The sequence below is a fragment of the Capsicum annuum genome, chromosome 7, assembly GCF_002878395.1.
Source record: "Capsicum annuum cultivar UCD-10X-F1 chromosome 7, UCD10Xv1.1, whole genome shotgun sequence".
NCBI classification, from domain to species: domain Eukaryota; kingdom Viridiplantae; phylum Streptophyta; class Magnoliopsida; order Solanales; family Solanaceae; genus Capsicum; species Capsicum annuum.
This window is the reverse complement of record NC_061117.1, coordinates 184,621,172-184,693,260: the sequence shown is the minus strand read 5'-3', so window position 1 is coordinate 184,693,260 and position 72,089 is coordinate 184,621,172. Positions and strand designations below refer to the sequence as shown.

At 34.6% G+C, this 72,089-nt stretch overlaps 1 protein-coding gene across 1 annotated transcript; it reads left to right on the top strand.

The window, feature by feature from the left end:
- The first annotated feature begins 13,399 nt into the window (after positions 1-13,399).
- LOC107876708 (myb-related protein 1-like) lies at positions 13,400-64,645 on the top strand. The gene is made up of 6 exons (XM_047394082.1): positions 13,400-13,519; positions 13,717-13,872; positions 14,233-14,309; positions 34,457-34,508; positions 64,114-64,259; positions 64,580-64,645. The coding sequence occupies exons 2-6, from the start codon at positions 13,725-13,727 to the stop codon at positions 64,643-64,645; spliced, it is 489 nt and encodes a 162-aa protein (XP_047250038.1). The 5' UTR covers positions 13,400-13,519; positions 13,717-13,724.
- Positions 64,646-72,089: the final 7,444 nt, after the last annotated feature.

Genomic DNA, 72,089 nt, shown 5'->3' with positions numbered 1-72,089 from the left:
ACCAAGAATAGAGAAAAGAGAGAGTGCTTATTATTTCTCTTGAGAGGTTCTTGAGGACTGAATAATAATAAAGGAAAATTCATTTATTTATAGAAAAAACTAACCTTCGAATTTCTAACTTTTTAATAAATAGACATTCACTATATATAGTAAAGTAGACATTCACTATACATGGTAATACATTTATAACATTTTTCCTTGAATGTCTAACTGATAGATAATATGTCTCGTTAAAGCCTTACTAGAAAAAATTAAGTGGAAAAAAATCTAGTGAAGAAAAAAGAATACACATCTCTAACAATGCACATATAGGCTACCTCATTAAAAAACTTACAAGGAAAATCTAGTGGGACAAAACCTCATAAGGAAAAAAGAGTATAGCGTGTATTAACTCCTCCTAATGAGAACATCCTTAAATCTTTGCATCCCAATTTTGTACACCATCTTCTTGAAGGTTGTAGTTGGAAGGGACATGGTGAATAAGTCAGCCACATTGTCACTTGAATGAATCGGTTGCATGTTAATATCACCATTCTTTTGGAACTCATGTATATAGAAAAGTTTTGATGAAGTGTGCTTCGTTCTATCTTCTTTTATGAATCCTCTCTTAAGTTATGCTATGCATTATCTTCGTATAAAATTATGGGTCCATTGTCACATTTCAAATCATATTTTTCTTGAATGAAATGTATCATAGACCCCAACCATACACATTCTCGACTTGCTTTATGAATAGTTATATTTCAGCATGGTTCGAAGAAGTGGCTAGATAGATTGTTTTGTATATCTTCAAGAAATGACAATATCCCCACATGTGAACACATTGCATGTTTAAAATCGAGAATTATGTGGGTTAAATAAATACCCAACATCAGCATAATCAATAAGATCTGAACTGCAATCTTTAGAATTAAACAAGATCGTGTATTTGATCTCATTTCAATATATCCTGGTAGGAGTAGAACTATAACTTGCTAATAATTGAGTGAAAAGGCTATATCAAGCCTTGTAGTATTTACAAAATATGTTAGTACACCAATTGCACTAAGATATATAACCAATCTAATCGGTATATTTCTCATTTCAACAAATAATCTATTGCTTTTGAAAGCTCTTCAAGAGTTCCAATAATTTCAAATTATAAATTTATGCAATATAAGGATTATAAATAAGTTTTTCAGAAACTTTTATATGCTTCAAACATTTTGAGTCCTTAAAAGAAATTTTCATATAAATTTTGTCAAGTGACAATATTCAACATGTGTGACATCTTAAAGTATCTGGAATGTAAATTAAATAAATTTTATGCTTACCAAGATACATCCTTTCATGTCACTTGATAAAATATTTCTACGTCAGCATGCTTAAATAAATGTAGAATTCAGATCCTCATAATTTTTTACTATATTGCGTTAATATTATATCAAAGACATCGTTAACGATATATCATCCTGTATCGACTCACAATGTGACATAACGTTTTGAGATCTCATTACTTCATTATTTTCAGGTACCTGAACCTCTCATAAGTTTTCATAAAGTGTTATGTCATAGGCTCTTCAAGAACACATTGTCTTCTCATTATGATCATTTGTTTCTTTTTCCCTTTTTGAGAATTATTACATTTAGAATCGATTGATCTACCATGCTTCATGCATGTAGTAGCATTTGTCCTTTGGAGACATTGAATTTGAAGCATTTACAACTAAATATGATATTGAAATTATATCAGCAAATGCTCCGAGCATTTGAATTTGTATTATCTTTTGAATGATGATTTGATGATAATTCAAAACATATTACTTAGTTGTTTATTATCTATCCCTCAAGTTAGGAAAACTAACACACATCTCAATTTACTTTAGAGAATCCATCTTTGTGCATCATGGTATATCCATTTGTCAAATACTACACATCAAAACTACTAGATGAAATAATTAATCCTGACCTTGAACCAATTGAGATGGAGGAATTAGTCATAATTTTTTTCTAATGCAAACAAGTGTAATTGTATGCAATATGTCATACTTCAGACCAACACATGAGACTCTGTTCTCATAAGCAATGGTTCAACTATTTATAGAAGGTATTTAACACCAACTTAGCCAGCATTATCAAGATGAATTGCCATGATTCAACAATCTGAAAATTATGCTCTTAACTCAGTTTATATTGAGCAAGCAACTTTATGAATTTCAAACTGCATGTTGATAATAAACTCACATGCGATCATTTTATATCGATCCATTTTTATAGATCACATGAGAGTTGAACATGTCCATATTCACCTTTTATACTTTTCATATTTAACGGATTCAGTCCGAACATTAGTTGATTCAACCAACTTATCATGAAAACAAATAACAAGAATAATTTTTGAAGAATCTTCTAATTCTATAATACATGTCCAATACTTAATATACACATCTTCAGAATGTCAAAATCGTTCATGTCAACATATGAATTTTTATAATAGTAAACTCCAAGTTTACCATGACATATTCTTTTTGCTTTAATAAATTTTGGATTTACTTTACAAGAATAAACATCATATTTACTACTTATGAGCAAATTGCATAATATTTCTTCTCAATTATTCTACCTCTTTCGAAGGTGAATTATGGTACCATCACAATTAAGTGCACGTTTGTATTAATAAGCTTTACTAAATATTATTAAATTAACCCGATGAAATGGGTCTGTGCTTATAACAATTAAAATTTTCATTCCCATAAATGAAATATAATAGTGTCTTAATCCTATCAAATTATGATAACTTATAACCTATTTCAAAATATTGCCAATTCAAGAGTAAATCGAGGTATGCATATAATGTAGAGAATTTTTCTCTAACATATCTTATAATCATAATAAGTGTGCGAAAATATTTCCACTTTTGATGATTATTATCATATTGTCCCTCCACGTGTATATCTGTGCATTCAATCACTTGTCTTCTTTCAGACATATTATACACCGCTACCATATTTCTTTACAAAATAGAGCAAGTTGTCAACTTTCAGATTCATCATATATTGCTACCATATTCACTTCATGGAATAGACCATACCAATGAGATACGCTTTATGACTTTTCACTAAATACCCATTATTTTGCCTTAGCCATCATAATATCATCAATATGGTGTATTGAGATTCAAACTCAATATCTTATCAATATAAAGACGTCTTAGGCTATAACTCGTTAGGACTCGAACCCAATATCTTATCATCATGGTGCGCTGAAACTTTTAACTCAATATCTTACCCTCTTACTGAAATGAAACTTAAATTCATCATCATATCTTTTAACAACGTTGTTCTTCATGAACAAATTTAAAGCATAAGTGGTTTCAAATCAATTATTTTTTCTCAAATCCAACAATAATTACATCATTATTAGCAAAAGACAAATAACATAAGGAAAACTAACCTTGAAATTATCTTTAGATTTATAATCTCACCTTGTTTGGCAGAGTCTTGTGCTGATAATGTATTATGAAATATAAAGTAAGAACAACAAAAATAGAGAGAGAAAAGATAGTCATTATTATTTCTTTTGAGAAGTTTTTGAGGAGTGAATAACAATGAAGGAAAACCTCTTTATTTATAGAGAAAACTAACCTTGAAATTTCTAAATTTTTCATAAATAGACATTCACTATATATGGTAAAGTAGACATTCACTATATATGGTAATACATTTGTAACATTAATTTATTTATTTTCTATTATTTTTGGGACTCCTTTTTTTCCTCTCTAAATTTTTTATTTTATTTGTTTGTCCTTTTTTTCTTTCATTATCTATTTTATTAGTTTTGAATTTCCAATATAAATTATAATTTAGAAAATGCATTGTTTTCTCACAAATCTCATTCTTTTATTTCTTCTTCTTCCTCCTCTTATTTCTTTTCTGCAATAATTACAATAAATTACTCACCTTTCAAAAAATTTATAACCATGGATCGAGTGTACAGTAAGATATGAGTTTTATTTAAAAGAAATTATTATTTATCAAGTGTGTCGAAAGTTGTATTTTCTGAAAAGGCACTCATTATGATTTAGATAACACTCGTGATACACAAGAATGGAGATTTAAACATGCAAATAAAGTAACTTTTAGCAAATAAAGGCAAAGATAAAGAATGTCACATTCGAAAAAAAAATGTTATTTGATATACTGAGATCAGAGACGTCTTCATAAAATTAGTGATGTAAAATCAATTTTTAATAAGATGTCTTAAATATGTATACATACATACAAAAATAATAATGTAACAATTTAAAAATATTTTTTATTCTTTTATATTGGTTGTTTTTTTACTGTAATATTTTTAAAAGACACATAATTTTTAACATCACATATTAATATGATTATTAATAAAAGTAAGGATTAATTTTAGGGTATAAGATGTTAGACATTTATTTGCAATACATGAACTTAGATGTTATTGTTAAAGCTTATTTATTAATATGAAATTTGAGTTGTTTAATTCAAAGTTATAAAATGGTTTAGATAAAAATTAGACGATTTTTTCTTTCTTTGTTCTTTTTTTAAGATAATATCTTTGTTCTAAAGCAAACGTTTTACTAGTCTTACCCTTGAGCCACCCTGACTGAGATTGAAAAATATAATATTTTATATCACACTTGAAATCATGGGCTAAGTTAAATAAAAACAGATTTAGAAACGTAATTCATATCTACATGACATAAATAATACTAATTTATTACTTTTCGTAGTTCGGCGTTCAAGACTTAGATAGACGTTTTGCTCCTTAGGAAGGGTGATAGAGTATTATGTAAAGATTGAAAGGTCACACCTAGCAAAAATCTTTTGATCCAACATAACTTCTAGTGATGGACTTGAAAATCAAGACGGGCAGAAAAAAGGGATGGGAAGAATCAACTCAGGATTAAGTGGGATAGCTTGACCTTGACCAGTGCTTTGGAGATAGGGAAGAATTTGACGACCAATGAAACTTGAGAGAGAAGAGAGGATGTTGATAGTATGTAGGAGACGATTGTCAATTGTATAAGAAAGACAGCTAAAGAGGTGTTGAGTATCTCGAGAGGTCGATCAAGAAAGCACCAAGGAAATTGGTGGTGGAACGATAAAGTTAAGAGAAAGATGTAGAGTAAGAATGTGGTTTATGTGAAGTTGGTGGAGAGCAAGGATAACGAGGAGAAGCGGACGAATAGGGAGGAGTACAAGTTAGCTAACAAAGAGGCTAAATTAGAGGCTACTGAGGCTAAGACGCTAGCTTTTGAGAGCTTGTATGTGGCTTTAGAGGAAAACGATGGGGATGAGAAGTTGTAAAGGCTATCCAAGGCTAAAGAGCGAAGGATTCGTGACCTTGACTAAGTGGAATGATCAGGGGTTAGGATGACAAAGTTTGGTGGATGACATCCTCATTAGGAGGAGGTGACAGTCTTATTTTCATAGAATTTTGAACGACAAGGGAGACGATGATTTAGTGTTGGGGGACTTGGAGCACTTAGAGAGGCATCATGATTATGATTATTGTAGGCGTATTAAGGTTGAGGAGGTTAAAAATATTATTCATGGGATACGTAGGGGTAGGACGACTGGGCCAGACGAGATTTCAATGGATCTCTAGAATAGCATTGTCGGGGCAGGTATAGAGTGACTGGCAAGGTTGTTTAACATAATTTTTAGGATTGTGAACATTTCAAAATCTTAGAGATGGAGTACGATGATTTCTTTAAATAAAAACAAGGGGCCATTCAAAGTTGCAACAACTATACGGGTATCAATTTTATGAGTCATAATATGACGATTTGAAAAAAGAATGACAGAATTAAGGCTGAGGAGGATCGTGACTATTTCTAAAAATTAGTTTGGTTTCATGCTAGGTCGCTTGACTACTAAAGCTATTTATCGTGTGAGGAGATTAGTGAAGTAGTATAGGGCGAGAAAAAAGTTCTAACATGGTGTTCAATAATCTGGAGAACACATATGACAAAGTTCTCAGAGATGTTTTGTGGAGGCGCTTTGAAGTTAGGGGTGTGTCAATGGCATACACTGGGTCAATTCAAGACATTTATGAGGAGCGAAAACGCATGTGAGGATGGTAGGAGGAGATTCAAAGCACATTCTATTTTGATTGAGATGCACAGGGATCGACTCTTAGCCCATTTTTATTAGCATTGGTGATGGATGTATTGACATGACATATTCAAGGGAGGTTCCTTGGTGTAGGTTATTTATTGATGGTGTAGTGTTTATTGACGGGACATGAAGATGAGTCAATAATAAGTTGGAGGTTTGAAGACAGACCCTAGAGTCTAAAGGGTTTAGATTGAGTAGGACCAAAACAGAGTACTTGAAGTATACATTCAGTGATTTGACACATGATCCTGACGTAGTAATGAAGCTGGATTCTCAGGCCATTCGGAAGAGAGATAGTTTCAAGTATATTGGGTCTATGATTCAGGAAAATAGAGAGATTGACGAGGATGTCATGTACCGTATTGATGGAGGGTGGTTGAAATGGAGGCTTGCTTTGGGAGTCTTGTATGATAAGAAAGTGTCTCCTAAGCTTAAAGGTATGTTCTACAGAGTGACAGTCCGACTGGCTATGTTGTATAGAGCAAAGTGTTGGTAAGTTTAGAATTCCCACATTCAGAAGTTTCAAGTGGTGGAGATGCGGATGTTGAGATGGATATGTGAACTTACTAGGAGAGATAGGGTTAGAAATGAGATTATTCAAGAGAAGGTGAAAGTGACTTCGGTGGAAGACAAGATAGGGAAAGTAAGGTTGAGATGGTTTGGACATGTAATGAGGAGGTGCACAAATATCCCAGTACGGAGGTGTGAGGGGCTCCTTTTGGATGATTTTCGGACGGGATAAAGGTAGGCCAAAAAATATTGGAGAAAAGTGATTAGGCATGACATGGAACAGTTACAACTTACACAGAGGATATGACCCATGATAGGAATGTGTGAAGGATGCAGATTAGGATAGAGAGTTAGTGGATCGAAGTGTGTCCTTACTAGTAGGGAGGAGTGCTTTGTTTGTTTATATACCTATAGTCATAATGTTATGCACAAGTCTTGTAGTTCTTATTCGCGGTGTTTTGGTGATGTTTGAAATTTCGAATAGATGGTTCATAGTGTTACTCCGCGGATGTCTTATTAATTTCTTTTATTATCTAGTGGTGTGCTACCCCACTTTGTTTGTTTTTATGTTTTCTGCTTGTTATAGTATTATTTTTTATAAGACGGGGGTCTATCGAAAACAACCTCTCTACTTCATCTGAGATAGTGATATGAATTACGTACACTTTACCCTCCCAGATCCCACTTTGTGAAAATATACTAGATATGTTATTGTTGTTATATCATGCCTATTATTTATATGATAAATTTAGTCAAGTGATTTATAAAAGAAAAATATAAAATTGAGTGATTTTATTGATGCAAAATAAAGTCGAATTACTTTAGGGGATAAATCCTTAAAGCTGAGCGAGGATATGAAATCTTGAAAAATAAGATTTAAAATAAAGAAAAGGTACCCGGTATAACAGACAAAAATAACACAATGATATAAATTATTTTACATAATATATTGTATAATTTAAACTCTTGGATAGTATAATAATATATACTTTACTAATATAGTAGTGCAGTGTATACTTACCATTAATATTAGGCTACTTAAATAGAGCAAGTGACTATTTTAGGAATTGAGGTTACAAGGAGAGAGAAAAAAAGATCTTATTACGTTGAAAAGTTACTATATCCCTGAGAATGACGAGCACTTCGAGAGAATGACACCATGATGAATTTGTAAAAATAAATATAAAAGTAAAGGAACAAGTTTTATTACGAAAAGTACGAGTTTTATTTAAAAGGATTTAAATATTGACCATTTAAAAATTCTTATATTATTAATTTGTTATAATGCATTAATAATCATTTATTTTAGATTATCCATCAGTACCATTATTATTAAATAATACTGCAATTGTATTTTTATTACATGCTGATTGCATCTAAAACTTGGTATAATAATTTCGTTACTAATTTATCTCAGAGTAGGCAGATTAAAATAATTTCAAACTAGACGGAATGAGATAAAATATCTCATACTTAAATTTGAAATAAAATTTATACAAACATACATATAAATTTATTCGGACACATTTTATTTTATCACGCATATCAAATAATTTCTCATGGTATAAGAATTTCTCTCTCTATCAATAAATATATATTTAAATTTAAAATTTCAAAAAAAGAATATCTATTATGAAAAACCGACACGCGTAAAAAAAAAAAAAAGTTATTCCCTGGAGGAAAGTGATATAGTTATCGGGGCACTTCTGCAATTGGAAGCTCTAGAAGTTTTTTTCCTTTTGCCGATTAAAGACATTACACATTACACATTACTGGCTCATTTTGTGATAGCATTTTTAATAGAATTTTTTGTATTCCTGAATTAAACTTGAGACATCTATATACAACATTTTAAGTTTGTCCAATTTTTTTATTTATACACTTCAATTAGAAATTATGACTATTAAATATCTGAACATATGCAACGTTGTGCGTATGAAACACATATTGTTTACATAACAGGTGTGTGTAATTTACACACTTGTAAGAATTTGAAAAAGTTTTTTTAAAAAATCATTTTTCTCTTAGATGTAGCCCTTCTCCACCACCAAAATTGCCACGGTGTACACCTTCTTTGTCACTAATTTCTTATATGAATTTTTATTTTTATTTGTCATTTTTGACATATTAAAGAAATATTTTTTTTATTTTACTCTTAATATTAATTATTTTTTTCTTCAACTTATTTTCTAGATACAATATAAATATTATTTAATAAGAATATTATGATAAAATAATTATATTATTAATTAATTTTTTAATAAATATATAATCTAAATTTGTGATGAGTAAAACTGAAAGCGGTGAATATATTCCACCACGAGTGTTTTTGAGCTATCATCACCTAAATATGAACCACCAATAAAATGCAACATCCACTAGCCATAAAAATTACTGCGAACTACGCTACCATTTTGGACGACCATCAATTTGTTTTTGCCAAAAATAAAGAATGTTTGTGAGTTTTTTACTTCCTAATTAAAGAAATTATTAAATCATGTGTTACAATTTATATTAGAACTCAATGAACAAGCACAACGGTATCAATCCGAAAAATAGGTTCTCTTTCATTAGCTCCGTTTACAGACTTATTTACTACTAGTTCTTTGTAATACAAGAGTTAAAAAACAAACAGTACACTATAAAACACAATTACAACAACAAGTTTTTTCAGTTTTTTCAGTTTGTGGCCATGGAAATGATTATTCTTCTGTCACTATCTTTTTTAAGGAAAAGTAATTGAAATATACCTTACATTTTTTTCTTCCTTTTCAGTTTTCTCCATCTAGACCTTCACATAATATATGAAAGAAGATAGGTGGAAGTTTTTTTTTTTTTTTTTTTTTTTTTTTTTGGATAAGAACACAACATCAAAGACAAATGAAAAGGAGATGGTGGAGGAGGATGTTTCTTTTTAAATTTTCACGTGTCAGTTCTTTACTCGTCTTTTTTTTTTTATCATATTATGGTGTCCGAAAATCAACGTTCTTTTATTTTGTGAAAAATAATATACTATGTGTCCACTATAGGTACTCTTTAACTTGGGTAAATGTTTAGTAGGTACAATCTTAATTTAGGTAAAAAAAAAAATCGAACAAACATAAGAGACTCTATATGCAGCCATTTATTTAATAAAGGAATGCAACAGATTTTATTAGGATGGTGGGGTTTTTCTGGTTTTCCGAGGGAAAATAAAATCTCGAATGGAATCATCATTTTACTTAAATTAATTACTATTTCTTTTCTATTATCTTATGTGATACTTTAGTTTGATGTGAATTTTAAAAAAAATAAGAAAGACTTTTAAAATTGTGATCTAAAAAATTATTTTTAAATATTTATACAATAATAAATCATTTCATTAAAGATGAAAAAAATTTTAAAGTAATTTTTTTAATAATAGAAAGATAACTTTAAAACGGATTAAAAAAAAGTGTGCGTACAAATATTTGATTGATCAAGTCTCTATTGTCACGTCTGATAAAGAAGAAGCTATTTATCATTTTGGTATTATAATGTACGATAATTGGAATTCCGATGGAGACAATCAAAAAATTGATTTTATGTGGTAAGAATTCTCGAAAAGAAGATACTTCCTCTGTTTTTTGAAAAATAATCTATTTTAATTTAACATGGAGTTTAAGACTATAAAGAAATTATTTAAATTTTGAGCTTTTAAATTAAAATTATGTTACATGTATCAAAATATTTTTTAATCTTGTAATTTTAAATATGTCAAGTAAAAAGTTGGAATTAAAGTAACGAAAAAAAAAGAATCACTTTTTTTAAAAATGGATTAAAAAGAAAAATAGATTATTCCTTTTTAAAACGAAAAGAGTAGTATATTATGGTTTTGATAAATTATTTATTTATTATTATTAAGTGAAATTTTAAATATACGTACAAAATTACTTGTAACTAATTATACTCTTCTGCCCATGATTCAGATAACTGCTATTTTTTTTTTTTTGAAGTGGGATAGTTAACAGTTGTCTATATGTCAAGATTTTGTTAACTGGGAGAGCTAATATTGATAAATAAAGAATTGTGATGGGCTTGATTATAATATTATGTAGAAAATAAATTTTAGATTCAATTCAACCTCAAATTTATGGGAAAATAATTGTTAAAGTTTATATAATAAGATCAATTACTCATTATTTTTTATGATGTGAAACTCTTATTAATTCTGTTAGCTAGCAACGATTAAAGAGAATTTTATCAAAATTTTCACATTGAGTTCAGGTAGCCAGCTAATTGAGTTATTAATGAGACATTTGGCCATAAAGTATTTTACCAAATACATTTGATCATAAATTTTTTAAAATTTTTGAAATTCAACTCTTTGCACTTAATTAAAAATTTGAAAAATAACACACACACACATAAAAAGTTATTCTCATTCCAAATTAATCATAAGAATTTCAAAATAATTTTAGATAATATTGATGATTAAATACAACTTTAATTTTCAATATTATTTTTTACTTTAAAAACAAAAGCTATTTCAAATAGTCAGAATTTTCATGGTCGTTGCCGCTAAGATTCCCTGTATATAACAAAAATTCATTGTAAAGACGGACAAAAAAGAATTATTCCAGTGAGTAAAGTGATCAATTTATGGTGTCACTTTTGACTATTGGAAACTTTAAAAGGTTGAACAATTTAGGTAACCAAAACAGAATATTACACACACACATATACATACTAGCTACTAATAGTCTCTGTAAGACACGATCCCAATAAATATTTTTTAAAAATTTATTTTAATTATTATAATTTATAATTTTTTTAAAAATATATAACATAATTTTTTATAGATATTTTAAGATGTTAATTATTATAATTTATAATATTTTTAATGTAATTTTTAAATAATATATATCTCTCTTATGACAAACTTTTGCGGCCTTGATAGTCAATTATATTTTTTAAATAATTTAAGTTTTATATTATTGTGATGTATAATATTTTTTTTTCTTCCATTCCAATTTAAGTGTCATAATGCTTAGATGAACATAATAATTAATTATGAGAGATATGGTAAAGCTACGATTGAAGCAGTGAAGCAGACATGTATTAATGACTCACCACAACTAATTAGAAGTGATATAGAAAAATTATTATAAAAAATACTTGTTAAATTTTTTTGATTAACTTATCATTTTATATCTATTTTACCTTTTTACCAAATATTATTAATAGATACAATGCTTAAATGGTCATAATAATTAATTAAGAGTGACATAATAAAATCACGATTCAAACGACGAAACAGACATGTCTAATTAAAAGTGATACAACAAAATTACTATAGTAAAACACTTGCGGAAAAAAATTAAATGGTCTCATATAAAACATCAAGTAAATTTAACATTAAATATTATTAATTTATTAATACTTAGATGACTTTATAATAATTTTTTAATATTTAGATGACTTATAATAATTAACTATGGGTGATCAGTCAAATTATGGGTAAAACAGCTAAAACAGATATGTCATAAATATCTATTTTATTTTTTATTAAATATTATTAATTTTATAATACATAAAAAAAGTTATAATAATTAATTAGAGATATTATAATAAAATGACGAAAAAAGTAGCTTATGAAGCAGGCATGTTGACGAAGACGCGCCTGCTTCTCCTACTCCATTCTCTCTTATTAGATAAGAAGACATATATATATATATACATGATCGTAGGACAATTTATTTATTTGTTTAAGTAAAATAAATAAATCAATAGATCATTTGGCTCCATATTTATGTGTTTTGGCTTTCGAAGAAAAGAAAAAGATTTATCATTTGTTGGTAATGTATGAACAATTGAGATTCTATCGCTAGATGGATTCAAAATTTTTGAGTTATGTGTGAAGGATAATTACTGCATAACATAAATATAAATTTACCTAAATTTTAAACTAATTCCGCCCTTGATTTTTGTTACTCCCTCTGTTCATCCGATCACTTTAATTACTTGGTTTATTTTTACACACCTTTAGAAAAACATTAAGTAAAGGGTACGTAACTAAATTAAATTAAATTAAATTATTCTTACTTATTAATACTTCTCTATATTTAATATTTCTTTCTTTTACATTAAATTAACATATCTTCATATTTATAATTAATGATAAATATATAAACAAATAACTAATTATATCTTGATTTTCTAAATGACAAGTACATGTATTCTTTTCATTCGTTTTTACTTATCATATTTGAACTTCGCACACTATAAAAAAAAAAAATTTGACATGACCATTTTAATATGTTGCTCCGTGTTAATTGATGTTTAGTATTAGATCTTGTAAAATAAATTGAAGAACAAGTAATTAATGATAAGTGTAAAACATGAAAAAAATTAATTGTCCGAGTAAAAATAAAAATATATTTTTGGAATAGTGAACAAGTACAAAATAAACGGAGTGATTATTATGGATCATCTATTTTTAGCAAGAATGACAAATAAAGTAGACCGAAGGAAGTACATATCTAAAAACAGTCGAACAATATTATTTGTCTAATTAAAAAATCAACCAGATAATTCACAAGGGTGATATGGTCAAATCTTTTATTTATCGTCTCTTATAGAGTGTCTAAGTAAAACTAAGGGAGCCATTAACTTGGAACATGTTATAATGCTGGGGGGAGGTGGGGGGGGGGGGGGGGGGGGGGGGGGGGGGGGGGTATCCGTCTATTTATTTTACCTCCAGGCTGCATGCAGGGTTCTCTTACCTAGCAATGATTAAACAGAATTTTCCTAAAACTTTTGTGCCAAATATAGCAACTTAATTCACTACAAAAGGTTTAGTTCTACGTTTCCATTCAAATAACACAACAGAAGATCGTGGAAAATTGAAAGTTGATTTCGTGGGTGATTAATTATTCATGCTTTAAGAGATATTACTTTTCTGATTTTATGTCTGATTAAAATATACTATTATATGCTAGATTATAGTTGTTTTTAGTGATTTTTTCATCAGGTGTTTGTTTATTTTGTTTGCTCTAGATACTATTTTCATCTTAAAATATGAAGATTATTAGTAAATATGTCCATTGCATTGCAGCTGCAGACATGCCAGAAAGTAGCAAGAAGCACAAGGGAGAAACATCTGAAAAAGTTGGGCCAAGTCATGACTTGAACAGAAAACCAAGATTTAAGTGGACAGTGGAACTCCACGAACACTTTGTTAAAGCTGTCAATGAATTAGGAGGTCCTTATGGTATATATGTCTTACTATATACATATATACCCTATTCTATCAAATATATATTTCTATTCTATATAAAGCAGATTCAAAATTAAAATTTGATGGGTTCAGATCTCGAACATGTTCCAATTAAGGTTATTGTGTATAATTAAAAGATGTAATATATTTTATGTGGTTAACTTAACTATCTATTAAACTTCCGAGAACACGCGCAAAAATATTTTCCAAAATTTGAGTCTAAGGTGTCTAACAGGAAGCGTTTATCACGTGTTCATATGTTCAGTTGACACATATATAGAGTAATTTGAGTGTCTAGATGAAATTTTCTTACAAGTTTACGAATATGTTATTAAAAATTGGAATCATGAGCAGAAGCAACACCGAAGAATATTGTGAAACTAATGGATGATGAAGATATCACACCAGACCATATCAAAAGCCATCTCCAGGTAAGTAGTCCTCTTTAATTTATGCATGTGTTTCCAAGTGTTTTTGCTCTTTGATTTTTAAAATTTTAAATCTACATTAAGTAGATATATCAAGGTAGAAGCAGATCTATTAAGGTCCAGGGAGTGTCATGCCATCCGCAAGTTTTGATTAAGGCCCGAGGAGCGTTATGCCACCCGCAAGTTTCGATCAATTGAAACTTTCTGTCAATATATGTATATATACCTAAGAAATCCTTTAAATATATCTAAGTACCACCTGCAGTAACAAATTAAGGCTTAAATCTCTCCCAACTATTCTTCGTCAAGTGATGTTGGACTCCTTTTTTTAATTGAATCTTCATCTTTTCTCTAATTTTTAATGTTTATGACTTTAAATAATAAAGTAGAAGTGAAGATTTAAAATTTAAAAGTTCATTTGTCCTCATAATGATGATGCTGAAAACATCTGTTTGTTCTTACTCCGATTCACAAGTTGAATTAAACTTCTGTCTTGCGTCAAGTTATTATAATTATAATATTTTTTTGTTTGGCTTATAATTTGTCTATATAAACCTAAAAGATGAATCATTAAATCAACGCCTAAAGTTCATGATCAAAGCAATCAAATGTTTGCCCTATTCGAAGGTTGTAGGTGTCACACTACTTTGTGAAAGTAGTACAAGGGGTGAATTACTCCTTTTCTGAACAGAAAGTCAACTTTCTTAGATAAACAGTCGACTATTGATTGCAGTAATAAAATTTTGAAAATAAAGTGTTGAATGTAAATAACACCAGATGTTTTATACTGGTTGGGACCTCTAGTAGGTCGTACTCTAGTCTCCTTGGGTTGCAAGAGATTCTACTAATTCTTTGTGAATAAAATCAAAGTACAAGATCGAGTCAAGCTTTGTAGTTTTGACTCACACTCTTTTTCTTTCTTTCTCACTTTGATACATGTCTCACCAACTATGTGTTTCTCTCATCTCTTTTTGAGTACACAGTATACCTTAAAATAATACAATGCTTGAGTAAAGTAGAGCAAGAATAAAAGAAGGTTGAGACAAGAATATGTCTCTTCCTTTAACTTCCAATGCTTATATAGTAGTGATTGGACTACTACTAGCCGTTGGGAGCTAGATATAGAAGGCAAAAAGATTTTTCTTCTTAAAAAAATGAATAAGAATTATTTAATTTCCATGAATAAGCAAAGACTAAAATGAAAATCTAAGTAAAATTTATGCAAAGAAGAGAGAGACGCGGGGATTCCATGATTCAAGCAGCCCATTAAATGCAGTGATCCTTCCTTCTTTCATGAAATATCTTCATTCATTAAATGCAGCGATCCTTTCTTCTCTCGTGGAATATCTTCTGAGGTGTTTCTTCCTTTTTAAATATTATTGAGGATTTCATCTGATTCTTGTTTATCCTAAATTCCTACAAATCAGCCATAAAATCATTTATCAAAACTTAACATTATCAATCTCCCCCTTTTTGATGGATGCCAATAATTAAGTAAGCAGATAATTTCTCTGTTAGACTACCCCTGAGTTGTTGCACGTGCTTCCCCTGAATGAGTGAATCTTCTATGAAATTGCGCTGCAATTGCAATTGTAATACTATTCTCCCCATTTGACATCAATCAAAAACAAAAAAGTGTAGACAAATAAAACCAGGGAACAACACCTAACATGACGAAAACTAAAAGAATTCATGGGTGTAGGCCCATTTATAACCCAAAACAAAACAAAATAAACATTATCCAAAGAGATCAATTAGCACTAGGATGATGTGAAAAAAGTAAGCCAGCGTCTGAGTGGTGGCGTCATTCAAGTTAATGATTTGAGTTGCAATAGTGGTGGAGAGGGAATCAGTGGTAGCCTAAATCTTAGCTATGAGTTTTGTTGACTCATTGATGACTTGATTCAGCTTGACATGAATATAAGCAACATTTGTTCCAGTCTCTTTGCTTAGGTCTTTTATTTTGTCCAACTGAAAGTGAGTAGCAAACAAGAGATCTTTCATGGTGTCAAGATTAGAGTCAATTTCTAATAAATGCAGCTCCAGATCCATAAATAAAGTACCTAAGAATAAGGAGAAGGGGAGGGGTGCAACTTGAGAGAGAGGAAAGAGTCAACACACACATCATTAACCAAAATACAACCCATATTGGCAAAGGAAATTGCATTATAACATTGTTTAACAAAGATAGAGAGGACACAGGCTTTTAAAATTTGAGTAATGATCAGTCCATAAAGTAGACTTAAGGAATCAAGAGAAGCTTCAATCATGTAATTGAGAATGAAGGATGAAAGATGAATCTTATGTTGAGTGGTAATGCAAACAGTAAGTAAAGTATCATGTTGGGAAAGAGTGGAGAGAGATCCAGCTCAAGGAAGCAAAGTTGTAGCAACAATATGAGTAATAATGCGAACTTCAAAAGAGAGATATTAGTTATCTAAAGCAAAAACACGTTTAGCATCTTCAAACGACACATCAAAGTTAGACGGCCAAGGATTTTTAGAGGAGATAGTAAATCCAAAATAATTTATATCAAATATGGCATCAAACACAACACAATCAAGGAATATACACTTAATAGAAATTTTAAGGGAAAGATAGAGATTCAAGGTCTAAATCAATGTATCTACCATGAACAAGAGATAAATCCTTCATAGAATGAGATAGTTTCATTTGAGGATCTCTAAAAGTCAATTTTGACGTTTAGTGAACTGTCGAAATCAAAGTTCACTTTCTTTTTAAATTTTTTAGAGTCATTAGGAACAAGGAGATGCTTACTTGAGTGAGAGAAATAGTACAGACTTGAGGAAGGTTTTGATCAGAGAAGTTGGAGCCAAGGAGGACTAGGGAAGAGGCTTTCCCCTTTCCTTTGACACGAAAACTTTTCCTGTTGCTTAGAGTAGATACTTTAGAACCCTTAGCCATAATACTGTAGAGAGAGAGAGAGAAAGAATAATGGCGGAGAAACAGAGAAGAAAAAATATATAGAGATTTTGATAAGTGAATTGATGCAAGGGATGAATGAAAAGTTGCCTAAAAAATTGGATAGTCGCCATAATTACCTTACACAAAATCTAGTGCAAGCGGTCGAAAATGAAAAAGAATCAAGGGACATACATCAATCATTTCATAATTAATGAAAATCTACTTTCATACACAAGCACAATATCAGATATGGAATTTATTTTTTTTTCAAAAAAGTAATTTCAATATATTTCCTAAGAATACAAATTTTTTCTTCCAACGAAGATTTAGTAGAAATTTCAGCTAATTGAAAATCAGTGCTTACAAAAGATAATTCAATATCATCTTTAATACGTGACCTCTAATGAAATGATACTTAATATCAATATGTATTGCTCTAGAATAATGCACATGATTTTTAAAGAAACAAATAGCACCAAAATTATCCCAAAAATTTTCACAAGTTTTAAAGATAAATCATAATCACTTAGTTGATGAATCCAAATAATTTGGACACAACATAAGACAATTACAATATATTCAAACTCAGCAGTAGATAGAAAAACATAATTTTTTTTCTTGCTATTCCATGAAACAAAAGATTTTTTCATGAATTGGCAAGTACCACTGTGCTTTTTCTATCCACTTCGTCTCATGCATCATTAGTATTAGGATACCATAAACCATAAGAATGTGTGCCAATAAGATATCTGATCATACATTTTACAGCAGTCAAATGAGCTTATTTAGGCGTTGATTGGAACCTGGCATATTTGCATACATTAAAAGGAATGTCAGGTCAACTAGGTATAAGATATAAAAGTGAACCAATGATACCACAATAATAAGTCTCATCCATATTTTTTACATCATCACTAGATTCAAGAACACATGTAGAATTCATAGGAGTACTGGCTGGTTTAGCATTTTTCATCCAAAATTTTTGAATAAATTCTTTAGTGTAATTACCTTGGGAGATAAACGTTCCTTTAGTTGACTGGTGAGTTTGTAATCCCAAAAATAACCTTAATTCTCCCATCATGCTTATTTCAAATTCACTTTGCATTAACTCTAAAAATTCTATGCATCAGACAACATTAGAACTTCCAAAGATAATATTATCAACGTAAATTTAAATGATCAAATTTTCAAAAGATGTTTGTTTGATAAAGAGAGTAGTGTCAATTTTTCTATCTTGAAAAATTATGATCGACTAGAAAATTTCTCAATCTTTCATACAAACTCTGGGAGTTTGTTTTAAATCGTAAAGAGCTTTTGAGAGTTTATAAACATGTTATGGAATCTTTGGATTTTCAAAACTTGGATGTTGTTTTACAAAAACTTGTTCATCAATAAAGCCATTTAGAAAAATATTTTTCACATCTATTTGAAATAATTAAAATCTTTATAAGAAGCATAAGCAAGCAAAATTTAAATAGATTCTAACTTTGCAACAGGTACAAAAGTCTTATCATAGTAGACACCCTCTTATTGTAAGTATCCTTAGGTGACTAGACGGGCTTTGTTTCGCACAACTTTTCCTAATTCATTCATTTTATTTCTGAACACCTATTTAGTTTTAATAATAGAGGCATTCTCTGATTTTGAAACAAGAGTCCACACATTTATTTTGTCAAAATTCTCAAGCTCTTCCTTCATTGCTTTTACCTAACTATCATCTTCCATCACCTCATTGACTTTCTTTGATTCGATTTGGGATATAAGGGTAATGATCACATTTCTTTTGCTTGAAGCCCTTATTTTCATACCTTTATTTGGGCCGCCAATAATGAACTTTTTTGGATAGTCAGGTACACTTCTCCATTTATTTGGAATGATTTCAGGTATAAATTGATCATTTGAGGCAGCAATTGGTTGATCAATCTTAATGGCAATTGACCCAAAAGTAAAGGCATCTTCGATGGAGGATGACTTATTTTTCTTTACCTATTCATTCTTATCATCTATAGTACTATCATTCTTCATGGCATGTTTAGTATCATAAAAAATATGTATAGATTTTAAAAAATATGTATAAATTTTTTGATGCAAAGAGTACATTTATTGAAAACACTATAAGATCTACTGGAATTAGAATATCCCATAAAAATATCTTTATCACATCTTGGATCAAACTTACAAATATTGTCTTTCCATTGTTATGAACAAAACATTTAGATCCAAATGCATAAAATTACTTAATATTAAGTCTTTTATTATTCCAGAGTTGGTAAGGAGTTTCCTTCAAAATTGATCTGATGAGACACCTATTTAAAATATAACATAAGGTACTGACAACCTTTTTCTAAAATTTATGTAGTAGAGAGTGTTAACTGATCATGGTTCGAGCTATGTGTTGAATATTTCTATTTTTTTGCTCAACTACACTATTTTGTTGAGGGTAGCTTGGAGCAGAAAAGTTATGAGTGTAACCATGAGTGTTACAAAAGATTTTAAAATAGTTGTTCTTAAGTTCTCTTCTATGATCACTTCTAATGGCGAAAATATAGTATCCTTTGTCTATTTGAACTTTTTCACAAAAAACTTCAGAATTCTTTATGATATCATATTTGTTAGATAAAAATATAACCCATGTAAATCAAGAATATTATTAGTAGTCACAAAAGCATATTTTTTACCATCAACGCTAGTAGTTCTAGTAGGACCAAATAAATCCAGCTGAAGTGGCAGCAAAGGTTTAGTTGTAGAAACAATATCTTTAATGGAAAAGAAATTTCTAGTTTGCTTACCAAGCTAACAGGCATCACAAATGTGAATCTTTTAAAAGTTAAGATTTAGAAGGCCAGTTACCAGTTCATGCTTGACTAATTTTTCAATATGCCTCATAATAGCATGACCATGCTTTCTATACCAAATTCAGGGGTCCTTAGAATTGGAGGCAAGCATATGTGTCCTTTAATCTTTTTGATGGAATCTAGAATATACGCATTTCTATGTCTATTTTCAGCAAGAATTTATCATCCATATTTTTCAGTTATGCACCCATCTATTTTGGACATTACCTCAAATCCAGCATCACATAGCTGATTGATGTTTATTTGGTTGTACCTCAAGCTCCTTACTAGATATGCATTAGTAATATCACATAAATTATTGAAGGTATAGTACAGATACACATTACTTTGACTTTGAAGTTATCACCAAATCTATTGTCATCTTTATCAAAATCAATCACAGTTTCAAACAAACTTTTGCTTCCAGTCATGTGATTTGAACATCCATTGTCAAGGTACCATTTTCTTTTAGATTTTGAGTGGAGTTTCTAAAACATTGATGTATTACTTATTTCTAGGTACCAAAGTATTCTTGAGTTCCTCATGATTAGTCCTTGGATTTGTTGACTCAGTTTTGGGTCTCCAAATTGATTTTCTGGGATTTCTATATGGTGATGTAATATTTATGACCAAGCTTTCCACAGTGATAGAAATAATTATAGTATTGATCAGCGACTGCATAATAAGTATTTTGTCTATATTTACTAGTCGATTGACTTGAGTTAGTTGACCTTTGAGATTTATTAGAGCTATAATACCTATTATGATAGGTATTAGGGCTATGATTGCACCCTTTGGTTGACTTTAGTTGATTGTTGAGATCCTTAATAGTTATAATATATATTATTATGCTCACCGATATTAGATTTATTAGTTGACTTAGTTGTGTTAGTCAACTGATTTGATCTGACAATACTATGACTGAGAGATTTTTCAAAGCTGTTAATTTTGACTTCTCATCAACTTTTTCTTGTAAAAAATCTTTTTTGATTTCACAAACTTCAAGTTTAAGTTCTCAGTCTCTTCTTTCTCTTAATAAAGCTCATTTTCTTTATGAGCATTATTTAGATCAGCTATGGCAAGGTCTAGCGAATTTTGAACATTCATTACAGAAATTTACTCTTACCTGGCAGGATTTTTCAATTGTTCTTCATAACCCCAGCAACTGAAGCCTTTTGATTCCCCTTGAAGGATCCTCTTCTAGCTTCTAGACAATCATAAGCAATATGATTATATCTACCACAATTATAACACTCACCTTTATTTCTGTTCTAATCAGCATGTTTTTTCCCCTTTGCATAATTTGATTTTCCCCTTATTTGATACTGACTATTTTTGTGATAAGATCAAGCTCATCTATATCCAGGGCATCTTCTTCTTCTTTATCTGTAGCTTTAAAGGCAACAATTTTTTTTTTGTTGGTCCTTCTTATTTAGGTGAGACTTTTCAAAGGCAATGAGATCTCTTCTGACTTCATCATAGGTCATTTTATTCAAGATCATACTTTCAAGAGCCACAACTTTAGAAAGCCACTAAGGAGGCAAACTTTTGAGAATCCTAGTGATCGGATCTGCTATCAGATAGGTTTTTCCTACATCTTTGAGTTCTATTGGAACCCTTGGGGGTTGCACCACACAGTGAGAAACCAGGTCCCTCTAAGTCAATCACAGACAAAAATACAGTAAACCATCTAGGAATAAAAAACAGTGCAGGAAATGTAAAGAACACAAAATTTAATATGAAAATTCCTTTACTCCAGGAGGAAAAAACACGGCTTTCCCTCACAAGCACCCAAGAAATCCACTATAATCATCCTCTTTATTATAGACTAGATTTCAGCCTAACTCTAGGCTCCTTCTGCTAGTAGTAACACTACTACAACCCCAACTTGGCAACTCTGCCAAGACTACTCAAAATTGATTAACTCTAATCAGCAACAAACTTCGATAACTCTACGTAAGCACTCTCTAAACAAAGAGAAAAGTTCATTACTTTTATAAAATAAGTAATTTATTTACAAATTATAACTCACTCAAGACACTCTCGAATTTAGGACATAAAAATAAGAACTTGAGCTAAGCTTGGGTTTTTGTCTTTTTTTCTCTCTTCACTCTTTGAATTGCAAAAATCCATTTTATGAAGAAGTATATTTTTCCTTTTATAGATGAATGATGATTAGGACTGAAATCTCATTGGACAAGGTATTCTAATTAGTACTAGAAGCACCTGCCAATTTGTTACACAAATGGACAAAGTTATACAGACGCATACAAGATGTACTGTTACTTCAAACATCCAGGGACCCGGCCCCTTGCAGTCATATGATCATCATCAAAACTATATATAATAATTTTCTCCTTTTTTGATGATGACAAACCAACCACAAAGCTTTGAGCATCAATGCGCATTCATCAGATTTAATCAGTGTGATCACCATTCTGAAGATGAATGTTCCCCCTATTGTCATGCTTTTAATATCATGCAACATAGGGACCTGTTCCTTTGTTGTTATTTGCTTACTTCCCCCTGTCAATATTCCTTCCATCATTTATAGATTTATCATATCACTTACTTCACTCTATCAGCATGTCATTCAAATCTGCAACTCAACTCATCATAGGCATCTGCATTATTTACACTTGGTACCTAGACTCTACTACATAAGAACTCAGTATTCCCCCTTTTGACATCATTGAAAAGTGAGTACAGTAAACTAAGAATAAAATAAGCACAAATTAATTAACTCATGGCCACTGGGTAAACACTAACATGAAGGGTAACTTTGCAATTTAGAGGGAGCAAATGTAACACACAAAGCAAAGATTCATTCATAAGTAGAGGATAAGTATCATAGTAGTGCATAGTTTAAATGTTCTAGGGAAAATGCCTCAGGAATAAAAAAGTATTAAATAGGAAAGGGACTTGGAAGGATGGTTTAAAGGAGTAGAGCTAGGTTATTGTTGTTTGTAGCATAGCAGTGCAACAATTCTTTAGTTAAATGTCTTATCTCTGCATTCAAGCTGAGAACCTCATCTGTCAAGGTGGAGACCCTTTTCTTTAAGTCAACATTCTCAATTTAAGTTCATCATACACTTGGACCCTTTATAGTCAGATGTTGAATTGCCATATTCAATTCGCTGATCTCTGCATCCTTAGTAGCTATTTTGAGTTGTAACTCCGCTATCGCTTTGTTTAATTCCCTTTGGCAGTTGGTGCTTGATTTTTTCTTCGCACACTCAATATTGACTAGTATGTTCATATCAATCATTTATAATGCAGTTCTAGGAGTTCCATTCTCACACACAACACCAAAGTGATAAACACTTTATTTAACTAGTAACCATAAAGCATACCATATTTGACATTTTTCCCAAGCATCACTTTGTGTATGTGTTCCATCATTAATGCAGGTAGACTTTATTTATCCCTTGATGTTGTTTCCAAGAACTCTATTGATAGTTGTTGCCTTTAAATAGTCCTTACACCACAGGTAGAAACATCCAGAATACTCTTAAGTAAACCAACATCAATATTCAACTTATACCCTTAAACTACTGTTGTCATCTTTAGTTTATCTTTAGAGAACTCCAATGTGGAATAGAATTCCCTGACTACCTCATAAAACACTTTGGGAATAGGTCCTTTTATGAGATGCATTTAGCCTTGATGTTTTACCAGCTCAACTAATTTCAGCATACCAGGTTTTGTTAACATATTTGAATAAAAAATCCTTCCAGTTAGTACCTTTTGATTTTTCAAAAACCTATTTCTCAATTTTTTGGACACAACCTTAATTTTCTCCCTATTTTTTCTTCTATTATATGTGATCACAGATCCTTTTTCAGTTACTTTCTTTTTCCTGGGACCAGGTCCCTCAGAATTCTCCTTCTTTTTAGTAAAGATTTCAGACTTTTCTCCAAAATATCTTAATGTTTTATTAACATTTTGGTTTTTGGAAAAGATATGCCGCTTCCTGGGCTATTTGACAGTAAGATGAGGTTTTTTGAAATCCAGGCATCATCCATCATTATTTTATCTAAAAAGTTGTAAGGACTCAGGGATGATTTCTCATCAATAATTCGAGTGAATGAGGGTTTGGCTTTGGAAGAGTGAAAATAAGGGGTGTTTTCCAAGAGAATTTGAGGAAGGACTTTTACTAATGCTAAGCTCAGTTTCCTTAAGAAGACATGAAAATGAGAAATTGGTAGTCATTTGTAGGTCCTTTTCACAGGAGAAGTGTTTGTGACTAGACTTTTCTTTCCTGTTTTTGAAATAAGAGAAAAAATGGGTATCCCTAGATATAGAGAAAGGAGTAAACACAAAAAGGGTTTTTGACAGAACTAGAGGTGATTATTTTGTAATTCAGGGATGACTCACCTTTCTTTTAGAATAAGACAATTTTTTTGGCACAGGTACGGAGAGAGAGGATGTAGATTTTTCTGCTTAGAACAACAAAAAAATGCACATTCATGACACTAACCTATAAGAAAGTACTAGGTCCCTCTCTTTCTTTGAGCGAATCTTTGATTTCATAAATGTCATATTTTTCTCCTCCAAAATTGTTCCCATGGGTGTATACCTGCAAGGGTATAATTTTGAGATAGTCCAATATGCCCCTATTCTACCAAGGATACTTGTCTCCTGAACATAGCCAATTTTTTAGAAGATACACTGATTCACATATTAGGTCATGTCAATTAAATCACTGCTTGCTTTAAATTTTATCCTCAACATACTTCTTTTTTGGAACTTGTTAAGAGATCAACCATTAGCTCTGAGAACTAGGTGCAAGTCTTTGCTTCATTCACACTACCTCAAGCTCCTTATTTTGAGATGAATTCCTTTGGGGCCAGGTCCCTGAGAATTCTGACATGACCATTTCTTATTGGTCTTCTACTTGAGCTAGGATCATTGACTAGTATTCTAAATTAACATCATTCTCATCTGCACCTTTCAGCCTTTCACCATCATCATCATAAATGAACTCTTCAATTTCTGAGACTTTACTACCACTAGGGATCAATAACTTTTCTGACTAATTTGGATCTCTATGAAATTCTTACCTTGATAATTTCAGTTCTATTTTGAAAGGGACTAGGTCCTTTGAAATCAACTATTTTAAAATGAGATACTTCTACTTAACGTTTCCTAAGAAAGAGAGAGAGAGAACATTCAGACCTTCCAGAATTAAACTTTGAGCACTTTCAATGAATTATTTCTGACTGTAATCCTCTTTCTCATACCTGGAACCACGGTCACAAGTTAAATTTAGAACCTACTTGAGTTTGAGTTCCCAGTAGGAGGACAGTGGTGTGATCAAATCCCTTTTGCCCCATCTAGGTAGAGAGTTCCTTTTCATAATTTTCTGAGGCTTGAAACCTATAAAATGTGCATTCCCTTATTGAATATATCTGGAACCATCCATTCTACAGTGAGTACATAGAGGCTTATGGACCTTGCTCTTAGCATTATGAGAAACCTTCCCTTGAGACTCGCGAAGTTGGGTACCTTCTTGATTACCAAGACCCTTCCTATTATTATCACCTTAACTAGCTAAGTTAAAAAAGATCTGAGAGGATGTAGTCCATTGTTGGGATTTCTTAAGTTTCTCCTTCTCACGGACTAGGTCTCCCTCCAATTCCTCATTCTTTTGGAGTACAGACATAAGATTATTTTGGGAATCCTTTAATTTTTATTCAAGCTCAACGTAAAACTTTGATGTTTCTTTCTTTTATTTACTCTCAGAAGTATCTACTTTCTCCAGTTGACTCACTAAGCTCAGATTTTCAAATTTGAGCTTAGCAACCTATTGCTCAATTTCAGATATCTAAAGAGTCAAAGCTAACAATTCCAGCTCCTGATCTTCAATCTTTCCTTCTAGAGCCTGATATTTTTCTTTATCATAGGCACAATTAGCTTTCTCTAGTTGATTAACCAAGCTTAAATTTTTAGATTTCAGCCTTGCAACCAGTTTCTCAGTTTCAGATATTTGGAGGGTTAGAGCTATCAACTTAAGTTTTGACTTTATACCTTTTCTTCCAGAGCATTTTTTATTAGTTATTTCACACATCGAATTAATCAACATATTGGCAAGCTTTTTTATTTTTCTAGCAGAGTAATTCTCCAAGTTTTCTTTAATATCAGAAAGTGATACCTCATTTTCTTCTTTATTTTTAATGTTTGCCCTAAAATCAAATAAGGAATCAAAGGTCATATTCTTATCCTCCACTGAGTACATGGAAATATCTTTCTGCTTCCCATCTTTCTCATATTCACTAGAGGAATCTCCCTATATTACTAGAGCCTTCCTTACTTCATAATCAGCTGCAACCTTTTTGTTTAATTTTATAAGGACGTAATCCCTGTTCTTTCCTTTGTCACCACCAGTCTTGAGATATTCTTGATAGTCTAATTTTTGCATTGGATAATACTTAATGAAGTTCTCAAGACTTCCATATTTGTGAAAAATCTCCACAGTGCCTCCCTTTTTGTTGTTACTTCCACTTTTTTGAAACTCGCCATTTTTCTTCATAGCTTGCACAATTCTTTTGGCCAAATAGACAACATTAATGTATTCTTCATTAGCGTCTAATTTTAGTGCCCTCAGTGCCAGGGATTTTTCCCCTTTTCCTTGCTTCTTCTCTTGTTCTTGCTATTTCATGAGTTCAAGAGTCTTTAAATTTCCAATAGGCTCATCTATAGTGAGAGTTTTCAGGTTTCTTGCCTCAGTAATAGCATCTACTCTACTTTCCTAGGATTTTTAAAGAATTCCATGAATCTTCCAGATTTGCTTATTTAAAGAAATTACTTCTCCTAAGCAGTGTAGCTCATTTATGATGGAAGTGAATCGTATATGTATTTCCTGTATTGTCTCTCCTTTTTTCATTGTGAAGATTTCATACTGGGTAGTCAGCATGTCAACTTTGGAATCCTTAATACATGTAGTTCCCTAATGAGCTATTTTCAAGTAATCCCAAATTTCTTTAGCATTTTCACATGCAGAAATCCTATTGCATTCATCAGGCCCTATACCATAAACTATAAATTTCTTGGTCTTGTAATTCTTTTTAAATTTCTTTCTATCTTCATTATTGATCGCCCTCCTGCTTTTGACAGCCATTCTTGTCACTTCTTCTTCTTTGACTTCTGTAACAGGAACATGAGGACCATCAAGAATTATGTCCATCAGTTCACTATCCTCAACTATAATGAAGTCAATCATCCTGGTGTTCCACCACCCATAGTACTGTCCATTAAATCTAGCTGGTCTAGGGTAGATTGCCGTTCGTCTAGGTTAGGTGGAGCAGCCATATTGACCAGATCACTCTAGGTGTGAACCTTTTAGAGTGTTGTGGCTCTAATACCAATTATTAGAACCCTTAGGGGTTGAACCACACAGTGAGGGACAAGGTCCCTCTAAGTTAATCACATACAAAAACACAATAAACCAACTAGGAACAAAAGACAGTGCAGGAAATATAAAGAACACAAAATTTAGAGTGGAAACCCCTTACTCTAGGAGTAAAAACCATGGCTTGCCCTTACAATCACCCAAGAAATCCTCTATAATCAACCTTTTGATTACAGACTCTATTTTAGCCTAACTCTAGGCTCCTCCTTCTATTCATAACTCTACTACAACCTCAACTTGGTAACTCTACCAAGACTACTCAAACTGAATAACTCTAATCAGAAACAAACTTAGGCAAATCTACCTAAGCATTCTCTAAACAAAGAGATTACTCTTATAAAGTGAGTAATTCATCTACAAATCAGAACTCACTCAAATAACTCTCTAATTTAGCATACAAAAATAAGAACTTGAGTTAAGCTTGGGTTTTTGACTTTTTTTTCTCTCTTCACTTTTTGAATTTGTAAAAAACCATTTGGTGGAGAAGTATATTTTTCCTTTTATAGATGAGTGATGATTAAGTCTGAAATCTGATTGGACCAAGTGTCCTAATTAGAACAAGAAACACCTACCAGTTTATTACACAAACGGATAAATCTGTGCAGATGCGTGCCAGCTGTAGTGTTACTTCGAACATCCAGGGACCTGGTCCCTTATAGTCATCTTCTAATCATGAAAACCACACATAGAAAGTTCTCCAATAATTTTGCAAAACCTAGCAAATATTTCTTCAATGGATTCACCATCCTTTATCTTAAAAGGTTCATAGTCTTAGAGTAATAAACTTACAAGAGTTTGTTTTACTTTCATAACTCCTTCATAAGTCACTTCCAATTTATCCCACAATTATTTTATAGTTTTACAACAGGATATCTTGTCATATTCTTTACCCCTAATTGCATTACACAGAACATTATTTTCCTTAGAGTTCTGCTGAATAATCTCTATTTGTTCATCAGTGTAAAACCTCTAAGGATGAAATACTATTAGTAGAGGTTTCACCATTATCTGGTTTCTTCCCATTTTTGTCTTTGTCAATAGAGACAAGAGGAAGATCACCAAGTTTGATCACCTTCTAAACTTTGATATCATAAGACTTGATGAAAGTCTCCATCCTTATTTTCCAATGAGAAAGATGTTTCCCATTGAAATAAGAAGGTCTAGTTTGGGATGTTCCTTCAGAAAATAAAGCTCCGACAACAGTTTGTTCCATGAGATTTTCTCACTTGCTGTTAAGCAAATAATTATGAGTCCTTGCTCTGATACCAATTGAAAGTAGTATGAGAGGGTGAATTACGTTTTTATGAACAGACGTTCAACTTTCATAGATAGAAAGTCAACTATTAATTATAATAATGAAAACTTTGGAAATAAAGTGTTGAAGGTAAATAACACTAGATACTTTATACTAGTTGGGACTTCTAATAGGTTTTACTTCAGACCTCTTGGATTGCAAGAGATTCCACTAGCTCTTTGTGAATAAAATCAAAGTACAAGATTGAGTCAAACATTTTGGCTTTGACTCACAATCTTTTTCTTTCTTTCTTACTTTGACATAATGTCTCACCAACTATGTGTTTCTCTCATCTCTTTTTGAGTACACAGTAAATCTTAAAAGAATACAATGTTTGAGTAAAGTAGAGCAAGAACAAGAGAAGGTTGAGACAAGAATATGTCTCTTCTTTTGACTTTTAATGCTTATATAGTAGTGATTGGACTACTACTAGTCGTTGGGAGCTAGATTGTCACGACCCGAGGCTACCCCCTAGTCGCAGTAACGGTGCTTATGATCACAAGTGACCACAAGCTAACCCCTGAACTGGTACCTGTTGTGAGCGCTGAGTAATACTGTAATGTAATACATGAGCGGAAGATGCACTGATAAGGTACTATAAAAATGAATACTGTAATATGAAGCAAAGCATATCTGAAATATCTGATAGAATACTAGAAACCAAGTTGTCTATCTGAAACAACTGTTAATACCAAAATTATTGATTGACTATCTAAATACTTATCTGAAAGCCTCTAAATATCATGAGAAGTTGATGGGACAGACCCCCAACTAACTCCAACTAACTGAACATGAGAAAGCACTAAGGTAACTGAAATAAACAAATAATGTCCTCGATGGATGAGGACTCACCACTACTGCTACTGTGTAGTGCTAAGCTATATAAGAGCGGTTGGGAAACTGTGCATTCGAACCTATGTTATAAGACAACATAGTACAAAGAAAATTATGCAGTCAGTACTTTGAATGTACTGGTATATGAGACAAGGAATGGCTGAAATTCATGAGGTTTCTGAGCATAAATGCATGAACATGTGATATCGGAGAATGCAAGACCAAGCATAAACATGTGTCTAGGATAATCTATATTCTGAAAGGCTAAAATCTATATAACAAAATACTGATTATGTAAAAATTGAGAATGCAAGACCAAGTAAAGTATATACTGAAATGATCTAAATAAATGAATAACTAGTATCTGAATAACTCAAAATCTGATTACTTCATCAAGCAAACCTGAACTGAATACACTAATTACTAAATTGAGACTGTGGGAGGTATCATATAACCAACATGCCCTAATCTGAGCTAATCGGGGTCCAACCTGTAACCCAATTTGAAGGGTGTCAGTACCATGCCATGGATACTAACACTGGTTGTGTGGATCCACTAAACTGGTGTCTCAAAGGACTAAGGAGTCACCTTATACGGCAGGTGCTCTTATAAGATATGTGTCAACCCTCAACTGGAAGGAAGATATCTCAAACCTACGATGGCTACGTATTTCTGGAACTCAGGGATTGCTGCTAAGGGTCACACCCTCTACTGATAGGTGAGCTTCCATTCCTGGGTTCGCTCGGTGCTAAATCCTACTTTCAACTGAACTGACACTGGTACTGAATTAAACTAAGTTTAACTGAACATTATTTCTGATAATGCTCATCATGATTATATCAACTGAGTAAATAGTAATATTCATGGTTTAATTGAATCATTACTTAAAAATCTGAAATCATGTAAAACACAAAGGTATCTGGTGTTCATAACCCGCCAGCACAGAATGACCATAAAATACAAGAACAAAACTTTAAAACCATAGTATGGGATCATGATTCAAAACCCAAAAGCGTAGACATTTCATCAAACATATGAGAATCATGAACTTGAATATGGAAATATCTTAAACATAGGAAATCAATATGATTACATGGCTAAATTCATAAATTGGGAAATTTAACATGACATTCACTTGAATAAGACATGGAAAATTAAAATTTAAAGCATGAGGCAATCTAATCTTTCAAAGGATCATACATGGGCTGAACTAAATTTGAATTACCAAGTAAAAACATGAATTAAATCCATCTTGAACATATAAAGTACCATAGTAAAGGAAAAAATCCATAAATTAATTAAGAGAGAAAGGTTTTGGGCTTAATGGGTGAAAGGTATCCATTGATGAAATCCCACATACCTTAAGCTTCTTGACTTGGGAAACAAACCCTATTCTTGATGCTTTCTTGAAGGTTCTTGAACTTGGGGAGCTTGAATTCTTGATTACTTGGGGAAAAATTAATCAAATTTGTTCTTGAGGAAGGTTTTCTTGAGAGTGATTTTGAGAAAAGGGGCAAATAATGCCCTAAAAGACGCCCCATGTTGTGTTATGGACGATTTGGATTGAGGAGAAAAAGATCCAATTACCCCTCAATCATTTAAATCTAGAACTGGACGCAACATCCTCACCACAATGTGGTCTTATCGCGATCGAAGAATTATATCACCGTGATGTGTTTAGTATGAGGTCAGGACTAATGTTACAACACGGGCTTATCATGATGACCCAGTAGTTTCGTGATCCAAAAATGCCCCAAACCTTGTCCGAAAGATCTAAAACTCCTTCGGGGCATACTTTTTACATCCCTGAACATTAATTAACTCAAAAACTAACTCTTCAGGGTCGGGAAGACCAAAATAAAAATCCTTGAAGTTTAGGGGTCTTGAAAATGACAAAGTCCCCAACACTTAGTGAAAATTTCAAGCCTTAAGCCCCTTATGCATGAGCAAGGAGTTGAATCAAGCTAAGAATATTATGGGGTATTACAATATCTCCCCTTTGGAAATATTCATCCTTGAATGAGGCTGGTTAGACTGAGAGTACTATACTAAGGCAACTGAGATCATATACGGAATATGAATGACTTGGAACCTGATACACAACTGAGCCTGAAACATGATACATAAACTAACTGGTTTCGCAAAAACATGCAATGACATGAGAATGGTTACATAGTTGGAATAGAGAATGAAAAGAATCAATCTAAAGAAAAATTATTATCTCAAGCTGAATCTGAGTTTGCAGAGAAAAGATGAGGGTACTTGGTTTGCATATCTTCTTCAACTTCCCAAGTATCTCTCTTAACAGACTAACTCCACCAAAGGATCTTAACCAAGGGAACTTTTTTATTCCCCAGCCTACGAATCTGGCGATCAAGTATCTCAATTAGGACTTCCTCGTAGGAAAGGCTATCATTAACGTTTATATCTTCTAAAGGAACAACTACAACTAAATCACCAATACATTTATTTAATAATGAAACATGGAATACTGCATGCAGTAATGCCAAATCTGCAGGCAACTCAAGCTCATACGCTACCTTCCCAAAATGGTTCAAGATTCTACAAGGGACGACATATCAGGGACTGAGTTTTCCCTTCTTTCCAAATCTCTTCACTTTCTTCATAGGCAAAATTTTCAAATGAACTAAATCACTAACTTCAAATTTAAGATCTCCTCTCCTCACATCTGCATAAGATTTATGACGACTTTGGGCTATTTTCAACCTTTTTCATATTAACTAAACTTTCTCCAATGCCTTAAACACTAAATCTAACCCTACTAATGCAGCCTGACCTACTTCAAACCAACCAATAGGAGATCTACATATCCTTCCATAGAGAGCCTCAAATGAAGCCATCTGAATCCTGGAGTGATAACTATTATTGTAAGCAAACTCAATCAAAGGTAAGCGGTCATCCCAACTATGTTTAAAGTCAATGACACATGCCCTCAATATGTTTTCTAAAGTCTGAATGGTCCTCTCTTCTTGACCAACTTTATAAGGATCAAAAGTTGTACTGAGTTAAACTTGGGTACCAAGACCCTTCTAAATGGCCTCTAAAAAGTAAGAGGTAAACTGAGTACCTCTATCCAAAATGATGGACAACAGACTCCCATACAAATTAACTAACTCCCTAATATAAAGCCTGGCCTAATCCTCAGCAAAGTATGAAGTATGAACATAAGAAATGAGCTGGCTTAGTCATTCTATCAATAATGACCCATATCGAATCATGATGACAACGCGTATGAGGCATTCCTGTCACAAAATTCATATTCACAACTTTTCACTTCCAATTGGGGATTCTAAACTCCTGCAATGTACCACTAGGCCTTTGGTGCTCAACTTTAACCTGCTGATAATTTGGATACTTAGCCACAAACTCTATAGTATCCTTCTTCATACCACTCCACCAATAGATTTCCCACAAATTATGGTACATCTTATTGGCTCCTAGGTGAATAGAATACCACGCAACATGCGCTTCTACAAGTATGCGCTGTCTCAAACCATCAAGACATGGAATATATAACCTGCCCTAATAACGAAGTACACCATCTCCCGGGAAAAAACCTCTACTTTCTAATCTCTAACTGTCTCCTTTAACTTAACTAAACTAGGATCCCTATCTTGCTTTTCTTTCACTTCAGCAACCAATAAAGATTTCAAACCGTTCTAAACCCACATACTACCTTCAGCTGAATCAACTAACCGAACACCTAATCTAGCAAGCTGATAAACCTTAGGAACTAAATTCTTCTTATCTTCCTTAACATGAGTAACACCACCCATAGACAACCAACTAAGGACAACACTACCCATAGACAACCAACTAAGGGTATCTGTCATTACTTTGGCCTTGCCCGGATGATATAATACAATCATATCATAATCTTTTAACAACTCAAGCCACCTTCTCTAACAAAAATTAAGATCTTTCTATGTGAACACGTACTATAAAAGAACAATTTAACAAAGTAAAATCTATACGAAGAAGAGACAGAGATGCGAGAATCCCAGGATTCAAGCAATCCATTAAATGTAGCGATCCTTACTTCTTTCATGGAATATATTCATTTATTAAATGTAGTGATCCTCATGGAATACCTTCTGAGGTGTTTCTTCTTTTTGAATATTATTGAGGATTTCATCTGATTCTTCTTTACCCAAATTCCTACAAATCAGCCATAAAATCATTCTTCAAAACTTAACATTATCACTTTGAACGTAGACCTACACTACCATAAAATCATTACTTTCTATAAATTTTCAAACAAAATCTATCAGAATTTGGCTCGTCTATAATGTATTCAAAGAATATTCCATCACAAATCCATTATGGACGATTCAAATTCCTGATGTTTGTTGAAAATTAGCGATTTTTGATAGTGATGTCTAGTTTTCCTTTGCGAAGGATAAATTATTTATCCTTGTGTTGCATTATGAGGTAAAGTCAAGTCCCCTCTTGGACTTATTCTTAAGATATATAATACCCTACTAATCTGTGACAATTTAACTAACAAAATGTCTAAGTTTAGAGTAACGTAACACTCAAGATCTTTAAATAGTGAATTTGTCTCTATGTGAAGGATGGAAAAATTTAAGGGGTGGAGGTAGAGAAGTGTAATGGGGTTCAGTTGATGATGAGCCTGGAAATGGTTTCGTATGACCATTTACATATTTAATTAGAAGATAATGACATGTTCAGATAATTAAACTTTCTTTGTTGATAAATTATACAATGTAAATAGAAAAAATATCTTTTTACATACTAGACTTATGAGTATGTTATTTATGAGATTGCTCCAACACATTATTGATATATCTGCGTTCATTCTCTTTTTCAGAAGTACAGACAGAGTAAAGACATCATCAACACCACTAGAAGTACTAGTAAAGGCAAGTGTTATACTAAGATTATATTTTGGTAGAATTGCTTACAAAATCAATGTTGTCTTATATTTGATGTGGAGAAACATGCAGGATTAGCAAAGAAGTGAACATAGAGATCAATATGCCAGGAAGTTCTTGTATGACACGTGCAACTTGTTTAGACGGTATCATTTTATTATCTATTGTGTTATATTATTTTGACTAATTTAATGTTTGGATAGATTGTATCATTTTTCGTTATTTCATAATATCACGCACTATCAATTTGAAGAAAAAACTTATAGTACTACAAAGAAAAAATTGGATACGGTATAGAGTTGATACAGTAAAATAAAAAATATGATTAATATTAAATGAAAAGCGAAAATAAAATTAGGAGAAAAAAAGATAACAATGTGATTACATCAAGTAGATCGTTACATAAGTTGAAATTTTATATTGTTGCATAACACTTGATTAAGAATACGATAATGATAAAATTTAAATAACAATGAAAGTAATTATTTTATTTGAAGTAACAATACAATGGGCAACAACCATCTAAAACAAATTTTTTTGATCTCTATACATATACATTGTTAGGTTTTAGGTGTGAATGAAAAATGAATGAAAGGATCTAATTAGAATAGGCACCTTTTTAGTTTGGATGGTTATGACCTTTTCAATGGGTTATGGCTTTTCCGAAGAGTTGTACTTTTATGAAGAGGTGCATCTTTCTGAAGCATTGATTCTCTTCATAAAGCAACATCTTGAGGGTTATAAATACCTAGTTTTTTCCTTAGATACATACATAAGATTTTGAAGTAAAATCACTCTTTTTTCTTGAAAAACTCTAGTGTGATTTGTTTTGTGTTCTTAGTTCAACATTGTTTGAGGTACCACTATTCTATCGAAGTAATTCATGTTATATTAGGAGGATATATGTCATAGTCTCGGGTACTTGAGCCAAATAATTTCCTTAAGGACACATCGTGAATTTGGCAGGCTTGAATCTTCCAATCTTCATCTCTTTCTAAATGTCTGATTTTGCTATTTTTTAGAAAATAGTTATGAATTTCATTTTTGGTTATTCATATGTTGGATTGAATTTATTATTAAAAGTTTAAAGTTGTGAATACAGAGTTACAAATTCATTTGATTGTTCAGACTTTAGTTTGAACAGGTGTTTAAAGTTCTTATTGCAAAATTAAATTTTACTAAATTCTAAAAGATAATACACACATAAATATATAGTATTGAAGTATAAGTTCTCATAGTCACTATTAGTTAATATTTTATTAGTTTCTGTTCTATTAGCTACTTTTAGTTATCTTTAAGTCTCAGCTGTTAGTGTTAGTTAGTGAATGGATATTTGAGGATGATGAGTTGCCAAAAAACTTCTAGAATTGATTAGTTGGTAAATATTTTTATGATGTAGATATTTTGTATCACAACTGTCTATATAAAATGGTGTATAGGCCTCATTGTACTAGATCAATTCAAGAAGGTATCAATAAATTCTTTCTCTGCTCTTTTTTCCTGTGCTCTAAGCTGCATCAATGGTGTTTTGGGTGTGCATTCCAAAATTTTCTCATCGTATCAGAATAGTCAATGTTGGCTGTCTAGAGAAACTTTAAAGTTGAGGTTAGATCTCTTTTAGCAAGTTACTTTTGCTTCAGGTCTGCAATAACGATACCCTTGAAAATCAACCAAAATGATTGTCATTACATTGATCTTTCTGATATTACTGGAGTAGTATTAATTCCTATCAAATTAATTGGTCCCGAGAATTATGGAATATGGAGTAGGTCGTGAGGATTGCACTGTTAGAAAAGAAAAAATATGGATTTATTTCAGGAGCTTATACCAAGAAATTATACAAAGATGATTTACATGAACAGTGAAAAACATGTAACGCGATTATGTTGTCATGGCTGATGAACATAGTCAGCGAGGAGATTTCAAATGGGGTTGTGTATGCAACAAGTTCATTTGTAGTCTGGACAGATCTAAAGGAGAGGTTTGATAAGATAAATCAAATGTGCATCTATCATTGCATCAAGAAACCACTACAGTTTCACAAGGTACTCACTTCGTATCTCAATACTTTACGAAATTAAAAAAAATTATGAAGTAAATATGATGTTGTTATATCATCACCTTACTGCACTTGCCCAAAATTATAGGAGTTTGTAAGATCATTTGTCTCAAATGAGATTGATACAGTTTTTAAGTTGGTTGAATGAGTCTTATGACCAGGCACGAAGGCAAATTCTATTTAAAAAAGTGTCTTTACTCGATCCATACATCAAGCATATGTTATGATAATGGATAATAGGATACGATATTCAACATGTGTATCCATTATAATAGAAAAGCCAAATCAAATTGTAATGAATGTGAATAGAAATCAAGAACGAGAATACAAGGGAAGAAAGTGTTAATTTTGTCACTTTACTGGCCACACTAAGAAAAACTACTATAAATTGATATAATATCCAATGGATTGAAAGCAAAGAAAGAAGCTTGATATTGAAAATGGTAATTTTAGAGGCATAACAGATCACTCTAACTCTGATAATAATACAGGTCATGAATATGGCTGTCATGAAAATGTAGGACAAGATTGATTCGGAAGAAAACTTTCAACAAATAATATTTCTGGTGGAATATGATTATGTATTAATTAGTCATGAAGCCAATAATGTTATTTTGGCAAAGGGGCAAGCATTTACTAAGCAAAAATATAAACAGATACTAGGCTAGTTGAATAAGGATGTGAATGAGACTAACAAAGTCAACATGCCAGGTATCACCGCTCATTTAATGTCAAATATTTTCACATAAGATTGGTTAGTCTTGAGAATGTCAGGTATCACCACTTATTTAATATTATGAACATGAGGTTTTAAAGATTTAACTTGAATTTTAGAGCTCGAACCGTCCTAAAGGCACTCATGATCTATATGGGTCCAGCTCTCTCTGTTGGAAGGGTCCTAGCGTGTGTTAGCTGCACTAACTGAAAGCTAAAGGCACCGAGGCAACTAGCCATCCCAAATATATATATATATAGCAAGTGTGAACCAAGTACACTGCCATATAGACCCCCAACATTGAAAAATATTGTTTCCTATGTTTATCCCCTTGGGACTTTGTCATGACCCGAGGCTTCCTCCTAGTCACGACACGATGCTTAAGGCCACAAGTGACCCCAAGCTAACCCATGACCTGGTACCTATTATGAGTACTAAATAGAATGATAATAAAATAACATATGCAGTAGATTAACTGATAAAGTACTAGCAAATGGAATACTGAAATAGATATAAAATGACCTGTTGAAGTATCTGATAAATACTGGAAACTAGACTGTCTGTATAAAAGCCTCTAAACATACGGAGTTGATGGGACAAATCCCCAACTAACTCCAACTAACTGAACATACAAGAATACTAAAATAACTGAAATAACATGTCACATCCTTGATGAATGAGGACTCACCACTACTGCTGTGAGGAGTTTTTGAGATGTCTTAGGATGGCCAGGAAACTATGCATCTGAACCTATGTTATAGGACAACATAGCACAAGAGAAAAGTATGCGATCAGTACTTTGAATGTACTGGTACGTGAGGTAAGAACTAACTAGAATACATATGGCAATGGAACATAGATGCATGGACATGTAAGACTAAGAATGCAAGACTAAGTAAAGCATGAACTGAGTTTAATATATAAGACTGATTGACTAAATAGCTGAGAATACGACTACTTGGTTAAGAAAACCTGAACTAATATAGACTGAGTATTTCCTGAAACTATGGGATCTCTCATGTAACAGACATGCCCCAGTTTGACCTAATCGGGTCCAACTTGTAACCCCAGTTGGAAGGATGTCAATTCCTTGCCATGGGTACTAACACTAGCTGCGTGGATCTACTAAAATAGTTTCTCGAAGGACTAGGGAGTTACCCTCTACTAGAAGGTGCCCCTAAGAGAATGTCAACCCTCACCTGGCATGAAGATCTCTCAAAACCTATGCTGGCTATGTAGTTCTGGAACTCAGGGACTGCTACTAGAGTCACACCCTCAACTGGTAGATGAGCCTTCATCCCAAGGTTTACTCGGTGCTAAATCCTACTCCCAACTGAACTGACATTGTTTCTGACTAAGGTCAACTGAACATCTCAGTTAATAGTGCTCAACATGATCATAACAAACTAAGTATGGCAATAAAATCATGAATGAACCAACTCATTATGTGAAAAGTCTGAAACATGAGTAAACACATAGGTATCGGGTGTTCATAATCCGCTAGCACTCAATGATACTTTAAATATAATAACACCATCTCAAACACAGGTAGAAAGTCTTAATTTGAGAACCTAGAATATAATGTATTTAAAAAACTGATAATCTCAGAATTACAACATGGGGATAAGTTAAACTTGGGAGAATATCATATTTACATAATTTAATACGTGAATTTAACAACTTGACATGGTATTGACCAAACATGACATGGGAGATTGGAATTTAAATGAATTAAAATCACAATTCACATGGAAAAGCTAATAGTATGGCTCAAATGTAAACTCCATAAGGAAACATGAAAAATATCATGATTTTCACTGAATTACATCATAGTAAAGAGTAAAATTCATACTCAAACCAAGAAAAGAGGATTTTTGGGACTTAATGGGTGAAATAAACCCATTAATGAATACCTCACATACCTGGAACTACTTGACTTGTGAAGAAAGCTTGAATTTTGAGACTTGAAAAATGACTTGGTGAGGGGAAACCCTAATCTTGATAAATTTAAAGATGGGAGATGGTAAGTGTTGTTAATTGATTGGAAAGGGGAGAAAAATATCACCTCTTTGAGGGTTATAGGTCGTGGTTGGGAGTTATAATAGGGGAAAAGAACAAGAAGCCCTTCAGCTAAACGTTATAAAAATTGATCTTCAGTTTTCATGACTCAACCATACAACTCGTATGCTAAGGTATGACTAGGCCCATTAACTTGTAAGCTGGGTAGAATCAATGATGGTGTATACTGATCATCATACGAGTGGTAACATACGACTAGTAACATCTCCATACAACTTGTAACTCCCCATTCGTATCTTGGACAGAATCTTAGGGAGCTTACATGGCTAACTTACAACTTCACTTCATACGACTCATATAGTGTATGTACAACTCAAGGACATGAGCAGTAGCTAGAAAAAAATGTCAATGAATTCACACTATCTTGGATACGACTATAATATATGACTCATATGTTGTATGTACGACTCAGGGGCATGAGTCGTATATAGTATAGTGGCATTTAAGCACGGGGTATTAAAATATCTCCCCCTTTGAAACTTTCATCCTCGAATATGACTGGTTAGGATAAGAGTACTGAGGAAACTGAGATTATATACTGAATGCGTATGAACTGAAACATGATTAAACGACTAAATTAAACGACTAAATCTGAGTCATGATACATGGAATGAATTGAATTCATAAATGCATGCACATGAGGATGACTATATGACTAAAATAGTAAAATGAGAGAGTCAACTATGAGTAATCATTACGTCTAACTGGATCTGAGTTCATGAAGAATAGATGAGGATATTTGGTTCGCATATCTACTTCTACTTCCCAAGTAGCTCCCTCAACGGACTTATTTCTCCAAAGAACTTTAACTAATGGGACCTCTTTATTTCTCAACCTACGAACTTGTCAGTCAAGGATCTCAACTGGAATTTCTTTGAAGGAGAGACTCTCCTTCACCTCCACACTATCTAAGGGAATGACTAAAGCTTGGTTGCCAATACATTTATTTAGCAAAGAGACATGAAACACTGGATGTACTGGTGTTAAATCTGCAGATAACTTTAACTCATAAGCTACCTTCCCAAAGTGACTCACAATTCTAAATGGGCCAACATAACAGGGACTAAGTTCTCCTTCTTGACGAATCTCTTTACCTCCTTCATAGGAGAAATTTTCAAAGAAAATAAGTCACCAACATCAAACTCAAGATCCTTTCTCCTCCGATTTGCATAAGATTTTTGATGACTTTGGGTTGTCTTCAGCCTCTCTCAAATTAGTTGAACTTTCTCCATCACTAATACAAGATCGACCAAGAACACACAAAAACATACACCCAAAATAGTCCACTTAGTCAAGAAATCATGGACCCTTTTGGATGACCCCTCTCAGATTCAAGATCAACAACAAGAACACAATATAAGGAGGTATTTAACACATATTTTCCATCCAGCAACCAAACTAAATTATCAACACAAGACAAGAATGACTATATAACAAAAAAAAGAAAGTTAGGGTTTACATTAACAATACAAGAAACCGATGGATACAACAAGAGACAAGATAGTTAGCTAAACAATCGAGGGTAAAATCTTAAAACCCCAAGAGCCTATTCCACTCTTGAACCTTTAACACCACACATATCAAATACCTAACTCCTACGTTGACACAAGAGGGACTTGTGCCTCCTCTCAACACCCTCTCAAGCCAACAATACAAACACAAGTGAATCTCACTTGTGTAGCCCTAGTTTTGGTTTTAGAGCTTCTAAGAGAGAACTAAAGTATTACAATATTACAAGTCTAAAAAATAATCAACTAAGGAGCAAAAGACCTAAAATGTTCTATTTATATTACACCTCAAATAAAAGGAGAAAAGACAAAAAAGCCCTTTAATGACTAAGTGAACATTTAGGTGCCTATGTAGTGTCCATTATGGACGGTTTTGGAATCCCATCACACTTAAATGTTTGCACCTTCTCAGTTGAGTCCAACAAGCTAAAAAATATGTCTATCTACAAGGTCGTACTTGTATCATCCTTTTCACCTTGAAAGGAGTTTGACCTTAAACTCATGGCTTCACCAACACATGTTTTGATACCAAATGATACAGCATCGACTAAGAACACATAAAAACATACACCCAAAACAATCCACTTAGTCAAGAAACCATGGACTCTTTTGGATGACCCCTTTCGGATTCAAGATCAATAACAAGAACACAATATAAGAAGGTATTTAACACCTATTTTCCACCCAGCAACCAAACTAAATTATCAACACAATACAAGAACAGCAATATAACAACAACAATATAGTCACGATTTATATTAATAATACACAAAACCGGTGGATACAACAAGAGACAAGATAGTTAGAAAGACAATTAAGGTATAATCTTAAAAACCCAAGAGTCTATTCCACTCTTGGACCTTTAACACCACACACATTAAATACCTAACTCTTACGTTGACACAAGAGGGACTTTTACCTCCTCTCAACACCAACGTCTCAAGCCAACAATGCAAACACAAGTGAATCTCACTTGCCTAGCCCTAGTTTCGATTTTGGAGCTTTTAAGAGAGAACTAAAGTGTTATAATATTAGAAGTCTCAAAAATAATCAACTAAGGAGAAAAAGACCTAAAATGTTCTATTTATATTACACCTCAAATAAAATAAGAAAAGATAAAAAGGCCCTTTAATAACCAAGTGAGCATTTAGGAGCCAATGTAGTGTCCATTATGGACGGTTTTGGAGCCCTATCACACTTAATCATTTTCCACCTTCTCGGTTGAGTCCAACAATCTAAAAAATATGTCCATCTATGAGGTCATACTTATATCATCCTTTCTACCATGAAAAGAGTTTGACCTTAAACTCACGGCTTCATCAACCTCACGACTCCTCCATAGAATCACCTCCTCATTTTCTATCTCAAAGCTTGAAGGCTTAGTCAAGGACTCCTTGAGTTCATCAAGCATGTGTTGGTTATAAAGTTGCTTGGTATCTCTTCTAGCAAGCACATGATCATGTACCTGCATACAAGAAAAGGCGGTACTAGGAAAAATGCTAGCACCTACGTTTGTGAGAAATAAAGGATTCCCAAGGTTAAGTCCCAAAAGTGAGAACCCCTTGTCTCTTTGCTCCTTAGTTCCCTCTCCTTCTCCTCTACTCCTACTCTCGGTCCTTCTCTTTCTCTCCTTCTTTCTTTTTTTCTCCAACTCTCTAACTTATTGACTAACTTTAGCCACTTGTATCAGTGAGAGAGGGTAGAGTGTATACCTTTATCCATGGTGCTCTAAAGTGTAGCTATTGGCTCGTCCATCATTCAAGGTAGCTTTATTATATTTCTATGGTCTCCCCAACAATAGGTGGCATTCTTACATAGGAATAATATCACACAACACCTCATCAAAGTAGTTGCCTACCTTAAACTGTATCACCACTTGTTGGTTTACCTTTAACTTCCCATACTCATTTAACCATTAAAGGTTTATGGACTGGAATAACGGATAGTGGACAGCCTCAAGACATCAACCAAGGAACTACTAGCAATATTGGCACAACTACCTTCATCAATAAGCATAGAACACACAACCCCCTTAATAAGGCATTTGGTGTTAAAAAGGGTTTTCCTTTGACTAGGATCACCCAAAGCGTTACTAATAATGTTCTTCTTAGCTACAAAGCATGGCACTTCAAGCTCACCATCACACATCCAAGCATCTTCCTTCTCTCCTTTCTTTGGCTTCTTGGGTTCTACCCTCTCTCTATGTTGAGATTGATTATCAATATCCGTTGGTTCAAGTCCCACCTTCTCCCCAAGAAAATAAAATTTCTCCTTCCATAGAATCACATTTCTCCTATTCAGAAACTCACTAGCCTTGTGTCCCCAACCTTGATATTTCAAACATTGAAAGCCCTTAGAATTAGGAAAGGAATATGGTTTACCTTTATTTCTCAGGGGGTACCTTTGTTGAGCCTTGTTCTCAGCTTGGGAAGCCTTGGCCTCGGGTTGTTCTACATTATATGAGTCACTCTTGTCATTGTGCCAACCCGAGGGTGATTGGGCCTTAAACTTGGACCTCGATTTCTCCCACAACTCTCTTTTAATTTCCAATGCTTCTTGGAAGATGGCATCAAGGGTGTAAAAATTGTGAAGTGTCAAATGTGAAGAAATATCTCTATTCAACCCCACCTTGAATCAAATAATGTCATGACTCACTTACTTCCCTCTATGATCAAGTTTCAAAATAAGTTGTTGGAACTCATCACAGTAAGCCATGACGTTTTTGTTTCCTTGCCTTAAGTTATACAACTTGGCAAGGAGCGCTTGATAATATCTTTCAGGTAGGTACCTTTGTCTCATGAGGTACCTTCCTCGAAACCAAGAAGGGGGCAGCCCCTCAACCAATACATTGCCAAAATACTTAACATACTCCCACCATATAGTAGCATAACCCTCAAAGTGAGCAATCACATAGCAACTCTTCTTCTCCTTGGTAAAATCATTGACTTGGAAGACCCTCTCGCATGTGGATTCCCATGCAAGAAAATCTATGGGATCACTCTCACCCTTGAAGATTGGAAGCCCTATTTTGATAGTATTTAGCCCTACTTCACAATTTTAGTTCCCTTGTTGGTTCCAATAACCAACTCTTCCTTCTGGATAATGAACTTCGCTTAGATCAACATGTTTATCCCATATTTATTCCCCTCTCATGTAAGCATCATCAAATGGACCATACCTTTATATTGGATAGGCTATTTAGGTTAAGTGGAGCTTGTAGTAGCTAGATTGGATTTGGTGGAAAGTGAGGTTTTTAGTTAAGTGGAGTTTGGTTAGGAGGGTTCGGGTTTTGGGATGGAACTTGGGTTCTAAGTCCTTGTTGGAATTGGTGAAGTGGTGGGTGGATTGGTCTCTCATGGTCTCAGTTTTGGGATTAAAATGGGGTTTGGTTTGTGGCATTGGATGGTATTCTCGGTGGGTGGAACATTTGGTGCAAGGCCTCGGTAGTAATGGTTGGGGAAATGTTTTGAGGGGTGGAAGGTCGACTCTTTTGGCTTCCCATACGGTCTAATCTCCCACTCATTGATGCCACACTTGTATCTAATTTCTGAAGACCCACATTCAACCTAGCCATATCTTGGGACATAGTTTCAAGGTGAGCTAAGATGAGATTGATGGCATTACTATCCATTGTTTGAGCATTTGAAGCCTAGGGTTCCATTGTGATTGTATCGGAAATACAATTCACCAAATCAGTCCATAATGTCACACACAATAATAAAACACAAAACCTACAAAACAAAACACACTTTAGTTCAAAACAACCTCACTATTCTCTCACCCATCTTGTGGTCTTATACTTGATGTCACAAATGTTAGCAAGTCGGCTCGTAACTCGTGGTGAGTCAAAGAGTAAGTCTACACCTTAGTCAGAATAGATTCTTTGTTTGACGACTCAATAAATTAATGTCCGAACTTAAACCAGGAAGTACTACGAATTTAAAAAACGACAAAGGCACAAAAGGAATATAGACACAAAAAATGGATTCAAAGGACTAATTGACAATCTAGTAGGAGTTTACTACTTATTAATTAGTTCTAGGATCAACTAATGAAACCAAGAATCAACAATTAGAAACTAGAAAAAAATCCAAATTTGAGCTTAATATTGATGGTGAACAGTAATTAGGATGACATGGCAGTGTGCAATTGGTCTCGATCCCACAATACTTTATTCACAAATTTGAAATTTTATTCTTCACACAATTTGGAATGGAAGACAATTAGTAATGGAGGGAAAAATACAAGTCTTGAGTCCTTTGTAAGTTTAATTTCAAAAATATGATCTTCACTTGTACTAGTTCCACCAAACAAAGCTCCTTGATTTAAGGATAGTAGTTGAAGAAGTCGATGTCAAGACTAGGAAGTGATGGTTCAAGTCTCACAAACACACTTTACAACTTTTATCTTCACTCCTTTTGAATCTATTTACACTTTTTGTTGGTTTAAGTATGTGAAGATATGAATAACAATATGAATACAACAAGAAATTTCCAATAATACAACAACAACACACCAACAACGTCCCCCAATCTTCAATAACAAGACATAACATACGGCCACTTCAAGTTCACAACAACAAGGTCAATATTATAAGTTCAACTTTAGATCTAGACACCTTTTGTGTTAGTGAGAAATAAACCAACACAAGAAACACACTATACAAAAAAAAAATCTACTAGATCTAGTACAAATCTCGGCCAAGACAACTTCACAAGAACAACAAGTCTCGGCCAAGGTCCATCAACAACTCAATGTTTCTAACTTTGGTAAGATCTTCCAAAGATTGATTTTGTTAAAACAAAATCAAGCCTTGAGCTTTGATACCAAATGATACAAGATCGACCAAGAACACACAGAAACATACACCCAAAATAGTCCACTTAGTCAAGAAACCGTAGACCCTTTTGGATGACCCTTCTCGGATTCAAGATCAACAACAAGAACACAATATAAGGAGGTGTTTAAAACCTATTTTCCAGCTAGCAACCAAACTAAATTATCAACACAATACAATAACAACAATATAACAACAACAAGATAGTCATGGTTTACATTAACAATACAAGAAACCGATGTATACAACAAGAGACAAGATAGTTAGCTAGACAATTGAGGGTATAGTCTTAAAAACCTAAGAGCCTATTCCACTCTTGGACATTTAATACCACACACATCAAAGACCTAACTCCTACATTGACACAAGAGAGATTTTACCTCCTCTCAACACCAACGTCTCAAGCCAACAATGCAAACACAAGTGAATCTCACTTGCCTAGCCCTAGTTTTAGTTTTAGAGCTTCTAAGAGAGAACTAAAGTGTTACAATATTACAAGTCTCAAAAATAATCAACTAAGGAGCAAAAGACCTAAAATGTTCTATTTATATTACACCTCAAATAAAAGGAGAAAAGACAAAAAGGCCCTTTAATGACCAAGTGAGTATTTAGGCATCTGTGTAGTATCCATTATGGACTGTTTTGGAGCCCTATCTAACTTAAATGTTTTCCCATTCTTGGTTGAGTCCAACAAGCTCAAAAATATGTCCATCTATGAGGTCGTACTTGTATCAATCGCCTCAAACACTAAATCTAGACCTATCAAAGTAGCCCCACCTACTTCAAACCATCCAATAGGAGATCTATATCTCCTCCCATAGTGAGCCTCAATCGAAGATATCTAAATACTGGAGTGATAGATGTTGTTGTAAGCAAACTCAATCAAAGGTAAGTGGTTATCCCAACTACCCTTCAAATCAATAACATAGGCCCTCAACATGTCCTCCAAAGCTTCAATGGTACATTCTGCCTGACCATCTGTCTGAGAATGAAAAGTTGTACTGAGATGTACTTAAGTACCAAGTCCCTTCTGAAAAGCCTTCCAAAAGTGAGAGGTAAACTGAGTTCCTCTATATGAGATGATAGCCAAGGGAAATCCATGCTACTTTACCTAATCCCTAAGATAGAGTCTAGCATAATCCTTAGATAACAATAAAAAATAAACTAGAAAGAAATAGGCTGACTTATTCATTCGATCTAGAATGACCCATACTGAATCATACTGACGACACGTACAAGGGAACGCTGTCATAAAAAAATTTCACCACCTCCTACTTCCAAGTGGGGATTCTAAACTCCTGGAGTGTACTACTAGGCCTTTGGTGCTCAACCTTAACCCGCAGACAGTTCGAATACTTAGCCACAAACTCTATAATATCTTTCCTCATACCACTCCACCAATAGATCACCCATAAATCACGATATATCTTAGTGTTTTCGGGGTGAATAGAATTCCACACAACATGCACTTCAGCCAAGATTCATTGTCTCAGACCATTAACACACGAAACACATGGTCTGCCGTGATAATAAAGCACACCATCTCCTCCTTGGGAGAAAACCTCTACCTTCTAGTATATAATTGCCTCCTTCAACTTGACCAAACTAGGATCCTTATCTTGTTTTTCTTTTACCTCAGCAACCAATGAAGATTCTGAACCCATATGCTACCTTTGGCTAAATCAATCAACCAAAATTCTATTCTAGCAAGTCGGTGAACCTCATATACTAACTCCTTCTTGTCATTCTCAACATGCACAACACTACCCATAGAAAATCTACTTAGGGCATCCACCACTACATTGGCCTTGTTCGGATTATATAGCATACTCATATCATAATCTCTTAACAACTCAAGCCATCTTCTCTGACGATGATTTAGATCTTTCTGTATGAAAACATACTATAAACTTTTGTGATCCGTGAATACATCAACATGAACCCCATAAAGGTAATACCTCTGAATCTATAAAGAAAATACAACAGTTGCCAACTCAAGGTCATGGGTAGGATAGTTTTTCTTATGAGGATTAAGTTGTCTAGAGGCGTAGGCTTTAACCTGAGATCTCTACCTTAAACATAACCAAAACCAACTCAAGAAGAATCATAATACACTAAGAACCCATCTATGCCATTTGGCAGAGCTAAAACTAGAGAAAAAATGAGTTGAGTCTTTAACTCCTGAAAACTCTTCTCATAAGAATCTGACCGCTAAAATGTAACTTTCTTCTAGATTAGTTTAGACATTGGAGAAACAACAGATGAAAAACCTTTAACAAACTATCTGTAACAGCCATCTAAACCTAAGAAACTCCTAATATCTGATAGAGAGATGGGTCTAGGTTAGTTTCTCACTGCTTTGGTCTTTGTAGGATCAACTCGAATGCCATAATCTAAAAGAATATGACAAAGAAAGGCTACTGAACTTAACCAAAATTTGCACTTACTACGGGAATAGACAAGGATATCATTAATAAAGACTGTGATGAACATGACCAAGTACTTCTTGAACACTGTATTCATGAAGTCCATAAAAGCTGTAGGGGCATTCGTTAGTCCAAAGGACAAGACTAAGAATTCAAAATTACTATACTGAGTTCTGAAGGCAGTCTTCGGAATGTCATATTCTCTGATTCCAAGCTAATAATAGCCAGATCTGAGGTCTATCTTAGAGAAATAATTTTATGCTGAAGTTAGTCGAACAAGTCATTAATCCTGGGGAGAGGATAATTATTATTGATTGTGACTTTGTTTAACTAACGGTAGTCAATGCATATTCTGAGAGAAACATCTTTCTTGTACATGAATAGAACAGGATTACCCCATGGTGAAATATTTCGCCTAATGAAACCCTTATCCAAGAGATCCTTTAACTGCTCTTTTAGTTTCTTAAGCTCAGCTGGAGACATTCTATAAGGTGAAACGAAGATAGGCTAGGTATCTGGAAGGAGATTTATTCTAAAGTCAATTTCTCTTTCAGGAGGAACTCCTAAAAGATCTTCTAGAAACATATCAGGGAACTCATTCACTACCAAAACTGACTCAAGACTCAAAGTTTCAGAATTTGAGTCCTTTACTTGGACTAGATGATAAATACACTCCGTGGATATCATCTTTCTTTTCTTAAGATAGGAAACAAATTGACCCTTTAGCATGGAAGTACTACCCCTCTATTGAATAACTAGTTCATTAGAAAACTGGAACTGAACAACTTACTTTTTGCAATCAACTGAGGCATAGCATGAGTGGAACCAATCCATGCTGGGAATGACGTCAAAATTAGTCATCTATAACTCCACAAGATCAACTAAAGTAACTTTTAGAGACACCGTGATCGAGCAATTTCTGTATACCCGTCTGGCTATAACAGACTTACCCACTGGAGTAGACACTGAGAAAGTCTCTACTAATGTTTTGAGACTGACACCAAACATCTATATAAAAAGTCACAAAGAAAAGTGAAGCTCCAAGGTCTAATAATGCATAAACATGGAGATGGAAGACTTGTAAAATAACCGTAACCATGTTAGGAGAACTTTTCTACTCATGCCGAGTTTGGAGAGCATACAGTTTATTCTAGTCCTGCCCAATGGTGGCACTGGAAGTGGCATCCTGTTGAGTTAGGCGACCTGTTGGAGCTGATGAAAAGTTGGACTGACCCTGCTTGTGAACATCTTTACCATTCTGGCCAACCATCAGTCTATCCTTGATCCGGTGGCCTGTCTTACCACACCCAAAATATCCATCACTACCTGCCCTGTACTCTTTCTGATGATGCCTACTATATTTTGACAAAGCAGATTAGTTTGATCACTATTCATGCTACCATGAGTTTGAGAGTCTGGCACTCTACCTTAATTATCTTTCCTAAACTTAGGCACCGAGCCGCTGTCTGAAGATGGGGATGGAACTAAAAATTTCAGAAGGAACTGAGAATGGTTACCACCTTCTAACTTTGGCTGAGAAAAGCTAAAACTACCTGTCCTTGCCTTTTTATTCTCTCTTTATTTCTCCTTAATTTTCTCTTTCTTAATTTAGTAAGCATGAACCATAAGTCTAGATAGGTCTATCTCCTTAATTAATATGGTGGTCCTACACTCCTTGTCTATATTATCAGATACACTAGATACAAACTTACTCATCCTAGACCTAGAGTCAGCCACCATAGTTTGAGCATACTTCACCAACTGAGTGAACTTGATCAAGTATTCCTTCATACTCATACTACCCTGCTTCAAGTTTATAAACTTTTGAACCTTAGCTTCCCTAAAATCCAGGGGGAAAAACCTATCTAAGAAAGTTATGGCAAACGCTTCCCACTCAATAGGTCCTATATCAATGACCACATCTTCCTTCCACTATTTGAACCAAGTGTGGGCTACTCCCTGCAACTGATATGCAGCTAAGTCTGAACTCTTACTCGAAGTGACACCCATGTTGTCTATCACTTTTTGCACAACATCCAAAACTCTTGCGGATCCTCCTCAGACTTGGATCTAAAAAATAAAGGGAATTTATTCAAGTGAAATCTCGAATTCTAGCTGCAGCTATATTCACCACTGGATTGGCTGGGGAAACAGCATGCTGGTTTTTTTAGGTAACTACAAAATGGGCTAAGGATTTAAAATGGCCCTGAACTCGGCATGAGAGACATAGTTGTTTAGGGGATCTTCTTGAACAGGTGGCGGTGTCGGTTGATCCCCAATCTTTCTTCCATTATTTAATCTGGGAGTCATTGTCTGTAAACAAAATGAAGGACAAGTTAGAAAAAAGGAATTCAAAAGAGCCCATACCCTTTTGCATGACATAAATATTGATAGAAGGGAAACTTTCTAAAAATGTCTCGTAGCCTCATATTCATAAGTGTGACGCGCTTTAAACCCATGCATAAGACTCTAATCAATGCGGGTTTCAGATACCCTAGGACACTCTAAAACCTTAGTCTCTGATACCAAGTTTTGTCATGACTCGAGGCTACCCTTAGTCACAACACAATGCTTAAGGCCATAAATGACCCCAAGCTTACCCTTGATCTAGTACCTGCTGTGAGCACTTAATAGAATGATAATAAAAAAACATATGCTGAATATAAAATGATAAAGTATTAGCAATTGGAATACTAAAATAAATATAAAATGACCTTTCTGAAGTATCTGATAAATACTGGAAACAATATTGTCTTTCTGAGAACCTCTAAACATACAGAGTTGATAGGAAAAAACCCCAACTAACTCCAACTGACTGAACATAAAGAAATAATAAAATAACTGAAATAATATGTCACGTCCTCGATGGATGAGGACTCACCACTACTGTTGTAAGGAGCTGCTGAGCTGTCTAGGGATGCTCAAGAAACTATCTGTCCAAACCTATCTTATAAGACAACATAGCACAAGAGAAAAATATGTGATCAGTACTTTGAATGTACTGGTACGTAAGGAAGAACTAACTGGAATACATATGGCAATCAAACATAGGTGCATGGACATGTAAGACTAAGAATACAAGATGAGGTAAAGCATGAACTGAATTTAATCTGTAAGACTGACTGACTGAATAACTGAGAATCTGAATACTTGGTAAAGCAAACCTAAACTGATGATGACAGAGTAGAACTGAAACTATGAGAGATCTCATGTAACCGACATACCCTAATATGACCTAATCGGGGTCCAACTTGCAAACACAGTTGGAAGGGTGTCAGTACCTTGCCACGCGTACTAACACTGGCTGCGTGAATCCACTAAAATTGTGTCCCGAAGGACTGGGAATTCACCCTCTACTAGAAGGTTCCCCTAATATAATGTCAACCCTCACCTGGTAGGAAGACCTCTAAAAACCTATGATGGCTATGTAGTTCTGGAACTCAGGGACTGCTACTAGAGTAACACCCTCTACTGGCTAATGAGCCTCCATCCCTAGGTTCACTCGATGCTAAATCCTAATCCCAACTAAACTGGCACTATTACTGATAAGGCTAACTAAACATATTAACTAATAGTGCTCAACATGATCATAACAAACTGAGTATTACAGTAAAATTATGAAAAGACTGACTCGTTACTTGAAATGTCAGAAACATGAGTAAACATGTACGTATCAGGTATTCATAGCCCACCAGCATCGAATTATATTTAAATATAATTACACCATAAAAAATACTCATAGAAAGTCATAATTTGGGAACCCAGAATATAATACATTTAAATAACTGATAATCTTGTGAATTACAACATAGGGATAAGTTAAACTTAGGACAACATCATGTTTACATGATTTAATACGTGAATTTGAAAAATTGATATGGTATTGACCAAACATGACATGAGAGTTTGGAATTTAAATTAATTAAAATTATAATTCACATGAAAGAGCTAATAGCATGGCTCAAATATAAACTCCATAAGGAAATATGGTAAATATCATGACTTTCACTGAATTACATTATAGAAATGAGTAAAATTCATACTACAACCCAAAATAAAGGATTTTTAGGACTCAACAGGTGAAAGGAGTCCATTAATAAATACCCCACATATCTGAAATTTCTTGGCTTGCGAAGAGAGCTTGAATTTTGAGACCTGAAAAATGACTTGATGAGGGGAAACCTTAATCTTGATGTTCTTAAAGATGGAAGAAGGTAAGTGGTTCTAATTTATTGGAAGGAGGAAAATATCACCTCTTTAAGGGTTATATGTCATGGCTGGGAATTATAACAGGGAAAAATACCAAAAATCCTTTTAACTGAACATTATAGAAATTGATCGTTAGTTTTTATGACTCAACCATATGGCTCATATGTTAGGGTATGACTAGGCCCATCAACTCGTAAACTGGACAGAATCAAAGATGGTGCACACTAATCATCATAGAGTGGTAATATATGACTAGTAACATCTCCATAAGACTTGTAGGGCTCCACTCATATCTTGGACAAAATCTTAGGAAGCATACACTATTAATCTCGCGACTTCACTTCATGTGACTAATATGATATATGTACAACTTAAGGACATGAGTCTTACCTAGAATAGAATATTAACAAATTCATACTGTCTTGGATATGACTACAATATACGACTCATATGTTGTACGTACGACTCAAGGGCATGAGTCATATGTTGTACAGTGGCATTTAGGCACGGGGTATTACACACTCATACCTTCATAGTGAGCTACACAATTTTCTTTAAGCCCAAATTAAAATAATTTGCATACAAACCAATCCAATAACTTAAGAGTCATTCATTAAGGCATTTACCACTTGGTATCGTCATACCAATATGCTTGCTAGCTAAATTTAAGATGCCAAGCTATTTCACATAACAACATTGACTCCAAGTTCCATTAAAAGACAATACATGGCCACCAAGACTATTCAAATTAATTTTTATATTCATTTATCCATTGATGCAATGCATTGAGTTCAAAATCAAGTTAAGCCATGCAACTTTTCATAAATAAAAAACTCAAATTTACTATGTGGGTTGAGGTTCATGCTACTCCAAGTCAAAATTCATCCAATTTGGGGAGATCCATGTTCTCCATTCCAACCATTTAAACAATATGCCAAATCAGTCTTAAAAAGATCAATTTAAAGTATGAATAATGAATTCGAAGCAAGAAAAAAGTAAGTCAATCAATAACAACAAAAAACCCTCAACCCAATTTAAATCACATGAAAATCCATTCAATTCATATCACAATGTAAAATTAAAATTTCGAGGAAGAAAAACATGCCTAAAATACATAAGGAATTGGAAATAATTTAAAGTTTGGATCTCGAATGTAACGCACCGAATCTGGTACCCAGAATGTTACACAATGCTCATGAACCTGAAGAACCACAAGCTAACCCATGACTGATATATGTACTTGTATACTGCATAATATACTAGATAAATGCAGAAATAAAGGATCTAAGGCCATAAGGTTCACACTAAATCATAATTGAAATAATAATATCTGAATAGTATGGTATATCGATACCAAAACAAAACTGAAAACAACTGAAGTGTGAATTAAATCTAAAAGTATCTAAGAACTGTCTGAATATAGAGTTGACGGAACATGTCTCCAACTAACTCCATCTAGCAAATATGAGCTGAAATAAATAATAACATAAAGTAATGATCATGTCCTCAAAGGATGAGGACTCACTGTGAATTCTAACTGTGGAAATTGGGATGCTACTGATGCTCTGGAGCTCGTGCTTCTAAAATTATGGTATAAGACACCATAGCACAAATGCGTCAGTACTTTGAATGTACTGGTTTACACGTGAGATAGGCTGAATGCATGGGGTTCATATGTATGAACAATATTAACTGGCTGACTAACATGAACGTGAGAATGCATGCATGAATATATAATAATAATTGGTGAGATCGTGAAAACATGATTAATGAGTCTGACTACTGATAACATGATTTAACTGATATATCTGATAACATGGGTGACTGTATCTGATAGTTCTGAACCTGATGGAACTAGCTGAGTTCCCTACTGTATCTGAGTTGATTTTATCTGACAATCTTGAGATCTGAAGAACTATCTGAGTTCTTTTACTGAGACTGATTCTGAAACTATGCGAAATAGTTATCTAACCGACATACCCCTGATAAGCTATTATAGCTAAATTGGGGTCCAACCTGTAACCTCAATTAGAAGGGTGTCAATACCTTGCCACTGGTAAGGACAAGCTATGGGTGACCCTCATCTGATAGTGTCCCCTAAACGAGAATGGTGGGACCCTCATCTAACAGTGTTTATCTACCTTATCAACCCTCATTGGACAGTGTTGATGTCTCAACCTATGTTGGCTACATAGTTCTGGGATGCAAGGATGACTTCTAAAAATCACTCCCTTATCTGATAGTGTGTGTTCCCATCCTTGGATTTAACCCGTGTTAATACCTACTCCTATCTGAATAGACTCTAAACATGATTAACTGAATTGAGTTACTGAGTTTACTGGATTCCGTTGACTGATGGAATACTACTGAATCCTGTTAGTCTAACTGAGTTCATGAGATTACTGAGATTTCCTAAGTTGTGAGACTGACTGAAGTCTACTGAACATGGCTTGATTGAGAATATTGTAGAAACATGACATGGTTCTAGGCACACAGCTATATTATTCGGGTACAAGTACCCCCAGGATTCGATAGAAGGAAACTAACATAATTTGACACTCTTGAACACATGACTAGAGTCCATAATTCATTGACTAGAGTCCATAATTCATCATATAATAGTTGGAGAATATTTGATGAGGCACTTGAATGCCTCAAGTTAATACATGGGCAAAAGAGCACATAATCATGGCTTGCTTACATACTTCTAGTATCATGTACATTTCATCAAACAAGCATAAAGCATAATCACTGATATGGAAGTCATGTTAAACATGAGTAACTTGCAGGCATTTAACATTTAAACATAATTGAGTTATTATATAGGATTTCTATTATACTAAGCATTTTATCAAACACCTTGCATGCTCCATTTAAGGCATAGGTATGATCATCAATTAAATACAATAGGATTCCACAATTTAACTTCATTACATGAAAATCAACCCTAAATGAACATGGTTTCATGAAAACATGATAAATATCCAATCGTGGTAGTTATACAATCATAACAACATGAACATAGTCACTTTACCACATAGATATCATGATATATAATTTAAAAGACGATTCTTGGGCTTCATGGATGAAAGAAATCCATGAATAAACACTGTGCATACCTTAGTTCTTGGTTTCGTGAAGATTGATTGAGAGACTTTCTTGAAATTGAATCTCTAATTGAAACCCTAGCCTGTTCTTAAGAGAAAATTGAGAGAAACTAGTATACTTCAGGTGAAGAGTAGCTAAATCACGTATTATTGGGTTTAAATAGGGGTGGAAAATTGACCCTTTTAACCCTTGGACACGTATTTTACAAATTGTAAAAATTTCCTAAACTGGACCCTTGGCGCAATGCGGCACTATCGCATCGTGTCATTGGAATTTGACAACTGGGAAATTGGGAAATGGCGCGATATGGAGCCATCATGTTGGCCCTTCTTTTGCGACCTGCAACTTTGGTGCGATGCAGAGAGATCACGCTGAGATACTGGAAAAGGACAATTGACATTTTAGCTTGTGGCGTGGCATGCCACTGACCAATATGGCATTGTTTTACAACGGGAACTTGAAATAGTCGTAACTTCTGACCCGGTTATCGGATTTGGGCGAATCTAATGTCGATAAAAATCTTATTGAATTTTCCACATGAAAAAAAAGTAAAAATCTTGAAAATTCCTCATGGAGTAAACATAATTCAATTAAGAAGCCAATACTAGACATTGTTGGGATGAAATTAGCTAGGAACTTTGGGGTATTACATTGAATGATGAGTTTTTTGTGAAACCATGAAGCTTTATTGGGTTTTGATTTTACGAGTGAAAGAGAATGATTTGATCTTTCAAAATTGAAGAAAAGATACTTATTTTATGTCTAAAGGTCATACAAAAGGTAAAAATACCAAAATCCCCTCATCCCAAATGAAAAATATAGTTTGCACAAAAATAAAATATCACCGTGGCACAGCTTTATTACGGAGGTTGTCCTCCATCACACCAATTTTGTAGAGGTTAACCTCTGTGGAACAGTGATATCATGAAGTCTCACTGCCTCAAAGTTTCAAAATATCCACGAACATGGGAGAGTCAAAAATAAAATGATAAAAAATTTTAATTGTCTTAGACTATCCCTCCCCCTCCCCCCTTAGGATCATTCATCCCTGAATGGTGAGTTAGGATACTTGTAGTATGAGATTAGCAAGAATGCATCAGAATCAAATGATAAACTCAAATTTTTGACAAGAGGGAAAAAATATTCATACCTTAAGCATATTCATTAGACACGGGGAACAAGAAGCGATACTTGGACTTCATATCTTCCTCAGCTTCCCATATAACCTCTTCTACTTTTTGATTTCTCCAATGAACCTTCACTGAAACTAACTACATCCTTGGTCCTTAATCTAAGAACTTGCCTATCCAATATTTTCACCGAGACATCCTCATAGGATAAGGAATCTGTAACACCAACATTATCAATAGGTACTATCAAAGAAGAATCACCCACACACTTTTTAAACATCAACATATGGAATACCGGATGAGTAGAGCTCAAACTTACAGGCAAATCCAACTCATAAGCAATACATCCAATTCTTCTCAAAATCTAATAGAAACATATAACTAGGACTAAGTTTCCCCTTCTTCCCACACCTCATGACTTCTTTTATAGGAGAAACCTTCAAGAACACCCAATCTCTATCAAACTTCAATTCCCTTCTCCTCATATCCGCATAAGACTTTTGGAGAATTGGAGAAGTCTTGAGTCTTTCTATAATTACGATTACCTTCTCCATAGCCTAATGAACCAAGTCAGGGCCAAACAATCTAGTCTCAAATCATCCAAAAGGAGACCTACACCTCCTACCCTAAATAGACTCAAACGGGGACATCTGAATACTCGAATAATAACTGTTATTGTACACAAACTCAATAAGAGGTAAATGATAAACTCAACTACCCCAAAATCAATGACACAGGCTCATAGCATATCTTCTAAAGTTTAAGTAGTCTGATCTAATTGTCTATCTATTTGAAGGTGGAAATTGGTACTAAGGTTCAACTTAGTTACCAAACCTTTCTAAAACAAATGCCAAAAGTGAGAAGAAAATTGTGTACCTCGGTCTGAAATAATGGACACATGTGCTCCATGCAACTTCATAATCACTTAGATAAACAACTTTGCATAATTCTCTCTAGAGTTATTAGTCCTCATAAGAAAGAAGTGAGCAGACTTAGTCATCCTATCCACAATAACCCTATTAGAATTATTCTAATTGCGACACCATGGAAGACCCGTAAAAAAATCCATGTTAATCATCTACCATTTCTACATGGACATCTCCATCTCTTGAGACATCCAACTAGGCCTCAAATGTTCAACCATAACTTGATAACAGACCATACACTTAGCCACAAATTTCACCACATCTCTCTTTATATTATTCCATTAATATATCTCATTTAAAAGTATGGTATATCTTTGTTGAACCCAAATGAACTATATACCTTGACTTATGAGCCTCAGTCAAAATCCTTTACTATAACCCATTAACATTTGGAATGCACAGCCTACCTTTATACCTTAAAATGCTATCTCCCATAATCTAAAATTCCAGGACTTTTTGTTGACTCACCTTATCCTTAATCTGCATCAGAATAGGGTCTAAAACCTATTTTTCCTTCACCTTAACACTAAGAGATGGCTTTACGACTTCCTAAACAATCACTCCCCCATCCTCAGAGTCTAGAAGACAAACTCCCAAATTAGCAAACTGGTGAATATCCTTCACCAATCCTCTTATTTTCTCATCTACATAAGATAAGCTCCCCATGGACAACCTTCTAAGAGCATCAACAACCACATTAGCTTTAGCTGAATAGTAGTGAAGACTCATGTCATAATCTTTGAGTATTTCAAGCCACTACCTCTGCCTGAGATTCAAATTCCTCTGAGTAAACACATATTGCAAGCTTTAATGATTTGAATAAATGTCCACAAGCACCCCTATACAAGTAATGGTGCCAAATTTTAAAAGCTAAAACCACTGTCGCCAACTCTAGATCATGAGTTGGTTCATTCTTCTTATGAACCTTAAGTTTGCTAGAAGTATAAGCTACAACCTTACCCTGTTGCATCAACACACAACCTAGTCCTACACGGGATGAATTAAAATACATAAAAAAAATATCAGTGCACTCAGGCAGGGTCAAAACTAGCATAAAAGTCAGCTTATCCTTCAACTTCTCAAAGCTATCCTCGCAAGCATCGGACCACTAGAACTTTACCTTTTGCTGAGTCAACTTCATTAACGGTGCGGCAACAGACGAAAAGCTCTCTACAAATCTCCTATAATATTTACACCTTCACAGTGAGCTACACAAAATACTTTAAGCCCAAATTAAAACAATTTGTACAAAAAACAATCAAATAACTTAGGAGTCATTCATTAAGATATTTACCACTTGGTATCATCATACCATTATGCTTGCCAGCTAAATTTAACATGTCAAACCATTTCACGTAACCACATTGACTCCTAAGTTCTATTTAAAGCCAATTCATGGCCACCAAGACCATTCGAATCCGTATTTATATCTATTTATTCATTAATGTAATGCATTGAGTTCAAAAGCAAGTTAAACTATGCAACTTTCCATGAATAAAAAAGGTCATATTTACCATGTGGGTTGAGGTTCATGCTTTTTCAGGCAAAAATTCATCCAATTTGGGGAAACCCATGTTCTCCATTTCAACCATTTAAATAATAACAACTCAAACTCCTCAACCTAATATCAAAACCCACAATTTAATATACATAAAAATCCATTCAATTTATGCCACAATGTAAAATTAAAGTTTGGGGAAAGAGAAACATGCCTGAAATACACAATGAATTGAAAACAATTTGAAGTTTGAAGCCCGGATGATGAATTTATTGTGAAAACCTTAGGGTTTCTTGGATTTTGAGTTTAAGAGTGAAAGAGAATGATTTGATCTTTTAAAACTTAATAAAAGAGGCTTATTTTATGTTTAAAGATCGTATAAGGATTAAAATATTAAAAGCGCCTCACCCCCAGTGAAAAAAAAACCTGCATGAAATTAAAATGTCACCATAGAACGGTCTTATTATGGAGGTTATCCTCCATAGCACACAAATATCATGGAGGTTAACCTTTGTGGAATGGTGATATCGCAGAGGCTCACTGCCTCAGAGTTCCAAAATAACATCAAACCCTTTCTGAAAATTTCAAAACTTTTCCAAATCACTCTTTTAACATCCCTAAACATAATTCAAGTAAAAAATTTACATTACGAATACGACAAGGTTAAAAATAAAATGACTAAAATTTTAAGGGTCTTACAAATATATAATTACAGAGTTGATTGATTGTGTTTATCAAGATATTTATTTTATTTGTTGATTTTACTTTTTTCAAATATTTCTTGAATACATACCGATGTATGCCCAATACTCAGAGTTAAGGAAATATCCCAATTCCATTTGATCCTTAAATTGAGACAACTCTGAGACCAAAATTAAAAGATGGAGAAATAAGGAGCTCTTGATCAAGAAGCCCTACTTGAGGGGGTTCATGGAGACTCAAAAAAATTAAATTAGCCACTACAACAATATGATGTTCAGGATACCACAAAATAAGTCATTAATCAATTAATGTCTAAGAAAAATTCTAGGAAAGCAGTTGCCCGTCGTGCAGCAAGGGAAAAAAAGGCTAGACAAGACGAGGCAAATCGTCAAGCTATACTTGATGTAAGGGGAAAATTGAGAAGAAATGGACAACAACCTCTCCAATAGTATTCTTCTGGTTATGATAATATCTAGGAAGACTTAGGGTATGAAGAGTTGATTGAAACAAGTGGAATCATTCCACTAGAATTGCTTTAAGATACTAAGTTTGACATCACGAGTATGATGATCCAACTACAAAATTAGATGAGTGTACTTGTTGGGCTGCCTACTATTTATGGAAACATGTATATCATGAAATTTGTAGGGGTCTGGACTTTATATAATCTACATGGTGTAAGCAAAAAGGTTATTCAACTGAGGCTATTTTTATTTTCTCTGGTGGGAGAAGCTACTCTATAGTTAGGTGAATTACTCCATGGATCTATTACTACTTAGAACAAGCTGCAGACTCAGTTCTTGGATACATTTTTCCTACCTTCCAGAATGCTGCAATTGAAAGATAAGGTATATAAATTCTGATAGTTGCATTCATAGACACTAAACGAGACTCACTTATTGTTCAAGAAAAATCTACAAAATATCCCCAATCACAGAATTACTAGTTTTAACTTGCTAGAGATCTTTTACAAAGCCTTGAATGCTAACACTATGGTTGTAGCAAACACTATCATTGGTGGGGCCTTCATGAGTTAATGATGGGAGCATGCTTCTGAAATCTTAGATCAAAATATAAAAACCAACCAATGGTGGCATACTCAAGAAGTAGACAGATCACCCAATACTTATGCAATTAGATCCTTCAATGAGTAGTGAGTACTAGATGAGATAGTAGCTTAAGAGGTATCACAGTTAAGGACTAATATTGGATTGCTTAATAAGCAATTTACAATAGTTGGAGTGAAGAAGTTTAATACATTATATGCATGATGTAAGGCTTCTAGATATTAAGATTCAGATAATGAAAAAGAGGCTAAATATCATAACAAAGAGGTGGAAAGTTCTTGATCTAAGGTTCAAAGGTCCAATCAAGATAATTAAACCTCTAGGAAATTATGGAGACAATTATAATAGGTTTGGGTATAGAGACAAGAGTAGAGATAGACATTGTTTGGAAATGGAAAGATAATTATAAAGACAAGAGTGGGTTTTATGTTCCATCAGAGAACTATAATGTTGAGTTTCAAAATTCAAGAATTGAAGCTTTGCTTGAAAAACTTGTTAAGGGGTTGGAAAGCCAAGAAAATTTCTTTAAAGTGCTTAGGGAAGACATTTCAGGTACGATCTAAAAAGTTAAATCTCATGTGAATGCCATTAAACAACTTAAGCAATAATTTGGAAAGATGTCCATTGCAGTAAACCTGTGTCAACTGGGCATACTTTCAAGCAAAACCAACCAAAATCTTAAGAATAATATTCATTGCCTAGCCATCACTACTCATAATAGTTAGGCTACTACTGATGCACCTATACATGTGGTCGATGATGAGGGGGATGAACCCGTGATCATTGATGATGTAGATAAAAATAAAGTAGAGAATATGGTGGTCAATGAGAATGCATATCAAAAGCCTTTAGTTGTTGCAAAAAGGCTAAGATTGAAAAATACAAGGGTAAGGTTACACCAGTATTTAATCTAATTCCATGACCTCTTCCTCCTTTCTCCAAAGATTGAAAAACATAAAGAGGACAAAAATATCAGAAGTTCATTTTAATGTTGAAGGATTGGTCGATAAATATCCCTCTTAAGAAAGCTCTAGAGCAAATGTTGAGCTATGTAAAATTTATGAAGGACTAGGTAACAAAGAAGAGGACTATAAGTTTTGATCCCATGAACCTGCTCTATAGTAGCGAAGAAGAAAGATTTGGGAGCTTTCATAATTCCTTGTACTATCGGGTCTTTGAATTTTTCATGGGCCATATGTGGCTTGGGTGATAGTATTAACCTAATGCTGCTAATCATTTACATGTATTTGGGGTTGGGGTTACCTAAATCTACCTTTATAAGACTATGATGGTAGATCGCACTGTGAAGAAGCAGTAGGAATATTGTGTGATATATTGGCGAAGGTAGCATTCTTCATATTTCTGGATGACTTTGTGATTCTTCACTGTGTGGTTGACTTTAAGGTTTTCATTATATTGGAAAGGACTTTCCTCATAACTAGACAGACATTAGTAGATATGGATACTACGCGCAGATAAAGTTTCAATTAAATAATGAGTAGGTTACTTTTAATGTATATCGGTCCATGAAGCATCCAAAGGACATGCGTATGATCTCTATTATAGATACCATAGATAATGATGAGTTGGTAGTTCCTATTAAGGAAAGACTCGGTGTCAAGGTACTTGCAGCGATATTAATAAATTTTAACAGTGATGGTATTGAAAAGTATAATAAGATGGTGAATGCACTTGTTAGTAAGGGTTCATACACTTATATACCAAAGAAATAGGATTTTGATCTGAACAATAGAGTAACCTTTCTAGCTAAATTTTCTATTGAGAAGCCTTACATTTTAGATCTAAAGGCTGATGTTGGGCGTATTTATACGTCTTAGCACCATAACTTACCCATGTTTTAGCTAAGTTTTGAGGATAAAATACATAATTCTTGCACTTTTAGTCTATTTTTAGTTAAGTGAGCTGACCTATGTGATTAGCATGCTTTTCAGGTACTAATGAGGAAAATTTCAGCACTTTGGGGACCTGTGGACAGCAAAGGAAAACTTCACATAAAAAGGAAAGCAGCTCTTGGACTGAATGTGACGCATGGGAACTTTTTCCCGGGCAAACTCAATATTTTTTAAATAGTTAAGGATGCAGTAGCAATTTATTAGAGAAGGATGTTATTAAAAGCATGATTGCTGAATTTTTAGTTCATTATTGACATTCTGTATTATTTTGAGAACAAGAATAGCAGCGTAGCTTGAGGACAGGGAGAGAGAAACGTGTTTCTCTCTTAATTTCACTAGTCAATATTCATCACCAAGATCGTTCTAAGTTTTGGTATGATGAATATTTCTATGTTGATTTCTGTTTTATTCATGAGTAGCTAAGCTTATTTGTTAGGGTTATGGAAACCTTGTAGTATACTCTCTATTGCTATGAGTTTGTGAATTTATGATGTGTCACGCCACTTATATCATTACTCTATTCATTTTAATTGCATTCTCATGGTTGCAAACATAGGGAATGCGCCATTATAGCAATAACTTGTTCGATAGAAAAGTTACTGTTTGGAAAAGAGAGTGTGACAAGAAAATAGGGTTTCCAACCTCTATTTTACACGTTAATGCCTTAGCAGGATTAACTTCTTGGAGAGTTCGTACAATTGGTTGTACACTTTGGATTCGAGAGAACTACGGTGAATAAATCCTTGATGGTTGAAAAACACTTGGATTTAGAATTAGAATAAGTCTTTCTATAAGTGCATGCATGTATAAAATTCATATTACTCATAGTTAATAGAGAAGTAGAAGCTACAAGGTGGGTATAACCCTAACTTGTCATTCTCTGTGATCAAATATAATTACACATATCATCTCATCGTTACACTGATAATATTATTGTGCACTTAAACCAAACCCCCTTACCTTGGAACCTTCGATCAACAGTCTAATAATAATCACAATACTTAGTGATCATAGTATTCCCTGTGGGATTCGACACCCAACCCAGTTGGGTTCTATATTTGACAGCGACCGCTTACACTTTCTAACGAGAGTTGTAATTTGGGCGTATCAAATTTTGGCGCCATTGCCGGGGAATACGGTTGTCAACTAAGTTTGTGATAGTTAATAGACCCTTTGGTCAAAGATTCTCAAATTTTACTTTTTGTTTGTTGTTTTTATTTTGTTCAAGTTTAGTGGATTGCATGCCAAATACACGAAGATCTAGTCAGCCATTATTACCTATAAATCCTGAACCACATCTCATTGGCAGAATGGATGTGCAACGTGACCTTGAAAGGATAGCTACTCAACAAGATCAGGCTAGATTAGCTGCATTGGCAGCTGCGCAAGTAAATCAACAGAATGCTAATAACCCAGGTCGGGTACCAAATCTTAATAATGAGGACCTGGATGATGATGAGTTATTAAATCCAATGCGTGCAGATGATGTGGTTGCACCAGTGAACAAGAATATCAACAGAGATCGTCAAGCTAGAATGAAACCTGAACGCCGAGCTGTTCAGGTTGCTTTTGATGATGATGATGACGATTTGGATGGGGCTGGTGCCACAAGGGCTATTATTCCTCCGCCCTTGACACCCGAAGCCAAGTTCAATATCACGAGCACCATGATCCAGCTATTGCAACTCAAAGGGTTATTTGGTGGACTTACAAACGATGATTCAAATATGCATCTGATTAATTTTATCTCAACATACAAATCATTTGACAATCCAGGGGTTGGACAGAATGCGATCCAACTGCGCTTATTTCCATTGTCTCTATCTGGAGAGGCAACTCTATGGTTAAACGGGCTAACTCCTGACTCTATTACAAATTGAAGGCAACTGAAAGAAGGTTTCCTAGAAAGATTCTTTCCGCCGTCCAGGAGAGCACAATTAAGAGATGACATAAGCAATTTCAGACAGCTTCTAACTGAAGCTCTCCACGAGACATGGGAGAGGTTCAAGAAGAAGCTTATGCAGTGCCCAAATCATCAGATGACCAATGTCCACTTGATGGAAATATTATATAGGGCTTTGAACTCGGTGACTAAGCCAGTGGTTGATAATGCTACGGGTGGGTCATTCATGGACCATACGTTTATTAAGGCATGTGATATGCTGGATCGTATGACAAAGCAGAGTAGAGCTTGGCATACCAGGGATTCTGAGGTAGAAAGCTCTACTGTCTCTATTGGCATGACTGCAGAACAGAGGCAAAATGAAGAGGAACGTGACCAGGATATGGCTCACATGAAAATGCATATGGACCTTCTTACCAAGCATTTGTTATCAGGAAGGACAGAGAAGGTCAAGGCTATTGTATCATAGGGAAAAGATGACTCTGATTTTGAGGAGGAAGCAAATTACTTGAATAATCAGGGGGTTTCTGAGGCAATGTCCAAGGAAACCAAGGTCGAAACTATTATGAAAAATCCGAATACAAGGACCGAGACCAAGGGAATTGGAAGAATAAGAATGATAGGAGCAGTTTGTATGTCCCTCCTGGAAATCGTAAAACTGCTGCACCTAGCTCTGGGAAGATGTCCATAGAGGACATAATGGCTAAGCTGTTGAAAGGAGTGGAGGCAAACAATACGGGAATAACTGAGGTAAAAAATGATTTGTCCTCAATAAATCAATTGGTTGACTCGCATTCCACTTCAATAAAATAGCTGGAACAACAAATGAGTCAACTATCAGCGGCATTCAATCAAAAAAAAGCTGGCACTTCACCGAGTGACACTGTCCAAAATCCAAGGAAGGATGGGTCATGTTTGGCTATTACAACCAGGAGTGGTAAAGTGTTGGAAAATCTATCCAAGGGCAAGCTCGTGGTTGATAGTATAGAGGAGAATGTTATTGAAGCAGATTGTGATGATTCTGTAGAAGTTGAAGATCAGGATGAGAACGTTCATGATACTACACCTAGATGCCAGCAGTCTGAAAAGATTGATAATGGGAAGCACAATAAAAAGAAAGTGGTGGAGAAAACTCTTCCAAATTCACCACCACCTTTTCCTCAGAGACTGAAGAAGAAGGCTGATGACACCAGGTTCAGTAAATTCATGACCATGCTAAAGCAGCTGACTATTAATGTGCCTTTGGTGGAGGCACTAGAGCAAATGCCAGGGTACACCAAATTCATGAAGGACCTTTTGACAAAGAAAAGGGCAGCGAGCTATGAACTGGCAGATAATTTTCATCATTGCAGTGCAATTGTCACGAGGTCTTTAGTACGGAAGAAGGCAGATCCGGGTGCTTTCACTATTCCTTGCACGGTTGGATCTTTAGATTTTGCTAAGGCGTTATGTGATTTGGGGGCTAGCATTAATTTGATGCCACTAGCCATCTATAGACAGTTGGGGTTGGGCGATCCTACACCAACCAACATGCGGCTTGTAATGGCAGATAGGTCGGTAAAACGACCTGTTGGTATCTTGTATGATGTATTAGTAAAGGTTTCTACCTTCATTTTTCCTACAGACTTTGTTATTTTGGATTGCGAGGTGGATTTTGAGGTGCCCATAATCTTGGGTCGACCTTTCCTCACAACAGGAAGTGTGCTTATTGATTTGCGAGCAAATGAGCTTTTATTTTGGATGAATGACGAAGTGGTACATTTTGATGTATGCAAATCAATGAAGCAGCCCAAGGATATGAATGTGTTCTCTATAGCTGATGTTTATTATGAGGATGAGAAGGAATTATCTTTAGAGAAGCAGCTTATTGTTGAGCCATTGGCTGCTGTGCTTTTAAACTTCAATCGTGAGGATGTTAAAGAGTACAAATAAACTATTTGTGCTTTGATAGGAATGGGGTCGTATTCTTATGCTCCCAAGAAGCTGGACCTTGACCTTAAGAATCGACCTTCACCACCGGTGAAGCCATCCATTAAAGAGCCACCGGTGCTAGAATTGAAAGAGCTACCCAGTTATCTAAGGTATGTGTTCTTGGGTAGTGGAAATACACTGTCGGTTATTATTGCTGCTGATTTAAGTGAACAACAGGTAGAGGCTCTCATCTCTATTCTGAAGAGGTACAAGAGAGCTATTGGTTGGACTATTTCTGATATAATTGGTATCCCTCCTGGCATATGCATGCATAAGATTCAGCTCGAGAAAGATTGCGTACCCACTATTGAGCATCAGCGTCGTCTGAATCTACCTATGCAAGAGGTGGTGAAGAAAGAAATCATAAAGTGGTTAGACGCAAGGGTTATGTATCCAATCTCAGATAGTAAATGGGTGAGTCCTGTACAATGTGTGCCCAAGAAAGGGGGCATGACAGTAGTAACAAACGAGAAGAATGAGCTCATTCCACTCAGGCCTTTCACAGGTGGAGGGTGTGCATGGATTACCGAAAGCTAAATTCATGGACGCTAAAGGACCACTTCCCAATGCCATTCATGGATCAAATGCTTGATCGATTGGCAGGAAAGTGATGGTTCTGTTTCTTGGATAGTTATTCTGGATATAATCAGATTTGCATTGCTCCTGAAGATCAGGAGAAGACCACTTTTACATGCCTATATGGTACTTTTGCATTCAAACGAATGCCATTTGGGCTATGTAATGCACCTGCCACTTTTCAGTGGTGTATGATGACTATTTTCTCTGATATGGTTGAAGACACCTTAGAGGTGTTTATGGATGACTTTTCGATTGTAGGTGGTTCATTTGAGTCATGCTTGGCAAATCTTAGTATGGCTTTGCAGCGATGTGTGGAATTCAATCTGGTGCTAAATTGGGAGAAGTGCCATTTTATAGTCAAGGAAGGCATTGTTCTCGGGCATAAAGTCTCTAAAAAGGGAATTAAGGTTGATTGAGCCAAGATTGAAGTTATCGAGAAACTACCACCTCCAATTTCTGTGAAATGGGTTCGTAGTTTTCTCGGTCAGGCTGGTTTTTATCGGAGGTTTATTAAAGACTTCTCCAAGACTTCAAACCCATTATGAAAACTTTTGGAGAAGAAAGCAAAGTTTCACTTTGGTGCAGTTTGCTTGAAGGCATTTGAATGCCTCAAAGGAAAGCTAGTTGAAGCCCCTATTATTGTAGCACCCGATTGGTCTCTACCTTTTGAAATTATATGTGATGCAAGTGGTATAGCCTTGGGTGCTGTCCTTGGTCAAAAAAGAGAAAAGATATTTCATCTAATCTACTACGCGAGCAAGGCCTTGAATGGAGCACAGAAGAACTATACCGTCACTGAACAAGAGCTTCTTGCGGTTGTTTATGCTTTTAAAAAGTTTCGTGCTTACTTGTTGGGAACCAAGGTAGTGGTTCATACAGATCATGCGGCTCTAAGATATATAATGGCAAAGAAGGATGCCAAGCCAAGGCTAATTAGGTAGGTGCTACTGCTTTAAGAATTTGATTTTGAGGTAAAGGATAGAAAAGGTTGTGAGAACTAAGTAGCTGATCATCTATCTAGACTTGAGAGTGAGCACACAGTGCAAACCGACCTTGATATTGATGATGCATTCCCCGACGAAGAGATTTTAGAAACTATGGTGAAAAACTTATCGTGGTATGCAGATTTCACTAACTACGTGGTAAGCGAAGTGATTCCTGAGAATCTCTCTTTTCATCAAAAGAAAAAGTTCATGCATGATGTGAAACATTACTTCTGGGATGAGCCTTATCTTTTTCAACGATGTGCTGATGGTATTATTAGGCGGTGCATCCCAGAGGTAGAGGTGCCTAGCATACTGGAAGCAAGCCATGCTTCCCAAGTTGGAGGTCACCATGCAGGTGAACGGACGGCCAAGAAAGTACTGCAAAGTGGCTACTATTGGCCTTCATTATTCAACGATACCTATGATTTTGTAAGAAAATGTGATCAGTGTCAGCGGCAAGGTTCTATCTCAAAGCACCATGAGATGCCCATGTCCAAAATGCTTGAAGTAGAGTTAATGATGACTGGGGTATTGATTTCATTGGCCCATTTGTGAGCTCATTTAGGATGAAATATATCTTAGTTGCTGTGGATTATGTATCCAAATGGGTTGAAGCAGTCGCGCTAGCTGATAATGAAGGTAAGAGTGTTGTGGAATTCTTAAAGAGAAATATCTTCTCTCATTTTGCGGTACCTCGTACCATCATAAGTGATGGAGGATCACATTTCTGCAATAAGCTGTTCAGGGCTATATTGGCAAAGTATGGGGTTAAGCAACATAAGGTAGCTACACCGTACCACCCACAAACTAGTGGGCAGGTGGAGCCTTCAAATCGGGAAATCAAGCTGATCCTTGCTAAGACTGTGAATGCCAGCAGGAAAGATTGGTCCAGGAAGCTAGACGATGCCTTATGGGCATCTAGGACCGCATTTAAGACACCGATTGGCATGTCACCATACCAACTAGTTTATGGAAAGGCTTGTCACTTACCAATTAAGCTAGAACATAAACCAATGTGGGCACTGAAGCAGCTTAACCTGAACTGGGATGATGCTACTAATATGAGATTGGGGCAGCTGAACGAGATGGATGAATTCTGTCTAAACACATATGAAAGAGCAGATCTTTACAAGGAAAGGATGAAAAAGTACTATGATCGGAGGATTATCCAACAAAACTTTTAAAAAGGCGATTTGGTACTCCTTTTCAACTCCAGACTGAAGCTGTTTCCAGGTAAGTTGAAGTCTAAACGGTCTGGTCCATTCAGAATCAGCCAAGTTTACTCATCTGGAGTAGTGGAGTTAGAAAACAATGATGGTAGTGTCTTTAAGGTGAATGGCCAAAGAGTGAAGCTATATATCGGTCCAACTGACTCGATAAAATGTATAGCCACCATATATCTTGATGAAGTCTGAGTAATCGAGATAACTATGTCTTGCCGCGACAATAAATCAAGCGCTACATGGGAGGCAACCCATCATTTTAATCATTTTTGGTTTACTAGGAGTTTGTTTTTGATAAATAAAAATTCATAAAGAAGAGTCGAGCCACGACCAAAACTAAGGCGCTTGGTGGGAGGCAACCCATCCTTCTAATCATTTTTGTTGTTTTTGATTAAGTGTAGGTGCATGAAGTACAAAGGAGGAAATTAGTCCCAAATTTTGATTTGAAAGTGAGTCATGTCAATGGTGGTAAGTCTAGGAATGATGGAACAATACAGGTAAGTGGGAATGGTCAAATGTGTAAGGTTCAACGATAGGCTAGGCGCCGCCTATGCCAACATAGGTAATAGGTTAGGCGCCGCCTATGCCAACATAGGCAATAGGTTAGGTGCCGCCTATGCCAACATGGGCGATAGGTTAGTGATGATAGGCGAAATTACGCGCCTATATCAATATATTTTGCCCATATTTTAGCCTAGTTTCGAGAACTAATTATCTATTTCGTACACTTTTAGTCCTTTTTCCTGTAAATGAGCTAACAAATGTGATTAGGAAAGTTTCAGGTATAAATGATGCAAAATACAGCAATTTATGGCTTACTTGACGCAAAAGAAAGCTCACAAACGAGATGGAAAGGAGCTGGACGCATAAAGGACTAAATCTGCTGCATGGAAAATCTGTCCCGGGCTAAAACAGCATTTCTGAAGACTTTGGGACTTACAGACACAAAGCTGGATTTTTGCCATAATACATTAACCTAGTGCAATTAGGTTATGTGTTTCATCATTCTATTTGGATTATAATTTTGTAACCTTACCCTAGTACAATTGGGTCAAGGATTTCATTAGTATATTAGGATTTGGTTATTTATTTTATTAGTTTAGTAGGAGTAGGATAGGAGTATTATAAATACCCTATCATGTTAGAGATTTTGGAGAGGGGAGGAGACATTCTGACAATTCATTCATCTCCTTACAATTAAGACATCTTCCTACAACCCATTCTCAATTCTTCATTCTTCTACTCTTAAATTCCACAACAAGAGAATCGTTACTTGCTACGGAATCACTAAAACCACACGCCAAACACCTACTATTCACGCCATCCACCATGCAAAACGTGATATCCTTCGCATTCATGGGTAACTAAATCTCTTAGTTGGGGTTATGGAAGCCGAATGAGTTACTATCTATAGCTATGAGTTTGTGAGTTCAAGACAAGTATATTGCTTATATCATTATTCTCTTCATCTTAAATCTACATTCTTTGCGGTTCAAACACAAGAACACGCCATTCTAACATCTAACCTGTTCGAGAGAAAGGTTATTTGTCTAGAAAAGAAGACGCATAGACCAACGCCAGTCTAACATCTGACTTGTTCGAGAGAAAAGTTATTTGTCTGGAAAAGAGATAATGTCAAGGTAGTAGGACACCCTTTCCTATTAAAAAGCTAGTGCCGTACCTGGACTAACTTCTTGGAGAATTCGTACCGTTAGTCACGCTTTAAGCTCGAGAGAGTTAAAGTGAAATAGTCCTTGTTTAGGTCGAGAGACGCTTGGATTTACCATCGACTACAATTCTCTATAAGCAATTACATGTCAAGACTCTACACACTCATAGCCAATAGAGACGTATACCTCAGAAGGTGGACATAACCCCAACGCCTCAATTCTCATTGTTTACAACACACGTGACAATCTCTCTTTATTTTGCTATTTTCAGTTCTTACATTCTTGTTTTGGTTACATACTACAATCCCCCCTTTCCTACGAGACTTGCACTAAAAGTCTAGTAATTTCTCTTGCTTGTTGGCCAAGCTATTCTCTGTGGGATCGATACCCAACCCAGGTTGGGTTCTATATTTGCTAACGACCGCTTTACACTCCCACGAGAGCTGTAGATTGAGCGTTATCAGTTAGGCGCTGCCTATGCCTTCGCCTATGTGCACTGCCTCACATAGGCGATAGGCTAGGCGCCGTCTATGCCAACATGGGCGATAGGCTAGGCGCCGTCTATGCCATCGCCTATGCTCACTGCCTCACATAGGCGATAGGCTAGGCACCACCTATGCCAACATAGCCGATAGGCTAGGCGCCGCCTATGCCAACATAGGCAATAGGTTAGGCGCCGCCTACTTATTCTTAGGCGATGCTATAGGCGCCGCCTATCAACGTGAATTTTGCCAACTAACTCGTTTATGAATGGACCAACCCGACCCATGGCTCATCCTTTAAATATATTCTCTACCTTTAAACCCCACTAAAGTTTTCTTAAACCTAAGCGCCGCCCAACATTGCCCTCTCCAAGCCCTTCTCTTTTCTCATCTAATCCTGCAAGCTCACCTTCTCGATTCATCATGAATTAATCACCAAGTAAGTTGTTCTTTCATGTTCTATAGTTGTGTCAGTGCTACGCTTATAATGGTTAACTAGATTTTGTAGTAGTGCTTGGTGATAAGAGTATGGTTAGTTTGTTATGATTTTTGAAAAATACATCTCATTGAGTGAAAGG

What these genes read in the sequence shown, in the direction of transcription:
- LOC107876708 (XM_047394082.1), top strand. Translation starts at nt 13,725, where the DNA reads ATGCCAGAAAGTAGCAAGAAGCACAAGGGAGAAACATCTGAAAAAGTT. An exon ending in ATATCAAAAGCCATCTCCAG is followed by an intron (nt 14,310 to 34,456) that starts GTAAGTAGTCCT and finishes TCTCTTTTTCAG; the next exon opens with AAGTACAGACAGAGTAAAGA. An exon ending in CACTAGAAGTACTAGTAAAG is followed by an intron (nt 34,509 to 64,113) that starts GCAAGTGTTATA and finishes CTAATAACCCAG; the next exon opens with GTCGGGTACCAAATCTTAAT.